Source organism: Manis pentadactyla, chromosome 2, assembly GCF_030020395.1.
Source record: "Manis pentadactyla isolate mManPen7 chromosome 2, mManPen7.hap1, whole genome shotgun sequence".
In the NCBI taxonomy this organism is placed as follows: domain Eukaryota; kingdom Metazoa; phylum Chordata; class Mammalia; order Pholidota; family Manidae; genus Manis; species Manis pentadactyla.
The window spans coordinates 166,057,497-166,129,585 of NC_080020.1; positions in this window are offsets into that span (position 1 = coordinate 166,057,497).

Here is a 72,089-nt window from a genome sequence, read left to right on the forward strand (position 1 = left end):
TACTTTTCTACCTTCTTTCCTTTTTTCCTTTCTTCCTTTCATCCTTCCTTCCCTCCCTCCTGCCCTCCATGCTTCCTTCCTCCTTTCCTCATTCCTCATTCCCTCTCCTCTTTATTTATTTCTTTCAAACTTACTTATCAATATGGTCTCATGGATTCTTATTCTATTTAGTGCTTTATAATCCACTGTTATCATTTATTTTAATGCTCAAACTTATCTAGACTTGGATGGTAGAAGATCATTCAAACCCTATCCTATGTTCTTTAAACATAGTCACATTTTTGTTTGTTGTTTTTGTTTAGTTATCATTGTCTTTCTTTAGCACTCCTTACTTTCTAAGACAAAACTATTCTAAACATTCCTTTACTTTCTCTGTCCCCAGATCTGGAATCAGTCATTTCTCAAGGATCTGGCTTTTTGATGTAGAGCATGGCATTTAGAAACCAAAATTTCAGCACTGGTATGCTAATTGTTCATGGACAGTATTACCTTTTTAACCAAATTGCTTTTACTGTCTTATGCAAATAGTTACTTGAAAAGTAAAGGAAGGTATACTAATATGCTGCTGTAAGAGAGTTTTTACAGCAACTTTTCTATCACAGAAATAAAGATAAATGACAGTGATAATCTGTAAAGGGCTGAACATGAAAAATCTTTAAATACATTGTGTTTCATAAGTTTCAAAGCAGACTTATTACTCATGCAAACATTTCAAAATGACCTGTATATTAAAGGAAATTTCCTGATGTATATTTTTCTGTCTTGTTTTAAGTGAATCATGAAAAGTGCATTCAGTTATTACCTTTTGAGAAACAATCCAGCCTTTTAATATATCTCCATCTTCACAAATTGTTTCCTGGTACTAAGATGAATATCTTTCCTAACTGTTTTCATTGTTCATTTTCTATTCTGAAACTATAAGTTTCTTTTCAATATTCAAATCCTTCAAATGATCTGAATCAGTTCCTATCCAATCAGCTGGTACCATTTTCTCCTAGTAAATCCTTTCTAAAGACATTGTGCCAAACTATATAATTAAATTATTGTATTGCATGAAAAACTTAACAATACTAATTTTAAAACATATATGGTAGTATATATTTGTATATATGTGTGTGTATATAATTATACAATATATGTAATATAACATAGTACAATCTGTAGATCTGGGGAATAAATAATAATCTAGTTTATGCAGTCATTTGGATGGACACATTTATTTCATTTTCTGATGGATTTAGTTTGAAGCTGGAAAGTGGTCATCTCTGAGTTTCCTCATCTTCACATATTATTTCTTTTGAGGATACTTTGTAATTATTTCCAGTAAATAACTTTATTCAATCTACTGTTTTGTAGTCATATAATCCTGAGACATTGAGTAGAGAAAAATTATTAAGGCACTTAAGAAGAAATAATTAAGATTGCAAACTTATATGTAACCCTATGCACAGTATCTGAAGATACAAACTCATCAATCTTTCATACAGATACTATTATTTAGATAGATAATGTGCTAAAGAACTGCTAGGCAGAGTTCTAAGATGGTCTGCATGACTTTAATCCCATGATATCACTTCATGACTATAAGTTACATAGCAAAAGTATGTTTATTGCAGATGTAGTTAAAATTACTACTTGCTTGACCTACAACTAAGATGTTTGTCTGGGGAATGGGAGCTAGCAGCAGAAGCTAACCCAAGTACATGAGTTCTTAAAAGCAAAGGGTTTTCTCTGGGTAGCTGTAGAAAATTAAGTCTAGAGGAGACTTGAAATTGCTCCCACATACAATGTATATCTGAGTACCTTCTAGAAGGTGACAGAGGCTTCTAGCTGACAGCACATAAGGAAATGGGAGCTCTTTACTACAACTGCAAAAAAATATTTCTCCCAACAATTTCTTTTTTTAATTTTTTATGTTGGTATCATTAATATAAAATCACATGGGCAACATTGTGTTTACTAGATTCCCCTCATTATCAAGTCCCCACCACATACCCCATTACAGTGACTGTCCATAAGCATAGTAAGATGCTATAGAGTCAGTTGGAATCCCAGTCTCTCAAGTATTCCATCTGTATTAGCTTTCTAACCCCATTAACCTCCAGAGCACCACACAGTGTAGGTTTGTGCTCACAAAGCAGATCTCCAGGGCTGAGTGTGCAGCAGTCCTAGGCTTTCACCCTCTCTCTGCTCTGTTTCTCTTCCTTCTGCAGGTCAGCTGGGGTGGGGGAAGGTCTGGGGTTCTTCAGATCAAGGCTTTGGTATGTTATCCTGTTTTGTGAGGTCTGCTCTGTTCTCCAGGTATGTGCAGTCTGGTGCGGCCTTCTTCCTGTTGCTCTTTTAGGTTTAGTTGTATTAACTATATTTTCGTATTATATGTCATTTTGGGAGGATTTCCCTGTCTAACCTCTCATGCCACCATCTTGAATCCTCCCTCTCCCCACAATTTTAATCAGCTTGGAAGCACTTTTATATTTTTCCCCATAGCTTCAGATGAACATTCAGTCAACCAACACTTTGAGTGTGAGATGGCGAGAAGAGAATCTAAATGCTAGAATTTACTGCTTTACAGTTCCATGGATTAGGAATCTAGCATGACTCAGGTGGGTTTTCTAACATGAATTGCTGTATTTGAAAATCTGTAAAGAACTCTGAACTTTCCCAGGACCCTGTAGCTCTTGCACACAGATAGATTTGTGTATAAAGCCAAAGCACACTAAAATTCCTTATGAGTACTCAATCCAACTAAATTTAGAATTTCTGTCTCATAAATTCAAACAATGCAGAGGCCCTGTACATGAGAAGACTGGTAATCTACATCAGAAAATCACTGCAATGAATTTGTCTTTGGGTGTTGTTTGTGCTTCACATCAGAAGTATTTGCCTTTATTTATGAAAGAATTTTCTACTTTACTAGTTTTTTAAATAAACGTTATCCACCTTTCTCTATTAAAATCAGAAAATGAAAGATACTCCTATCGACTTCCTTGAAATTATGGTGTAGAAATGAAATCTGGGATATTGATTTGGGACTTTAGAAATCTTGAGGAAAATAATTTTGCTGGCAATAGAGGCAGCTTTATTGATGTTCTAGGATATCAAGTAATGGTGCAGTGAAGGTATTCAAGGAAGCAATAGTAGCAGGGTGAGCTGGCTGGCCTATCATCCTGATTGAGCCAAGCATAAATGAGTGGGAGTGAGAAGATAAAAAGAAACTTACACAAATAATATTTTTATGCAAAATCCTGAAATATGCCCTTTACACTCTGCATAAAAATGTTTACATAGTAGTCCTGAAACTGCTATCCTTAAAAAGGCTTTCTTGCAAAGTTGGCCATTAGTTGGCATCTGGGAACTTGCAATTCGGAAGTATTCTCACCATTTCTTAACTGGTCAGGATGGCCCACTGTGACCAGACTATTTGTGCATGCAATGTGTTTTTTACTAAATAACAACTTTTCTTCTGGGCATCTGACATTTTAGTATGTATGAGTCAGAGGGTACCTACTGACCAGTCTCCAATAAAAACTCTAGGCACTGAGTTTCTAATGAGCTTCCCTGGGCAGAAACATCATACACATGAAGACATATTTTTATTGCAGGGGAAGAGTATACTGTTTGTGAGCCCTCATGGGAGAGAGAGAGCATAAGGAAGCTTGCACATGAATTTCTCCAAACTCCACCTGCACATTTTCACCTGTGATCTGGCTATGTGCCCTTACTAAATCACTGTAATAGACCTTAGCCCTGAGTGGAACTGTATGCTGAGTCCTGTGAGTCCTTACAGATAATCTCCTACAATCAGGGTCTTGGGAATCTGACAGAAAAATGTATAAATTACTCTCCTAGTAACTATGAAAAGCAGATTTTTAGAAATAGGAAACTAAGCTTCAAAGAACTAAAAAAATAGTTCATGTCACAATTCTGTTTAACAGCAGGGCTAGGAGAAATATCTATGTGTGTCTAATACAGTATTTTTAAAAATGGCTAAATTATAGAAATATCTAGAATGGGATTTTGAAATATTTTCTTGGCCTATCTTGCTCCCATCATATAAAATCTTGACTTGTCTCTGGGAAATAATTATTATTCAGCCACTAATCTATTTGGCCTTATATTTCTTGAGATTTAAGTTTCAGCCCCAATCTGAGTTCTACTAGTTATACCTTACTACTAGTCTGAATAGTCCACTCTACCTTTGAACAATTATGATTGTAAGAAAAACCTTCTTAACAATAAACTACAATTGGCCCTTTCAGATGTTTACCTCTATCCTTTTCTATCATTTTGTGGCTGAAGGGAGTAATTTTATTCCACGGTTCTGAGATTATGAATCAAAGATATTTATTTTCAGTATCAATTCTTTTATTCAATTATATCCTGGTTAAGAATTGATCCTAATGATGGATATGTGATATTAATATTTTTAAACCCAAACTATTCCAACCCTTTCCTATACCTCTTACAACTGGGACTGGACCAAAACTATTTGACCAGATCAGCTTTGATTGAATGGTATAGTTAAGTAGCTTACTCTGAATCACAACCATCTACAACTCTTTTTTTTAAATTTTATTTTAATATCATTAATATACAATTACATGAGCAACATCGTGATTACTAGATTTCCTCCATTATCAAGTCCCCACCATATATCCCATTACAGTCACTGTCCATCAGCATAGTAAAATGCTATAGAGTCACTACTTGTCATCTCTGTGCTATCCTGCCTTCCCTGTGCCCCCCCTTCATTATGTGTGCTAATTGTAATGCCAATTTTTCCCCTTATCACTCCCTTCCCACCTATCCTCTCCAGTCCCTTTCCCTTTGGTAACTGTTAGCCCATTATTGGGTTCTGTGAGTATGCTGCTGTTTTGTTCTTTCAGTTTTTTTCTTTGATCTTATACTCCACAGATGAGTGAAATCATTTCATACTTTCTCCACATGGCTTACTTCAATGAGCATAATACCGTCTAGTTCCATTTATGTTGTTGCAAATGGTAGGATTTGTTTTCTTCTTATGGCTGAATAATATTCCATTGTGTATATATATCACATCTTGACTTTATCCATTCATCTACTGATGGACACTTAGGTTGCTTCCATTTCTTTGCTATTGTAAACAGTGCTTCAATAAACATAGGGGTACATATGTCTTTTTCAAACTGGACAACTGCATTCTTAGGGTAAATTCCTAGGAGTGGAATTCCTGGGTCAAATGGTATTTCTATTTTGAGCTTTTAGAGGAACCTCCATACTGCTTTCCACAATGGTTGAACTAATTTACATTCCCACCAGCAATATAGGAGGGTTACCCTTTCTCCACATCCTCACTAGCATTTGTTGTTTGTCTTTTGGATGGCGGCCATTATAAATGGTGTGAGGTCATATCTCATTGTGGTTTTAATTTGCATTTCTCTGATGATTAGCGATATGAAGCATCTTTTCATATGCCTGTTGGCCATCTGAATTTCTTCTTTGGAGAAGTATCTGTTCATGTCCTCTGCCCATTTTTAAATTGGATTATTTGCTTTTTGTTTGTTGAGGTGCCTTTGCTCTTTATATATTTTGGATGACAACCCTTTATCAGATATGTCATTTATGAATATATTCTCCCATACTGTAGGATGTCTTTTTGTTCTATTGATGGTGTCATTTGATGCACAGAAGCTTTTCAGCTTGATATAGTCCCACTTGTTCATTTTTGCTTTTGTTTCCCTTGCCCATGGAGGTATGTTCATGAAGAAGTTGCTCATGTTTATATTCAAGAGAGTTTTGCCTATGTTTTCTTCTAAGAGTTTTATAGTTTCATGACTTACATTCAGGTCTTTGATACATTTCAAGTTTACTTTTGTGTATGGAGTTAGACAGTAATCCAGTTTCATTCTCTTACATATAGCTGTCCAGTTTTGCCAACGCCAGCTGTTGAAGAGGCTTTCATTTCCCCACTGTATATCCATAGCTCCTTTTTCATATATTAATTGACCATATATGCTTGATTTAATTTCTGGACTTTTCATTCTGTTCCACTGGTCTATGGGTCTGTTCTTCTGTCAGTACCAAATTGTCTTGATTACTGTGGCTTTGTAGTAGAGTCTGAAGTTGGAAAATGAGATCCCCGCTGCTTTATTCTTCCTTCTCAGAATTGCTTTGGCTATTCAGGGGCTTTTGTGGCTCCATATGAATTTTAGAACTATTTGTTCATTTGTTGAAGGATGCTGATGATATTTTGATAGGGATTGCATTGAATCTGTAGATTGCTTTAGGAAGGATAGTCATTTTGACAATATTCATTCTTCCTACCCAAGAACATGGATGAATTTCCATTTTTTAGTGTCCTCTTTAATTTCTCTTAAGAGTGTATTGTAGTTTTCAGGGTATTGGTCTTTTACTTCCTTGATTACGTTCATTCCTAGATATTTCATTCTTTTTGATGCAATTGTGAAGGGAATTGTTCCCTGATTTCTCTTCCTGCTAGCTCACCATTAGCGTATAGGAATGCCACAGGTTTCTGTATATTAATTTTGTTTCTGGCAACTTTGCTGAATTCAGATATTAGTTCTAGTAGTTTTGGAGTGGATTCTTTAGGATTTTTTATGTACAACATCATGTCGTCAGCAATCAGTGGCAGTTTGACTTCTTTCTTACCAATCTGGATGCATTTTATTTCTTTATGTTGTCTGATTGTTGTGGCTAGAACCTCCATACTATGTTGAATAAAAGCAGGGAGAGTGGGCATCCTTGTTTTCCATCTATCTCTTTATCAGGAAAAAACTCTGCACTTATTAATTCTTATATCTCTTATCTTCAAAATAGAAGTCTCCTGAGCTTACTTTTTAAATTTTATAAATTCCACTTAGATTATTATCCCCATCATCCATGCACTGATATCTAGACCTTGACCTTCCAGTAACTGAAGGTATTATCAGATACACTTTGATATCTACAAGATAATCCTCTTTGGTTTTGTTTGTTTGCTTTTAGCTATTATCATATGGTATTTGCATTTTTTTTTAAGTTTGGAAGGAGAATATGTTACAAAGGAGTTAATGCCATTTCTTTGCTGAGAATTTAACTAGTTCAGACTAGTCATGTAGTTTCTACATTTAATCTTTGGCACTATTTTGAGAAAATCCATATAGTAAGTTGCCAACATTTATCTAATGATGGAATTCTAACTTTAGCAGGAACAAAATAATCTCTTATTAAGGCTTTTTCTTTGTTTTGTAGCTATTGCAAAAGTAGCCTGTAGACATCTTGAACTTAGTCATATTTGCAGCAATATCTAGATAGCATAATATGACTTCATTTTTATTAGACATTTTATAATTTTTGCTTTTGCTACATTGTTGTTTCATTCTTTTCCCACTTTCATTATTTTTCACAAAAACATTTTATCTGTGCTTGTACCATCCCATATAACATACACAAACACACACCACTCACACAGAAACATAATAAAGCCTTAAAATTATTATAGTTTTAATAAAGTACACTCAAGCTTCAGATCATCATGGTCAGATGTATTAGTTCAGGTTTTCATAACAAAATACCATGGTCTGGGTGGTTTAAATAGCAACAGGTAATATCTCAGCCCACCTTGGGGGCAGGACAGGCAGTCTTAGATTGATATGCTCCCAGACCAGGAAGCCACTATCCTGGGAGTGAATCAGAATAGTACATTTCTTGTGTTAAGCTAATTTGGAAGCATTACCTGGAGGACTGATAAGAAACTTAATGTCCCACCAAAGATAAACATCTTGAGACCACTTAACAAGTCCGTAACCCTAGCCCTTTGTCACATTTCTAAAAAATCCTTAAAAGGGGGAACCCCCAACCTTTTAGTGCACACCTCTCTCCCAGGTGAGGTTGCCCACACTTTCTAAGTGTGTAGAATTTTTCTCAATCTTTCAGCGTGCCTCTCTCTCTGAGGTAGCATACACTACCCTTTCTTTGAGTGTGCACTTACTCTCTTTAAATAAAACTTAAACCTTTCAAGGCTCCTGCCCTCCCTGAGGTCATCTGCACTTTTTCTCTAAGTAACTTTAAATAAAACTTTTATTCAGCTTCACTGCTGTCTCTGCCCTTCAATTCTTTGTTGCAGTGGGGACAAGAACTGAGGAAAATACACAACATCCCCCTAACATAGGGAGTGTCCATTACATTTGAAAATATTAGGGAATAAAACTAATGCATGAGGTATAATCTCTCAAGAAAATTAGAGAAACAACACTGTTATAGGAGAAATGAAAAAAACATTATTATAATATATAATCAAACAAGTGAAATATGGGCTCTAATTTGTGGAAGGCTTACTGGGAAATCAGTAGTTTTAGAATAATATCAAGTGACAAGAACATTATAAAGGGATATAGCAAAAATAGAGTTGAAAAAGCAAGAAATAAATAGTCAAGAAATGGGGTTGAAGAAAGAGGTCACACTGGTGTGTCATGACCCTAGATAAAATAAATAGTATCTGGCGTGATGATTTTTTATTATGATTTTCCTCCTTAATCAGTATTCTGCCTGACTACAGTTTCACTGGTTGACCAGAGTGACCTGCATTGAAATTCCAGTGCACAGACATATTTTGGCAGTTCTGTACAGCTTATTGCAACTCTTTTCTCTGAAAATGTATTCCTTCTTCCTAGGGTTGTGTGCTCTCTCAGTTCACAAATTAGACATCTACTATTTTTCACCTTCTCTCTATTGGTGAATCTGAATTTACAATTCAAACATTTTTGAATGATTATCTTATGTGGACAGAGACTCCTTAGAAAACTGCTTTGCTAAGAGTGCAGATTGAAGTAGGGATAAATAGAAATACTAAAATTCAGAAGAAATTGTCAGGTTTTTGAATGCTTTTCAGTCCAGATTCTTTCTCCTTTCTTTCCTTCACTCCTTCCTCTGTTCCTTTCTTTTTTCCCTCCCCCTCCCTCCCTTCTTCCTACTTCATTTGTTAGTTTAGTTTCCATAATTTGTATTTAGAGGTAAAATATGGATGAAGCTGCTGAAGTTGTGGCATAATTAGTTTTACTAGGAGTATATATTCTTTGATTACCCTACCTCCAACCCAAAGCTAATATTATGGACTAGGAATCATAATGCACTGACCCAGTCAAACACCAGAACTGTAAGGAGAACTAAGGGAATTTATCTATTCTGAAAACCATAGAGAATCAACTCAGTTGGAAATATCATCCTACATAGTATAATTAATTGAATTAATTTAAAAATAATTAGGCAAACTGATTTGATTTTTTTTTAATTTCCTATAAACTTTCAAGGTGAAAAGTCTTCAGTTCTGTGTCATTTTTATTAGTATCCTTCTTTGTATTATTGGGAGACTAACTGAGAAAATTACATATGATTATTAGAGAAAATTATTATAATCTAACCTTTCCAAAGCATATAATAAAGTTTTTTTAAAAGTAACAATACTCTCTGAGATTTAAGAAATGTCCTTCATTTGTGGAATTAATTTTAATGTTTAATTAACTATTTTATGATGCTTGAGGCATTGAATAAACGTTAAAACTTCTGTAAGGAATTTGGAGTGAAGGATCGCCAGAGTAAACAAATGTATAATCATTTGGAAAAGAGTACCATTAAGGATATCTTCCCCATTTTGGGATGAGTTGGGAGTGCAGAAGAGATCTGCAAGTTCACACAAGAGCAAAGCCATTGGGAATAGAGAGGAGGTGAGAAAATATTCTCCTACACAAGCCTCAGTACAGGATAGAAGTAATGACTTTTTCAAAAATGTAACAGGCTTTGTCAATAGTTTTGCAAAGTTTTCAGAGGCTCCAGCAGTCTCAGTAGAAGGATTACTATAGGGAGAACAAGAAAAGGAGAAAATAGTAGATGCCCTCTAAAAACACACTCCAAGGCTTTCTGAGAAACAGCTGTGTGTGTGTGAGGAGAGGAGGAGGAAGCAGAGGGAGTCCCATAGAAAGGAAAAGAATAGCAATAAATTGTGAGCCAAAAATAAAATTACTCAGACCCCACTTTAAATCTCAGGCTGGAATTGGCTCTGTAAACTAATTTTGAAGCAAAAGGTAGTCTAAGTTAGTGATTTTCACATTGTCAGTGCTTAAAATAATATGCCCTTTTCAAAAAAATAAAATAGTATGAATGGTCTCAAAACAATAATTGCTTTTATAAATTAAATATGGTGGTACCAAAGGCATAGATGGGGAAATATATTGTAGCAGCTTTTCTAATTTAACATCAAATAAATCATTTTTACTTAGACTCTCAAAAAGGATTCATTTATGTACTTTTTATAACTTTGAAACCTGCATAAAATCCAAGTTCCACATTAACATACATATAAAATTTGTGCTATTTTTTTATGAACCACAGATGAGAAATGTCCTCCATCTAGCTTTTTTGAAGTTTTAAAACAAATTCTTTTTCTGATATGCATTAAAGTAAAACATTTTATGAAAAAAAATAATTGCAGAAACATTGAATTTTCAAATATGCATTCTCTTTAAATTGGTCTACTCATTTATGATGTTTTGGAATATATTACTAAAAATATCAGTATTTTATATCCAGTGAAAACATACCTTTTCACTTCACATTGGAGTATATTTCCTCAATAAGCTTTTACTATACTTACAGCATTGTGTTCTCTATACCTTCAGGTATACTTCAAAAGGCAAATTAAGATAGAATCTGTTAGTGAGTATACATGTATATATTTTTAAGGCCTGTCATTAGTTTAACATTAATGTATTTTATATAAAAATTGATCTTCTAGAGATTATTGGCAATTAGGTTTTTTGTGGGAACTGCTCTTGGAACTGAGGCAGAAGCATAGAAAAAAATATATAATTTGATTTAAACCATAGATAAAATCATGTAAAGGAGTTTAGTAATGTAATTTTCACTTAAGTTTTCCACTGATGATAAAGCAAATAGTGTGGATTTCTGAGTCAAGTATTTTTTACTTTCTTTATTGACCTATTAGAACATCTGCTTCTAAACAAGATGTAATTAAATTGACTGAATTTGGATATCTACCTTAACTACTGAACAAGACAAAATTTATGAAACAATAGTTTTCAGAAATTGGACAATAGGCAGCACAGGCCGGGAAACCCAGAGAAAAATGAAACAAACATGGTAGCCCTATAATTACCCCAACTTATTATCTGGCCAGGTAAAGTATGACTCTCACAATGTACAAAGGGAAACCCATTCCCAGTCCTTTCTTGTGGAGACAGAATTGAGACTTTGAGAGGCCATCTAGAATTTTCAGGCAGAGAGAAGAGGAGAGAGCTGCATGGAGAGAAAAGAGTTGTACAGTGACTCTTCTGAAGAACTGCATAGGGTTCCCCTCAGGTCTTGAGTACAAATCACTGCATACATGTAAAGAAATTACCCAAGGCTGGGGAAAGACTCACCAAAAAAGCCCAAGCAGAACAATTCTCAGAGCTCAAACAGAGCTACAAATGGTTCATGTTTGTACCTGCCAAAATGCAAAGACTTTATAACAGACTAAGCAGTGGGTAGAATACCCAGAAAAGTTTTGCCTCAGTAGTATGCTGAAGTTAGCCTTAGACTAATAGTTGTTCTGCTCCTCTGAAAATAAATTTATAAGTGAGACTAGAAAATATCAAACTATTTCCAGTGACTTAACTGTGTCCTAAAACAAAAATCAGAAATATTTATAGGAATGTACAAATATCTAACACAAAACAAACAACTCACAATAACTCTCATCCAATTAAATAAAGTTGCCAGGCACATGAAAGCAAGCAGGATAATATGACCCACAATAAATAGAAAAATCAACAAACAGGTCCAGGTCCAGAAATAATACAGAATTAGTAGGCAAATTCATTAAGACAGTTGTTGTAACTTTATTCCTTATATTTCAAAATGTATAAGAAACATGGCCACATCAGACAGAGAAATGAAAAAAATAAAAAGACCAAAACTGAATATCTAGAAATGAAAAAGAAAGTAAAAATATGTCTGAGATGAAAAAAATACCCTGCATGGAATTAATAGCAGAAACGATACTTCAGAATAGAAATTAGTGAGTGTGTAGTTATAGGAATAGAAACTACTTGAAATTAAACACAGAAAGAAAATTTAGAATAAATTAACAGCATATCAGTGAACTACAGGGCAACTTTAATGGGCTTAATATACATAAAATTGAAGACCTCCAAGGAGAAGGGTCATAGGGGCTGGAGTCATTGAGAAAGAGTAGCCAAAATTTTTCAAATTTGATGAAATATATCAACTTAAAGGTCCAAGAAGTACAAAAGACAAACCAAAACCCAAGCACAAGAACATGAAGAAAATTATAGTAAAGAACATCATAATCAGAAGATTATGACCATCTCAAAGATGGCCAGAAAATACACATTCCATTCAGGGGAAAAGAGACAATAATGACAGAAGACTTCTGGTCAGAAAAAAAATGTAAGTCAGATGATAGTAGAGTAACATCTTTAAAGTATTGGAAAGATAAAACTATCAAATTTACATTTTATACCTAATGAAAATATCTTTTCAAAGAAGGGTGAAATAAGTATCTCTGAAACCCAGCACCTGAAATAATTAACCACTTCTGTACTCTAGGAACATAAAGGCATTCCTTCAAGCAGAAAATAAAATACCCAGTAGAAATCTGGATCTCTACAAATAATTAAGAACAGTAGAAATGGTAAAATAGGTGGGCAAAGTTTTTTATTCTTATTTTTAAAATATTTATTAAGGATAACTGATGGTTTTAACAAAATTAACAAACTTGCTGAGTGTTCTTCTCAATGTTCCGTATCTTGATTGGAATAGTAGGTATATAAGTGTTAACATTTTCTCAAGGTCTCATTAAATTGTCAACTAAAATCTGTACAATATTTTGTGTAAATTATACCTCAAAAATGATTATTTGATAAGTGAAAAAAGTGTAATTTGCATTCTTCAAATTAGGGAATCTGAGGTTATATATTCTTATATGTTTACAACATATGTATTATTTTTATGTTGTTAATTATTTGAATAAGTCTTCTAATTTTGTTTCACAAATGTTCCCAAGTGGGTAAAAAACATTCTTTCTCACTACAATTATAACATGTTAAGTTCAAAGTGGAGATCAGTCAATAAATAGAGAATTTTGTGTGGCCAGTACACAATGCCAAAATATGTCAATGGCTAATTTTTTTAAAAAAATATCTATTTAGATTGTTCTAATTAACTGGTTTATCAGTATCTAATTTATCTGTTTGAAATTTAAGAAAGAAACTGTGATTATTTAGTGTTTAAGTTCACTCATTTGTTTCTAAATTTTACATGCTATGTGCAGTAAAAGTCTAGGGAAGAATGTGTCAAAATACACTAGTAAAAATTTATATAACATGAAGAATTTACTGTAGTTTTAAAGAATATTAGATTTTGCATGGGACCACAGAATTTACTTAAAGAAGATCCTTACATGAGTTTTTATTTGTTTTATTATTTTAGAGTCTTTTAAGGAAATTTAGTGCCTTCTATCCTGAAAACTGCAGACTCCTTAGAACTCTAATTCATTTGTGTTGGCATATAACTTCTTTTCCCCCAGCACTGTACAATTATTTCAACCAATGCAGATGGAATTACTCAAATTCCATTATTTATATGAATTTTACATAATGGAGCAAGACATTACTGGGATTTGATTCTAAGTATCTTAAATATAAGGACCAATTATTTTTATGAAAAGTATTGTATAGATCATCAATATCATTGATGATGTCTTTTATTCCTAGCTTGGTAAAGATATGAAGATTGTAATTTTTAAAAAATCTACTTTTAAAAAATATATATACCATGTTTTTGTAAGTGTCATGTTTAGCTTGGCCTCAAATTCTCAGACATACAGAGCCTTATTATTGGAAACTGTCAGTTGAACTAGTCCGTAACTGCCAAATACATGCTATTAGGGAACCTTAGCAGTAGGGTCTCTTTTGCCGCATTCAGCATACTGATATTTCCTTTTAAATCAGGGTGACAAGCTGTGGGTAAAATTGCAATGTTTCCAGAATCTCTCACCTGGCCTTAGTGTATCTCCATATCAATAGGTGTTTCAAAGGGTGAAGAGAAGTAGCCATTTCCATATCAGTAGGTAATTACAAGGGGAAACAAGGACATATCTGGACCTGAGAAGTTGGGTAGGGCCCCTTTTTCTGAAGCCAGGTTGAGAGAGACATGGGTGAGCAGAAGCAGATGACTGCTTGTAAACAATAAATGGGTTTCTCCCACTTTACTTCTCCCTTTGACTGATTTCGGTTTCAAATGTATTTTGCCCCAGGCTAGGAAAATATTTCCCCTCCATGTTATATCTGGTGGTAGTTGGCAAGACCTCTGAACCCAAAATCTGTATTCATGGGTGCAATCCTTCAGCAGGCTCTTCCTAGAGATGGTGGTGAGATACCTGCAACCTCCATTTGTGGATGGAGGGAAGGCCCCAGTGGTTGCAGTGGTAGAGGATGCAGCTTCACCTGGTAGCCCCCAGTTGTGGGGTTTTTAACTGGGGAACCCCTAGTGGGGAATTGGTCAAGAGTAAAGCACCTTCTAGAGGCATGGGTCCCTCCCAAGAACTGAGGAAAAGTGGTGACACTGGAAACTGTGGAATTAGCACTCCATGAGATAGAAGACTACTTAAAGGCCCTAAGTGGCCATGTAGCAGCCAGGATGTGGGATGTCTTTTTCTCAAGATAGTAGAAAGGATTATCAAAGAGACAAACAGAATTCAGCAGGAAAGAGACACACTTCAGCATGGCTTGGAGGAGCTGGGCAATGACCTATGGAATGCCCTTAAGAAAGAAAGACAGCTATTGAGAAGACAGGTCACATTCCTGGAATACATGCTATCAGCGAGGGAGGAGGCAGGCCGAGAATCTGTGTTGGAGGAGACTGTGGGGGAGCGGAGGAAAGAGCAATGCTTTCAGCCCCAGAGACGGTAAAAGAGATGTTGGGAGAGGATGAGGGGTTGGGGCCAAGGGCCAATCTGTTGCTGAGACTGCCACCCAAAACACTAACCTCTCCTGTAGTAAGGCCCTCCCTGTGGTAATTAAGAAAGTAAAACTGAAACAACAATGGGCTCCTCAGTGGGAGAAGCCATCCCCTGCCCAGGTTGGGAGCACTCTATGTTCTGCCCCTGTACCCAGGATAAGCTTGTGGACATGAGTATCTGGTTTTGGCAGAAGCCATCAGAACCTCTGCATTCATAGCTTTTGCATCTTTCAGATGTGGGGGTAGAAAACGTTATGCATGGTTCTGAAATGGGTAGACTGGCTCCCCTGATGACTCATCCTTCCCTCCAGAAGTGGTTGCAAAGTGCCAGTCACACCTCAGGGAATCAGGAGCTTCTGGATTGGCTGACAGCAGCCATCAGGGCAGTTTGGCCTAATCAGGGTAATTTACCATACTTACCTACTAGCTGGAAAATGTAAGCAGAGTTCCAGCAGGTGTTACAAGATTCGGGCATGTAAAATGTCATCTATAATGATGCCCAGAGCCCCCATGAGGAGGTGTTCACTGTAGGAATGAGAAATCTGGTACTGCATACAGCTCCCAATCTCTCTTTGGGTCCTTGGTGACTACTCTTGCCCCCCACCTAGAGCAATCCATAAGTGAGACTACTCATACTTTAGCCAATCTGGGAAGGTTGAAACAATAGGAGCATGGAAGGAAGTATGGGCTATGACTGAAAGGAGAGGTGCAAAGGGCCCTGTGAAGGTCTCAAGGACTGGGATGTGGGTTGATATAAAAGCTGGAGTAGCGAAAAAAAAATTTGATGGGCAACCCAATAGGATCTTGTTAGATCTGTGGCACCAATTAAAGCCAGAGCAGCAGTTCCAGGCATTGAGGTCCAGGACATGGAAGCCAGAGGCAAAGCGCCATGTCCGGCTGTGTCCCTGAAAAACTTCATGGGGGACAGCAGTCAGGATCCATCTGGGCCCTCTTCCCCAAAGGAGGATGATTGGGCATAATGCTTTGACTGAGGGCAGGGTCAAGACCCCCACCTTCAGAATGTGGTGGGGACCAGAGGCCACATGTAGAATTAGCAACTCATTGTCCCCTGTGAATATACAATGTGTCCTGGAGCTGGTGGACACAGGAGCTGAATGTTCTCTGATATATGGCAACTCTGAGTGTCTTCCTGGGACCCCTGCTGTGATAGATGGCTATGGGGGTAAGGCAATTAGAGTGAAGAAAGCCCAAATCTCACTGGGGATAGGGCATTTACCCCCAAAGGAGTATACTGTGTACATTTCTCCCATCCCTGAATGTATTTTTGGAGTATATTCCTGCAAGGCCAGTAGTTACAGACCACTGCAGGTGAGTTCAGACTGAGGGTATGTGTGGTAAAGGCAGTTCTGAGGGGACGTGCTCAGCACCTTCCTGCAGCTCTGCCTGTACCTAGGTGAGTAACAAATACTAAGCAGTATAAATTGCCTGAGGGGCACAAGGAAATTGGAGAAACTCTACAGGAGTTGGAGAAGGTGGGTATCATAAAGTCCACTCATAGAACTTTTAGTTCCTCAGTGTGGCCAGTGAAAAAGCCACATAGCTCCTGGCATATGATCATGGGCTTCAGGGAATTGAATCAAGTCACACCCCTTTTGCATGCTTCTGTCCCCTTTATAGGAGCTCTTATGGACACACTCAGATATGAACTAGGGATGTATCATCATGTTGTGGACCTAGCTAATGCTTTCTTCTCTATTGACATAGTACAGGAAAGCCAGAAACAGTTTGCCTTCATGTGGGAAGGCCGGCAGTGGACATTCACTGTCCTTCCACAGGGATACCTCCACAGTCCCATCATATGTCATGGACTTGTGACCCAGGACTTGGCCACATGGAAGAAAATACAAATGGTGCAGCTATATCAGTACATTGATGTTATCATGCTCACATTTGATTCACCTGCATATTTAGAATGGGCATTTCCTAGATTGCTGCAACATCTATAAGAGAAAGGATGGGCTGTGAACAGCACCAAGATTCAGGGACCTGGTTTGTCAGTAAAGTTCTTGGGGGTTGACTGGTCCGGTAAAACTAGTTATCCCAGAAGCAGTCATAGATAAGGTCTAGACTTTCCCTACTCCTACCATTGAGGCAGTATTACAAGGGTTTTGGGGTCTTTTGGGCTATTGGAGAGTGTTTATCCCACACTTGGCACAAATTCTGAAGCCCTTATACTGGTTGGTATGAAAGAGAATCTAGTGAGACTGGTATGAAACATGTGCAAGTGCTTTTACTGCTGCTAGGTGAGCAATCAAGGCTTTATAGGCCTTGAGTGTAGTACACTCATCAAGGCCCCGTGAGCTAGATGTTCATGTAACCAAAGATGGTTATGGATGAGGTCTTTGGCAGCATCTTGAATGGATACAACAAACTATTGGATTCTGATCACAACTACTGAAAGGAGCAGAGATCTGGTACACTTTAATAGAGAAGCAACTGGCTGCTGTGTATCATGCCTTGCTGGCTACAGAGCCCATCACGGGAACAGCTCAGACCAAGGTAATAACCGCCTATTCCATTGCGAGGTAGGTGCGAGACTGGACACAAAGGTCACAGAGTGGCGTGCCACTGATGTGTACAGTGGCCAAATGGGGCATATACAGCGGTGTACGGCCCTCTCTACTAGCCCCTTAAGTGGGAACTCCACCACTTATTGGGGCCAGTGACATATACCAGTGGAAAGCAGGAAGAATGTGCTTTTGAACCAATGGTAGCTGAGTGTCCTTATCATGAGGGAAAAGCCCCTATATCTGAAGATGCTTGGTATACAAACAGCTCCAGTTGTGGGCAGACCCTAAAGTGGAGGACTGTGGCTTTCCATCCTAAGACTGAGACAATACAGATGGAGGATGGAGAGGGCAAGAGCAGCCAATGGGCTGAGTTGTGGGCAGTATGGCCCGTCATCACTCAGGAGCCCTCCCCTACAGTTGTCTGCACTGACAGCTAGACCATCTACTGGGGCTTGACTCTGTGGCTACCAACATGGTACCATGCCAACTAGATGGCTTGTCACCAGCCCCTTTGGGGACAAGAGTTGTGGCAAGAGCCTCTGGTCAGATTAAGACTGTTACTGTATATCAAGGGACTGACCATTTGCCTTTGGCATCCCCAGGGAATGATGAAGCAGACACATAGGCCCAGGTGCATTGGCTGGAAGAAAAGCCTGCCTCTGATGTAGCCCAATGGTTACATCAGTGTTTGCTCAATGTGAGGCAAAAGACAATGTGAGCTGTAGCCCATCAATGGGGCTTGCTGTTGACCTTTGAAGAAGTCAGCAGAGCCCAGAAGGAGTGCCTTGTGTGCTCTAAGAGGGACTTACACTGAGTCCCACAGCAACATGGGACAATAGTAAAGGGGCCGATATCCCTTATCAAGTGGCAGATAGACTGTATTGGGCCTCTGCCTATATCAGAAGGATATTGGTATGCCATGACTCGTGTGGACATGGCTACTGGACTATTGATTGCTTTACCTTCATGTCGTGCAGATCAGCAAACAACCAAGAGTGGCCCAGATTACCTCTTTGCAGCCTATGGCTGGTCACAGGTGATTGAGAGCAATCAAGGCACCCACTTTACTGGCATGCGTTATGAGGATGGGTGCAGCAACTAGGAATAAAGTGGAATTTTCATGTACCATGCATCATGATAGAGAGGTACAATGGTTTGTTGAAATCTGGCCTGAAGTCGGACAACGATAGTCTACAGTGCAGGTCATTTTGCTTATGAACAGTTCTACAGCATTTGAATGAGAAGCCCCATAAGGAGCCTGAAGCCCTGTGGACATGTTAAGACATATTGCTGCCTCTCCTATACAAGTGTATGTGCAAACCAAAGGAGTTAATGTAGCCAGGATATGGCCAGCAGCACAACATACTGCTGCCAGCTCCTACTGCATTAAACCCTGGAGACTCTGTTGAGGGGATATGGCTCTGTACATTTTGACACATGGAACAGCGATGGCTGGACTTTCTGGCACCTTGAGGAAAAGGCCTGGAAGCTGGCCTCATGTATTCCTGGAGTAACAGCAGAATGGCCCCCAAAGATCATGGTAGTGTACCCAAAATGTCTGGGAGGTAAGGGCATCTTATGAGAAAGTTTTGTTTTATCTTTAAGGCCAGTGCCTATACCTTCCATAGCCCCACAGATTGACCCATCTGTAACTCCCACAGGGATGGGGGTGAAAGTCTGGTATACTAGACTAGGACAAGATCCCATTCCTGCCACTGTCCTATAACAGGACCACTGTCTTACATGCATCCTACTAATGGACAAGATTTGTCTATGCTGGTGTAATTAAAACATATATCTTATTGCCCTTAAAGTTATTTTCTTCTATAAAATGGACCTGGACCTGTCCCCTGGCTGCAGCTGCTGTGTGATGATTTTTCTGAACTCCCTACCCATTCAACTACTGACCACCTGTGGAATGGGCAAGCTGTGGTCTTAATCTGTATAGGACTTTGAATTTAGCTGAATCCTCTGACTTGAGGATTATCATTTTATTGTTGTTTTTAGTATATGTTATTAGTCTGGTTACAGTGCTCCAGTTTTCTTGCACAGGCACTACTGTGGAAGATGGGGAGCAAGTAGGTTGTGAGGAAGATTTCTAGAGGGGTGTGCTCTGGGTTAATTGCAATATTTCCAGAATCTCTTGCCTGGCCTTAGTGCATCTCCATGTCATTAGGTGTTTCCAAGGGGTTGAAGAGAAGTAGTCCATCTCCATATCAGTAGGTAATTAAATGGGGGAGTGATGGCATATCTGGACTGGAGAGGTTGGGTGGAGCCCTTTATTCAGCCGGTTTGCAAGAGACATGGGTGAGCAGAAGTGAGCTACTGTTTGTAAGCAATAAATGGGTTTCTCCCATTTTATTTCTGCCTTGACTGATTTTGTTTTCAAAGGCATTTTTCCCCAGGCTGGGAAAATAGATTCCCCCGGCAGTTTCACAAGGCAAGTATAGACTTGTCAGTCATCTAAGGGATTAAATTAGTGCAGCTGGGTATATGCAGATTTCCACTACTCAGGTTGAAATCAATGTGTTTCCACTTCATTTAAAACCCCACCCTCTTTTGTGACTCACTGGCCTTACACCTTGAGGTCTTCTCCTTATCTCCAAATTACTCTTCCTGACTATTGGTTACCTTGACACCTGAGTCTATGCAGGGCATTACACTAATGTGGATTATTGCCATGAATAAATTTTTACATTTCTGCTAAGACATTTTTTATCATGTGACACTTGCTTTTTTTCCCTTTTCTCCTGATAATTGATTGATTTCAGATCTCTGTAGTCTCTGGTGAACTGCATCAGTATCATCAGTGAACTTGTTAGAAATGTACAGCTTCAGCCCTGTCACAAATCTAATAAGTAAGAAAGTCTAGAGGGGTGGCCCAGAAATTTGTTCTAATAAGTTTTAGATATATATAGAATTGCTATATCCTTTTACTAGTATCTACTTCTTCAATTTCTCATATTTAACTTCAAGATCTACTTTTGGTTTTCCCAGCCTTTAATTTTAAAATTTCATTTTTTAAATATTATTATTTAATTAAGTTCCAGGAAACTGATAATGGTTAGCCTGATTTTCTTAATTCCAAAATTCTGGAGGACAAGTCTTAAATGACAAAATTTTATGTCATGCTTTTATTCCTGATTATTCAACTGTGGCCAAGGAATAGTGTACTGTATCTTTTCTCACTACAGTCATGTGGGTTGTGCAGAAGAAGGGAGAAATATCAATGCTTAGAAGAAAGAGATAGCTACAGATACACAACTTGTCAAGAATTTTTACCTGCACCTGGATCCTAAGTGCCTTATGAACATCTTTCTGTAGTACATTAACAACTTCCATGATGCATACTTTGATGTAGCTCCTAATGTAAGTACATAAAAGACTAAATAAGCAGCTATTTTTAGAGATTTTTTTACTATTTGCTGATCTTAATTTTATCTTGGGGAACTGACTTTCTCATAATTCCAATCAAAATATTCCAGGTGAATTGGAAATTATCTTTCCACCAAAAGTAATAGTTTGTCATTAAGACCCCCAAGGAATAACAGCACTGTATCTTTTGAAGCTACCTCTTCCAGAAACTTGGGACAAGTTTACCTTTGACCAAACTGGAGAATATTTGACTGAGGTGTATCACAGATTCATTTCAGTTCAATGCATTCATCACATCTAATATCTTGGATCTGCAATGTGTCCTTGTATCTAGGACTTCGATATCAAGGAATTCGATATTAAATAAAACACTAAAGATGTAATGGTGAGTAGAAATCTTCTTGTATATTTAGCAATGTTGAGATGTTGTCCTGAGTCAATGATTCATTGACTGACTCCATACATGATGAGATTTGTTGTTCTGTCACATTTCTTTGCTCATCATGAGAACTGAGATCATTCACACAGCTTACTATTTAACATAAATTTCCTATTCTATTGTCTTCATATCACATTACTATCCCAGGATACTGTTGCTTAGAAAATTATAGCTGCAAACATCGTCATTGCTAATTATAGGAATTTCCCAAAATACTTATCAAATCTTCACAAGAAAGCATCAAACTAGAGTTTATGACAAAGACACTTTGAACCTATTGTCTCAAAATCCTCACTATACTCTATTCACAAATACTGAACTATTATATCTTGATCTTTTTATAATCCTAACCAAGGCCCTACATTAAAGAACTGCTTCAAACTGATATGAAAATCTGAATAAATATGTTGACTTTGCCCTCCCCTTCTAAGATGTTACTAATACTCTAGTAAAGTGACCTTCTCTTTTTTAGTAGTAAGCAGTAAACCCAAACTTGTCTTATCAACAGGTAATTTTGGTATTGTTTAGGATAGCCAGTATTTGGCAATCTATATAATGCATCGAGATTGCACATTTATTCACACTACAATCATATGTATGTACAGAGCAAATACAGTACCTAGAACTAGCTTGGTCCTCTTTATGAGACTCTATCTGCTAACATGGACTCACTTTAGTTCTACTTGAGGTTATAAAACAACCAAGTTCCTGCCATGGCATCCATTTTGGATGTGGGTTAGGAATTTGAAAATGGGTACCTGCCTATCTGGTCCCATCACTCAAATCAACTAAGCTCCAAGTATCCTCTTAGAGTGAACACAAAATGGTAGATTCATCCCAGGAAAACAAAAACAAAAAAGAAACATATGGAATTCCTGTCCTTCCTAATCTAATTCCACTCAAAGGGTTCCATTACCTCAGACATCCCAAGGAATGAACCTTTGGGAAACAACAGAATGGTAACAAGTTATCACTTACAACTAAATGAGTCTATGTTTCGCATCTGAATGGAAGCTTTTTTGATAAATATGTAAGTGAAGAATGTAATTAAAATTTTGCCCTAGACTGTGATTCTGATTTCTCTCCCATGGTCTAAATCATGGGATTTGTTTGGGCCTCTGTGCCTACAATGAAAAATAAGAGATGGCTCTGAATCCATCTCTTGGACCCTTGAAACAGAGCAGAATCTGGAAGATGGCAAGACTGTCCCCAGAGGCAGGTGTGACCTAGTCTGAGTTAGTAATCAGAAAGGGTATATTTATATGTTAAGTCATAAACACTAAGCTTTCAGGGAAATTTAGTCCAGTGAATCTAATAGGACTGTTAATTATTATGGTAGGCAGAAAAATAACCTCTCCTCATGATGTCCAGTTCCTAATCCTGGGAACCTCTGAAAGTTTTACTTTACAAGGCAAGGAAGAGGGTGAGGGTGGTTAAGTGCAGTTAGAATTAATGTTGATAATCAGCTGACCTTAAAATAGGGAGATTATCCTGAATTATCTTGGTGGACTCAATGTACAAGGGTCCTTGAAAGGGGAAGACAGAGGCAAAAGGGAAGATTTAAATAACATAACATGACAAGGAGTTGACCTGGAGTTATGGGCTTTGAAGATGGAGGAAGGGGGTCATGAAACAAAGAATATAAGGAGGCTTTAGACACTGGAAAAAAAAGAAACCAAATTATCCTCTAAAACATACAGAAAAGAACACAACCCTAGCAACAAAATTTTAACTACTAAGACCTGTGTTGGATTTCTAATATATAATATATTTGGGTTATTTTTAGCCATAAAGTTCATGATAATCTGTCACAGAATCAATAAAAACCAACAACCAATTAAATTCCTTCCTTGGAGTAAAAGGGATGAGGTGGGGAAGGGTGCTGGTAAATGGGTGGGCAGAGGAGCAAAAGGCTTTCCTCCTATACCTCCCCAGTTTGAATTAGGCATCTGTGTTTTAGTTATTTACATACTTTGCATATGCCCCTGTTAGTCCACTTATCACATGATATAATTGGAAATATATCTGGTTGCAATGAGATAATGAGTAACATAAGGACCAATACCATTCTTTTTAATTTGCATTTTTAGCACTTAGTATATATTTCAGGTAAAATCTTATGTTTTTAATTTATGCAACAGTAAGTGAGCACCACCTATGGGCCGGTACTAAAAAGAGAGACTGAAATGCAATTAAAAGCCCCCAAATGTTGACTTGCTCGGATCATTCAGAAGAGGCTAGGTTATACTGCAGTCACATACGACCTCAAACTCAGAGATTTACAAGAGCAAATGTTTATTTCTTGCACAGATTACGTGAGAAACATGGGTCAGCTCTTGCTGTATTCCACACACTCTCCTAACCAAAATCCAGACTGAGGAAGTAGCCTCCTTCTACTGTCTTGCCCATCTCATGACCTAAAGTAAGGAAATCATTACTGCCTTTGCACTAACTCTGAAAGCTTTTCCTTGCAGGTAACATACTTTACTTTTGTTCAAATTTCATTATTTAGAGAAAAGCTAATGGCCACAACTTGAGCCAGTGGAGCAAGGAATTATAATCATCTATGTAGATGCAGCTAACACTTGAGAAAAAACAGGAAAACAAACACACTCACATATAATCCATCACACTACCTATCCAACCCTGACATTAATAAGATTAGTTCAGCTCCAGCCTTGTCCATGAACAATGGAGAGAGTTCACACTGGTCACACAATCAACTTGACAGTCTAACCATAATGCGTTTTTCCAATATTTTAATCTAGTAAAGTCTTTAATCTAATAAGGTTCTTCATATTTTGTTATTCCAACAACACTTAGAAGAATTCTGGACATATGATGAGTACTCAATTTAGTGCTTACTTAGTATTTAATTATTTTATTTCATTTTTCCTGAAAAGATTAAGACCAAAATATAAATCTCTTAGACTCCTAAAGGTACTTGATCTTGATAAATGTTCACCTTGTCTTCATTTTAGTTAGAATGGGAGAAAGTATCAATATAAAGCAGATCTTTGGTCATGAATGTCTTCTATAGAAATAGCTGCAAAGCCACAGACAGGTTAATTATGATTATCAAGAATAAAATAATTCCATGAAGGGCAATAATTTTGAGTTGGAGGATACAAAAGGACATACTAATAATAATACATCATAAAAACATATATATTCAGAGACAGAAACAAGTCTCAAAACATAAATTCTCTCCAACTGAAAATGCTAATGAGATTGCCAGACCATCCTATTCTAAAACACACACACACACACACACACACACACACACACTTACAGACACACATGCACACACAGTATGAAAAACTTTTAATAAAGACTTTTTAATTATATAGTATGGTATAGATTCTAGTATTCTGATTAAATGGGTAATACATTTTAAAGAAAGTTACAATATAAAGCAATTTTCAAGAATTATAATACAATAAAATTCCTTGAATATTAAAGCTCTGCTGAATATAATTTTGTCTTCTCTATTTCAGAAAGCAATTTAAAATCTTATAGGGCTTTAGAAATGTTTCTTATATTTGTAGCCCATTAAATTTTACAAGGTATTTATATATATATCATCATTTGATTCTCATGAAAACCTCATGAAAGGTAAAGCATTATTGTGCCCCATCAGCATAACTCATAGTATATAATAAGCAATTATTAATAAATATTTGTTGTTGGAATAAATGAATGGATCCCTGTCTCAGTTATAAGGAAGGTGAACTTAAAAGAGTTAACTATTTTGCTCAAGGAGACAAAACTCTGAAGTCAGGACTTGAGCCTTATGAGCAAACCTTTCTCTTCACATGAATATAACCTTCCTTTAAATGTGAGCTGACTTTGCTCAGATTGTTCTTGGAAATAGAAAATTATTATTAAAGTATAAATTGGCCCCAGTCAGATCTCAAAGACTTATTTTTAAATAAAACCAAATTTTTAGTAAAAAAAGTTATTTACCTTAAAATATAATATAGAGAAAACCATTTATTCACACATTTAAAGTATATTTACTTGAAAATTTGCAGAACCCTGGGTCTAGTTGTTCTAGTAATGTAAAGTTGCGGAAACTATAGACCTAGCCCCCATTTTTGTGTCATAGATTGCTTGACAATATAGTAAAATCTAAGGACCTCTTCTTAGAATATTTTTAAATCTATAAAATAATATATATAGGATTTTGTGAAGTAAAGCCATTTTATTTAACAGTAATTTTATCCATATTGTGAATCACTACATGGATAAATGATAATGATGGCTATTACAATTACTGATCATTACCCATGATCTCTTAATACTACATGCCCTATTAGAATGAGAAGGGAGCTTGTAATTCTTGTACAGTACACATGTATTTTTTCAAAGAGGAAACAAAGGTGAAAGTGGAAATTTCACTCCATAAATGCAATGATAACACACAGCTAAAATTTAACATTATGGCATTAAAAGTCATGATAAGTCAAGAATTATAGATATTATTTCAAACTCTTCTGGGTGAGCCTGAGTTAATAACTTAATATATTTTCTATACCTTCCAAAGGGGTTGAATAATATATATCCAACACTATTTCACCTATTATTGTAAAGGTAAGACATACTAATATATAAGAAGGAACTATGAAATTTATATAACACTTAAAATGCAAGGTAAAATTGTATGGAATGAGCAACAAATTATAGAATAAAAAAATATAAAGTCACAACACTTGAAGTTATGTAAAAGGAAAGGAATAATAGACTGGTTCAATAAAATAGTTGAAGAAATGTCATAAAACAGCCAGTTCAAGTTTAATTGTCAAGTATGTGGTGCAAACAGCTTAGGGTAGTTGGAGATTATAGGTTAAAACATCACCATGGTCTGACATGGAAATGCTAACTTAAACAGGAAGTTTCTGGAAGGGCAAAAGGAAAGAAGGAAAGATGGAAAGAAGGAGTAAGATGAAGGAAGGAAGGAAGGAAGGAAAGAAGGAAGGACACTTTAAAATATCTCAGTCACAGGATTGCTAAGAAAATAGTGATATTAAATCTAAAATATTTGACATATACTCAATATTCAGTAAGTGGTAACTATTATAATTTTATTTCAGGCAAGTTCTGCAAAGAGAATATCTTTAGGTTGAAAAAACCCATCATGAAAAATGTATATCTGAGTATGTGGTTCTGCAAAAGACCAGATAACAGAATTCCTAACTAGCAATCATTTTGGTGCAAGTGTTTGATTTACACTCCAGTAAGATAAAGGCACAAGGGGAGCTTATTTGAAGAATTAACAATGTCTTATGGAACTTAAGACCCCACAAGAGACTGCAAACATAAAAGAAAACAAAAGCACCTGAAAAATTATAAGGATCCAAGACTCCTTGACGTAAAGCAACTGCAACATAACTAGTAAGTAATTATAGATTAGACAGCAGAGACATACATGTGACATCCAGTTTGAAAAATATTCTACTGGTTGGCATTGAGAATACTACTTATAGTTCTCAAGATACTGTACTGTATTCCTAGTTTCAGAAACAAAAACTATTACTTTTTCCCCCTAGTTTTAGTAAAAGCCTCAGTGCAAAGCACACAAGTCAGATAAAATGCCAACACCAAACTGAAGGATTGTCCATACACACACACACACACACACATATTTCTGTGTGTGCTGGTACATATATATATGTAGGTTTATTATGAGAAAGTTTGGTGATACTTACAGAAAAATATGTAATTCTCTCACACACATACATACACACACACACACACACACACACACACACACTCACACACACTGACACACTGAATAATCCTATCCTAAATCTCTCATTTCTCACCAACCAGTTGTATGAATATTTTTTGGACACTAATGTGTGCTTAAAAATGTGTATCTGCCTTTTGTCATACTTTTCTAATGTCAACAAGATGATACAACAATGCTCCACAAGTTGTTTTTCAAAATTTTTATATCTTGTACATATTTTTAAGCCAACATATCTTTAAATTATTCTTTTAAAAGTTTGCATAGTTTTGAAACATGGATGCAACATAAATTATTTAAGCATATTCATACATTAACTGACACTAATTATCATTTAGGTTTTCTTCACCTTATTTGCTACTGGGCATTAGTTGAAAATTAAAACACACACACATTGGCAACTTGACTAAAGGAAAAATCTCATGATTTATTTGTACCCTCTAATCATAAAGGGTTTTATAAACACCTTATTCCATTTATTGGTCACTTATGTTTCTTCTGAGGATCACCTTTCCATGTCCATAGGTACAGAACCCTCAGGTGACAACAGGAAAGCTGGCATATGGGAGCAGCCAGGTCTGTCAGGGCTGTACAAGATATAAATAGCATCAGAAAGGGCTTTCAAGACTGCAGGTAGACTGATTATCAGCCAGCCAATTGTACCACACATAACAGTAAAAGAATTTGTACAAATGGTCAGACTTTGAGTTTACCTTCAGACCAACTTATATTATCTCTCATCCTCATTAAATTGGTTAAGTTTAAAGACTTATTTCTACTTAATGAAATTAAAAGAAAAAGCAGATGGAGTTAAAGAGCCATTTTACTGGATCAACTGTTAATAGACCAGCACTCTCTGTTTTGCTTTCCTTTGGTTTTGTTTGGTCCTATAAAAAATCCGGTAAACTATGCTAGTGTGGTATTGATGAGGATATCTCTAAAGACTGATAATAATAATGACAAAAAGATAGCAAACCTATGAGACAAAGCCTTCTTTCTCACCTCTGTTTTTCTAATTTTTTTTAGTTAGCAATAAGGTAACAGCTATTACCATGAGGCATAGAAAAAGTTGCCAAAAAAATAAGAAAACATTCTATTAGATAGATAATGTGTTTGCTAACATTGTTTTCTTGGTAAAATAAACAAATTAGTCATTTTGACTACCCAAATTTATCCATTTGTGAGAAGAAACAAAACAGCTTACAGAGTCAACCTTTTGTCCACACTTCACTTAATGAAGGGCCCAATGACAAGTGAGATATAATAACAGGACAGGCAAGGTTTGTTAATCTTACTCAGACAAAATATCCCAATGGAAAACATCCCTGATGTTGAATATCTCCTTGTCCTTATTTTCATTATGTGACATATTAATTATAGATTCTCCTTCTACACTTCTGAAATGTATACTCTACACTGTGATACTTCCTTATGCCAACTGCTTGGTCAGATGCCAACTATTAACTGCTACCGTAATCTCCAGATGTCATGGCTGAAACGTCCTTCCCTTATCTGAAGTTGAGCTCTTTCCAGCCACTCACAGTGGCAGTGTTTTGTTTATGGGCCTCTACAGTCTGATCATATGCTTAACTAAGTGCCATATTTCAACATCAGCAGCCTACTCTGACTGCTAGAAGGATCACCCATTTTAAGGAGCTACAGTATTCTAATTTGAATAAAAGCCAAAGTTCTTGAACATTTGCAAAAGCTTAAAATATATTCAATTTAATTGCACAGTCACTGATTTATCGATGATCATGTCAGTGTCATTATTTACTCATGTAATTCCATAAGTGATGCAACCATATGCTAGTTGCAATGTGATTTTCTCTCAATTTTATTAATATTTGATAAACAACTTTGATATGAAGTAATTCACTGCTCACATATTCCTATCCCTTCTTTGGGAATATTCTCTATTTAAGAATCATAGATTTACTATAGGTGGTATGATAGTAAATTTTTAATAAAAGCAATCCAGTGTCTTGAACAGCACTGAAGCTGATGATAAATGTTGTGTGTTGCCATAAATATGAAGGCAGTGATATTGGGAAAGTGACTACTTTGGTTTTCTGTCATACCTTTTGACTGATGTTAGCATAAACTAGACCTTTTCCTCTCTAACTTTACTTTTTAAGGACATGAAAAAAAATCACTTACTTTATTTCACTAACTCTTATATATTTACTTTTGCTTAACTTTTTTTAATTTACATTTTGATTGCATATATTTACCTTCTCTACTTTGGAGATTATACTATAGGTACTCAATGTTTTTGTGAAATACTTCTTCATTTTTATTGACTATGAATTTACCTTCCACCTTCTGCCTGGATTCATCTCACTCTTACCTTTGTTTAACCTCCTTCTATCTTAGATTCTATCCATTTCAACTGACAGTTTACTCAGAAAGCATGACTAACTTTTAGTTTCATGGTCATGCATAAATAATGCATCTTAGATAAACCCACCACCATAGTGCCATCCCTTATAAACTGGGAAGATGCCCCGACCCAGTCCCCAGTAGGCAGGTGTAGCTGCAGGTGTCACATCATAGCTCAAGTTCAGTGCTCTAGGTCATTCCTGTCTATGTAAAATAATTAGTCACTGGGTACAGAGAGATAAAAGTAGCAAGGACTTGAAGGATATATCTGAAAAGATGTTGGAAGATAGGAGACCTTATAATATATATGGACAGGGTATCTATGTTGATTATAGTCAACGTTCATCCAACCAGGTTCAGTGATTACCATGTGACAACATAATATAAACAGTAAAAACATAGTCTCCTAGCATGCCTGGGATCAAATCTCAGCTGGAATTAACCACGTGGCTTCAGATAAATTACTTAAATTCTTAATATTTTAGTAACATTTCTCTATAATAATAGCCCATTATCTTGCTATGATAATTTCATGATTTAACATAAAATGTGCTTGGAACACTGCCTAACACATAATCAATGTTATGTAAGCTTAGATATTATTTTCTAAACTTATATGGGTCACTTTATAAATCTAAATTTGACCATATAGTACCCTTCAAGCCTTGGCATGTTTATTCCTTAGAACACCATTTCACAAGACAAACCATCTTCAACAGAACCCCTTATGGACAATGGTTAAAAATCCAGATCTCTTCACCCACTAGATTGTCTAAATTTTTAACAAACACTTACATAATTTTGATGTACACTGAGTTTGAGACCACAGCCTAAAAGTCAGACAGCGTGAAGATGGTCTCTGGTAGAACCGTGTTGCATAATGCTTGTGGTACTTACTTTAATCTGACAGGAAGTGAAGATGGCAGGGCTTACACCTGCAGTGCTTTTGCACAGGGTTCTTCCTCTCTAATAATGATGTTTAATTAGACATAGCATGTGCAGAGACAAGGATCAAGAGCACACAACATTTTCTCTGTCTCTTGTGTTCCTGTATTCAAGCTAGGAAAGTCTTCCCCAATTTCCAAAAAAGACTGATAGAAACTAAGCTTTTCAACATATTTCTGATATGAGTGAAAAGGACTCAGCTCATGAGAAGATGCAATTCCCTTAGTCATAGACCAAGGTCAGCCACTCTTCAAATCTGGAAACTTCTATTATTCAGCCTTTGAATGATAAATATATTAAAGAAAAACATAGAAATGTTTATTAAAATATTTCCTCAATAGTTTGGGGAGATGAAGAGAAAACTTGACAATTGGAAAAGAAATTATTGCTTTTTTCCACTTGATAGAAAGCAGATAACAAAATGCAAGCCTTTAAAATATTCTTGAGATATTATTTTTCAATAACATGTCGCACAAGTTTGCCTAGTAAAGACAAAGAATATTTCATTAAAAATACATTTGAATAAAGGTCAATAAGGGGTCACCTGACAGCCTGAACTTTCAAAGGCTGTCTTAATGTCATAGAAAATATTTTCCTAGGAACAAACATTCAGCTTCACATGAAGAACCAATATTGCTGGAAAGTGTTATTTCCGCTAAACTATTAAAGGTGATCTAAAATATGCATTTCATTATATTAAAACATCCTGAGGTGATTTCAGGTCAGAATTCCAGATGAGAAATAGTTATGGGCAGAAAAGAGAAGAGAACAACGGAAGGAAGGATATTACACTGGCTAGAGAAATGAACCATTGTTTTCTTAGAGAATGCCTTCTCTCTCTGTCAACTGATGGATGCATAGGAAAGAGTTAGAACTCTGATTTCTCATGGATAAGCTACAAAACACTGTTCATAATCTGAATCAGTGTACCCAAAACTTCTTTGAGGAAAAGCTGAATTCCATTTCTTTGAATGTAGAGGAAAGGAGTTAAGGCATGATGTAGGGAAAGATATGCAATTGCCTTTTGGGAGCAAAAGGAAGGAAAACAGCACTGACCACAGTTGTGAAGTATGCAGCTTAATTATGGCTCTGTTCAAAGAAAACTATGACTGTTGGCAATCCATTTCTCTTTTGTCACTTATAAACTTAGGAAGTTGCATTAAATGATCTCCATGAAGAACTAACAAGAAGATAATTCTTGGTTAGATGGAAATTTTGTAGTAAAAAATATACAGGTATTGGTTCTTCACATGATTATCAAATAATTTTAACTGAGCTATATGGTTATAGAAAAAATATGAGAGATAAATACAAGTGTCTCTGAATATAATAATTTTACATGTCTTCTTTAAGGGACTGATTGAGAGAGAGGCACGAGGACCTGTCTAAAAATTAACTGGCAAGATAATAAAGGGACGATGGCAATTCTGCCTAAAAGTTTTTCTATGTGCTTCCAAGATTCAACGCATTCTTTGACTCAATCTATGACTAAGGAATAGACTTAGCGAGAAATGTGTGCTAAGTCTTTGGGGATGGGATGGGAGCCAGTGCAAACAGTGGGGATGCCAAAAAAGCTAGGAACTTGTATGACCTCAAGAGAAACAAATATACCTCAATGTTTTGCCTGCTGGTCTAAGGAAAGGAGATAATATCAGTGACAGTAGAGAGAGTGAGTGGTTTTAAATACTGACATCACTCATTTACCTTCAAATTCAGTGTAAAATCTACATCTGTCAATCTTCATGCATGTATAATTTCTAATTTCTTATTAATTATACTCATCTAAATCTGAAATTTCTAGAAGTTCTGGCAGAAAATACTTCCTATGATTATTTCAATGCAGTATTCATTAAGAAGGCACTTATGAAAATATGCATCAATAAATTGAAGTGAAGGAGAACTTTTCTTTCAAGAGCAGATTTTAAACTTTGAGCTTATTTTTATCCAAGTTTGGTTACACCAAATAGAAATAAAGGCTATTTATAAAAAGTCTCATGAACTCTGCCTCACAGTATAAGTTATGATCCAGAGGATTGAATTTTCTAAACATCTCTGAGCTTCCTAGTTGTCCATCACAAATTTAATACAGAGATATTCTAACAGCTCACATAATAGTGTATGATAGATTCTGGGAATTTACTTATATAAATATATCTTCAAGTTAATCTAACACAGCTGGTACAAAGATGTACACTTGAGTAACCTCTGGCCAGAGACTGGTCCAAACATTATTTCTAATAAAATATTTTAGACTATGTTTCTTTCCACATTTCTTTGTATTTCCATATTATTTAGATCATTCTGTTTATTATAAGGAAAAGATAATTGTGATGTGTCAAGAAATATTTTACATTTGATTCTAATCAGTGACAAGTTTTCAGGGTTCATGTCTCACAGTTAAAACCATGAATCCTGAATCCATGGTGTGTGTATATGGAGGGGCATGAGGTAAACAGGAAGGACTTTGGATGAGTTTGGGAGATGAAGCTATTTGGTAATCATATTTATAGTCCTTAGTACTTTCTATCTCTGGAAACAAGTCATTTGTAAAGCACAGAAAAAAAACGAACTTTTCATTAAAGATATCTAAAGTGTTTCTGTATGCACTGATGTCTGTGTGTGTGATGGGGGATGGTGTCTGAGGAAACATAATCCATTTTGATGCCAGTTAATTGTTGACCATCTGAACAGGGTAGAAGCTCCTGAACTTGGTCCTTTGAAGTTAGTCATGCCTTTCAGTTTTTGGAGTGCCATCCTATTCATGCCTCATCTAGGTGATGGACTGGGAAAGTGAGTGCTATTGGATAGGTGTGGGGGAATAGTTATGAAGGTAGACAGAGGCTGACAAGCCAGGCTGATCTGAATGTCCCTCAGAATGGCTAAAAGAACACTGGAATCCCAAAAGGTGCTAACTCATTATAAAAGTCTCAAAATTTAGGTTCAAATTCAACAGAATCAAAAGTTTTTTGATTGCCAATGTTTAAGTTTTCTTCCACTGTTGTAACAAATTACCACGAAATTGGTAGTTTAAAACCACATCAATTTAACTGGACCTCTACATGCAAAAAAAAAAAATCTAGACACAGACTCTTCATCTTTTAAAAATTAACTCAAAATGAATAACAGACTAAATATAAAATGCAAAAGTATAAAAATCCTAGAAAATAACATAGGAGAAACCTAGATGACCTTGGGCATGGCAATGGTTTTTTATGTACCATAACAAAGATACAGTCCATGAAGGAAATAATTGATAAGCGGAACTAATTAAAATTGAAAACTTCTGCTATAGTCCTTTACAGGACTATACAAATATACAAAGAACTCTTAAATCTCAATGATGGGAAAACAAACAACCTGATTAAAAAATAGTTCAAAGACTTTAACAGACATCTTATCAAAGAAGATATACATATGCCAAAAAAATATGTGAAAATATGTTCCACATCAAATGTCATTATGGAAATGCAAGGTAGAGCAAAATTAGATACCACTACACACCTATAAGGATAGTCAAATACAGAACACTGATAGCACCAAATGCTGATAAAATGTAGAGCAGGCAGAGTTCTCATTTACTGCTGATGAGGATACAAGGAAGACAGTTGGAGGTTTCTTTCAAAAATAAATATGCTCTTACCATATGATCTAGCAATCATATCCCTTGGTATTTACCCAAAGGAGTTGGAAATGTATGTCCACACAAAAAACTGCACATGAATGTTTATAGAGACTTTATAATTGCCAAAACTTGAAAGAAACCAAGATACCCTTCAATAGGTGAATGGATGAACTGCAGTATATTCGAAAATAGAATATTATTCAGTGCTAAAAAGAAATGAGCTATCAAGCCATGAAAAGACATGGAGAAACATTAAGTGCATATTAGTAAGTTAAAGAAGCCAGTCTGAAAAGACTACAAACTGTATAATTCCAACTATATGACATTCTGGAAAAAGCAAAACCATGAGGACAATAAGAGGATCAGTGGTTACCAGGGATTGGTAGTGGTGAAAATGAACAAGTAAAGCACGGATTTTTATGGTAATGAAAAATGCTCTATGATTCTATAATGATCAATACATTACTTTTTATATTTGTCCAAACCCATAGAATGAACAACACCCAAAGTGAAATTTAATGTTAATTATGGACTTTTCACGTGATTATGATATGTCAATATGTTCTTTAAATATAACAAATGTACAATCTGGTGGGGGATGTTGATAACAGGGGAGGACATACATATGTGTGAGCAGGGAGTATAAAAAGAATCTGTCTTTCTCAGTTATACAGTTCACCTAAAACTTCTCTAAAAATAGTCTTCTGAAAACACATCTATTTATTCTCTTACATTTATAGAGGTAGAAGTCTGAAATGAATTTCATGACTAAAATCAAGGTGTTTCCAAGGCTGGTTTCTTTTGGACATTCTGGGGGGAATTTGTTTCTTGATTCTTCTAGATTCTAGAGGCTGCCCCCATTCCTTGGATTGTGGCTGACTCACTTTAAACTCTGCTTGCATCATCATATGACCTTTTTTTCTGACTTTTGATTCCTCCTGCAGCCATTTTATAAGGATCCTTATGATTACACCAGACCTACTAGGATAGTACAGGATAATCTTCCCCATCTCAAGATATTTAACTTAAACACATCTGCAAAATCCATCTTGCCATATGAGGCAACATTCACAGCTTTCATCTTAAGGATTAAGTCATAGGCATATTTGGGAACCCATTATTTAGTCTACTCCACACTGAATACTAAACAAATTTATCCAACTGATAGAGCTTCAGCATTATAGTTTCCTTTTCTTTGCTTCCTAAATAATCATCTTTATTTTGGTCTTGGAGACTAAATATTAAGTTCAAAATAAGTCAGAAAACATACCTTGGAATAATAGATGGAAAATAGTGGGAAAATATGGGTTAAATATCATATTCTCAGGTAAGAATAGATAATAGTGGAAGGCCACTTTGTTTTCAGCATGCTCATTAACCAACCCCAGTTGTGGTAAATCACTCTGCCCCCATATGTTATTCTAGGCATTATTGGGAGCCACTTAACACAGAAAAGTAAAATGCATCTGACAACTGACATCCATATGGTGAGCATGGATGGGGTGTAATGAAATGGGGGGCATAGATTAGGATGAAAATAGATTAATCATCTGAAGTGATTGCTGTGAGTCAATCATATAAGATAATTAATTTAAAACATTTGTTTCTAGTGGTTATATAATGTTGCATCATCATGTGTGCTACTTCTGATTTTAAAATCTGAGGCGGTTGGAGAGGCAGTTTTCTAAGGCTGATGTTGATGTTTTGTCAACATTTACTTTCCAACTTAAACTCATGTGAGTTTAATAGACCATTAAAAATCATAATTCTTTTAGGTTTTAATGCTATAGAGAAATGTTCCAGGAGATTTGGATTGTGCCCTCTAAGTAACTTTGTTTGTGGTATTAAAATTAAAATGTCAAAATCATTAATAAAATGTAAATATATGCATCAAAAATAAGTTTTCCTAAGATAAAACCTGAATTTAGAAAATGTGTAAATGTTCTCTCTCCTTAATAAGGGATTTATATTGCTTTTATTTCCAACTTTAAATCATTAAAAATCTTACCCACTATTTTCTTTTTTAAGACAAAAAGAAAAATTTAATGAGAGTGGCCTTGAATTATAGTGTGCCTTCATTATTAAGTAAGATATATAAGATAAAATAAAGGTTTTGAAATACAAGTTTTTTTCCTTTAAAACATTCTACTAGTGACAGAAATAGTCTTTAATTTCATATTTCTCTTGTCAATCCATACAGATTACAGTAACATGCTATAAAATACTATATTAAACTACTAGAAGCAGCAGTACTTTAATCCTTTCAAAAAAACTCTTGTTTTATGTCAGATGAACTCCCAGGGTTAAGGATCTATTATGAAGTGCTGAGATTATGTATGTATGTATACATACATGAATCAAACACAGGAAAAAAAAGGATTAATGAAGAAAATGTTTGATTCATAGCTAACTGTTTGATACGAATGTCATTTGGATATGCTGATCATCTCAAACATGAGAAGTATAATGTAGGAAGCAAAGAATACACAGTAAATTTAATCATTATTTTAATTTTCTAAATCCATTAGCTATCATTTTCTGTTAAGTCATACTTGGGACAGTTGATTTGGAAAAAAAAGTCTTTTTTGGAAATTGGTATGACTGAGTCTTGACTCAAGTACTATTTCTCAATATGTTACCCTAGGTGGGACTTCAAAGATTTTTGACCCAATTGTCCTTTATATAAATGGAGTGGGTTGGGTTATGTTACCTCTATTGTCTTGTCTGTATCTCTAAAATTCTGTCGTGTTATTCTCAGGCATGCAAAATTGCCACTCTCCAATTTATATGCCAAAGGAGACATAAAACAATTTTTTAAACCTTCAATGGAGAGTATTTTTGAGCTGAGAAATTCTGACAGAAACAAATATGTATGGAACTATATTTAAGGTAATTCTTGAGCTCTCACTGGCATTTTAATTAGACACAAATAATAAAACTTTACTGACTATAAGTAAATGACCTGTGATTTCATTAGAATGTAGGTACTATTCAGGGGCCATGACTCATGTCTTTTTTTTTTCACCCTGTAATTTCTTCACTACTGTACTTACTGATTAATGCTATTGCTTTTTCTATCCACCTTATCTATTTCCCCCATTTCTTTCTTAAAGCTCTACTTCCCAATGTAATTTTAAATCTGCATGCACACTTTTTCGGTCTAAATTCCTATTTGTTCTCCCCAAAAGATGGAAATAGTACAGAGTACTTGAATATCTGTAGAGGCAGATATACTTGTAAAAAAAAAAAAGGCATTTTATGGCACATTTTTTGTACCCAGGCCTGTCTTTGTCCTTGCTCAGTTGACCAGGTAATACATGTTTATATAAATTCTTTTCCTAAGGATAAAACTAGAGCATATTTAGTAGTTACTGTAAGGTTTATATGTGAGTACTCTGGTATCAGAACTGAAAGCTACATCAATAAACTTTCATTCCTGTGGTTTGCAACATCCTACCCAAAACTGCTTTTCTAACAGACTTAGATTACACTAGTATGGAGAGTTAGCATGTGCTGGCCTCAAAGTCCAAACAATTAATCTTTTTATTGTGATTTCCTGCTATAGATTATTAGTTAACAAAGCAAAAGCAAGAACCACAGTGAAAGTGGATTTAAATGAAAGATTAGAGATAAATATGTATCTATATGTGTTCCTTTGTTCACTTAAAAACACAGATTTTTCCAACTTATTTGAAATGGATGGATATGAGTTATATACCTCTCAGTTTTATCTTTTCCTCCAATTAAATGTCTCCTATTAAGTGAGACCACTTTTAATTCTTTGATGTGTGCCACATTACCTATGTCACCTGATTTGGTTCTTTAAGGCTTCCTTACTTTATTTCCCAGATTGACCGGAACCTTTGCCTGAATGGTTCAATTTATGTACCAGCATACATTTAAAGAATGCACATGCTGTATTCTCAGCCAAATTTCCCTTTGACCAAAGCTAAGTCTCCTCTTTAATTTGTATTTCTACAACTATGCCCATGACCATGATCAAGTTTTCTTAAATAAAGTAGGGAAGAAGGCAGGATTCTATGTTTTTGCAGACTTGGCTTTAGTGTAACAAAATTAGCTACTAAGTTTCAAAATACATATGAAAATACCTTCTGAATCTTTAATTATCACTCTGATACCTAATTAATAGAGTTTGTACTATGTGGGTCTTAACATTTGTAGGGTGATGTATGGGACAGACTGACTTTTATTTGGAAAGGAAAAAAATCAGTTCCATTGACATCAAAGGAAATTTGACAAATATTTCTCAGCACTTTGAGATTTTACATTCTTATTCTGGGGCTTTGAGTCTGTTTTTCAGGAATTAGTTAACAGATGTCCTCACAGGTTAGATTCTCCTTGAAGCTGACTGTGAGAAAAGATTAGTGTACCTGAGAAATACTGAGGAATACTCTTGGGATCAATACTGGTGAAGGGAAGGGAAAGAAGCAGACATGGACTTAGGGGATAGTTGAGTACTGATATAGTTTCTGAAGTTCCTATGATCATCTCTCTATTTGGGATGACACTACAGACTTTTCTTGAGTTGGAGAAAGTAGTCTGGACTTTAGGCCCTCAAGTCAACTAGATATTGGATGTAGCCTGCCCAGGAAGGTGGTATGATGTTGAAAGGGTTTGTTCACTTCAGCTGAGACAATTCAGAAGAGGACTAATACTTAAGGATTGACAAAGAGCAGCCAATCCAGCTGCTGGAGGAACAAGTGTTTCCACCCTGGAGGGAATATAGAAAACAAATCAAAACATCAATTGCAGATGCTTTGGGGAAAAAAAATATAGAGTCTGAGGGAGTCAGCAGCTCATCTACTCCATTGCTAAAACCTGGAATTCTTCCAAGAAATCTTGTCCTTTCACTGTTTCTCCTTTGAAAAAAGTTTCCCAAATAGCAACATAGTAAGTCACATCTATTTGTGAACTATATTCATCTGTTTTGTCACTGTAAGGAATGTGCTTTTAATAGGCATCTGTTTGAAAGTACCTATTAAAATGAGGGAGAGGTGGAGGGAGGAATTTCCAAGTTGCTAAGTGGAAGAGAGTTCTTTCAAATAGCGCTTTGCATAATTGTCTGCAACTAAATCAATAAGTCAGTCTTGGCTAAGTCACTTAGAATTAATTATAGGCTATGTGCATTATAAAAGACTCTAAAAGATTTGTCTTCATAAATACCACCGTTTGATGCTTATCTAAATGAAATTTGTATACTTAAAATGTCACCAGTGGAAGAAGTACAGTCCATATTTACAGACCTGAACATCCATCTATCCATCCATCAATTAAACAAATATTTGCTGAGCCCTTATTACATGCCTGTACCTGTGCTGAGACCTTGAAATACAAACCTGCTGGTCACCAGCTCCAAGAGATTACTGTCTAGCAGTGGAGAAAGCAAATAAAATATAATAAAACAAAGTAATTAAAACGGAGATGTGTACAACTTTTAATGGTGACTAGAAGAAAGCTGCGTGGGAAAGCAGAAAGAAAGCAGAAATGAATCTTAAGGAATGTGCACTCAACACAAGGAGGATGTTTTCCCCCTTCGTTCTTCTTTCTTTTCATTTTTTCTATATGAGACGATGGATGTTAGGTGAACCTATTGTGGTGATCATTTCACAATATATGCAAATCAAAACACCATGCTGCAAGCTTAAATTTGTTTAGTGATGTATGCCAATTATTTCTCAATAAAACTGAGGAAAAAAAGAATGTGCAGTTGTTATCTCACAGAAAAGGTAAGAGTGTTCCAGGCAAAAGAAATAGATTATGTAAGTGAAAGTGAAACTTCTTTCTTTCATGCAATTTAAAACTATTGTTTGAAAGTTTCCTTTCACATGAAGCATACTAGAGTAATACCTGCCTCTCAGTGTGTCTACACATGGGAGAAAATGCAGTGCTAAGGGTGCATTCTATTGGAAACCCCCATGCAGGATAGTTGGGAGCATCCCGATGAAATGATTTTCACTTTAGATTTATTGATAGCTATTATACAGACTCCTTCTCTGCTATATTTCATTCACCACTCCCATGGCATGTTAATGTCACCCACCAACTCTCAGTTTCCTCATCTGAAAAATGAGATTTGTTTGAATGATGACAGTGGTTCCTTTGAGATTCAAAATTTTAAGAATCTACTTTAAATTCATATAAGAAAGGTCTTACATTTATCTTTTCATGAAAAAGCTTGCATCTTTAGCCTCTTCTGAATCTTTCCAGGCAACCGACATAACTTATAAAAATGTGAAAGCATGGATTAAAAAGCTTCCTAGGATGTATTTGAGTATGTGTCATTTGATTGCCTAAAAGGCAACCTCACAATTATTTTTTAACTCTTTGAATTGTTCAATGAGCACAAAGAGAAACACTCAAAGTTTCTATTCAATAGCTTCATCCTCAATCTTTGTCTTCCAGCAGCTACAATGACATTTTCATGTCACTGAATTTTGCTGTAATTATGACCCCAAAATGTATTATTCAAGTTTATAAAAGTTATTATCAAAATAAATTCTGCATACAAACATTCTACATAACTGACTTAAGGATCTATGTGAGGAAGGAAGGATGGACTGATAAGCAAATATATATATGTATGTGTGAGTTTAGCAAAAGTTCAAATAATCACTTCTAGACATTTGGATAAACTTATTTGCATCATTTAAACATGGCTCAACAGAAAACCTTCGTCAATACACTCCCTCAATATGTCCCAATCTGGCTATTTTAAACACTAATTGATATTTTTGAAAGCTGCATTTGCATGGATTTGTTGAATCTACATATCTAAAATCAGAATTAATAAGCTAAATGATTCCAACATTTGGGCAATGTCCAATTAGGCATCTTTGGATTTGAAACCTCTCTGAAAACTGACAGTTTTTAAAGAAAAATTGTAACATGAATATATATTTTGGTCTGTTTTCAATAGAGCTGTAATCAGCAGAATTCAGAGGTCTAACATATGATCATCACTTTTATCTCTAATAGACTAAGATGTGTTCAATTAGATAATAGCATAGGTTCTAATATCACCTTTAACTGATTCAATTAATTTTCTTGTAATTCATTGTTAAACATCTGTGAGATAATGGAAAAACACTGAGACAAAGCTTCAGGTTGAATTGGAATAATAATAGAGATGTGGAATTTCAAATATGGACAAAACCTTTTCACCTGTTAGGCAAATATCTTATAAATAGTATTAGTACTTGATTAAGTAACATTGCTGAAGAACTATTCATTTCAGCTTGCTCTGCTATACCATAACACAAACACCGTATTTACATGTTCATGTTAAAATGCACTTTCAATTTCCAAGCCAATCTAACATATTTTGATCCCACCCATCCAAGTGCTATTCAAGTTTAAATCACACAAATGTGTGTACTCTTTTCTCAGTGTCTAAGATCTCTACCAGTAAAGTGAGAGTCTCTGAGATCTATCTTCAGATCCATATCTTTAGATTGTCTGTGCTAAAACTGGTTCAGAAATTTATAAGGTTATTTTAAGAATGTGCATTATTTAATGTGACAAAGTAACGGAGTTTCTTAATCTACTTTGCTGTTTAAAATCAATAAATAGTTATTAGTGTCTCCTCACATATTGTTTATTTGTTAGAAGGAAAAAAATAACTCTACAGTACAGAAGCATGTAACATTTTGCCCAGGTGATCAAATTAATATCTCCAGTGTAGGACAGATATTCATTATGCACTCTTAGAAGAAATGCCTTAAAAAAGACCATTGATACACTCTTTTGGCTGGGAATTCACAATTTGAGTCTAATCATGAGGAAATATCAAATAAAACTAAAATGAGGAATGTTCTCATAATAATAATAATAATAGCAATAATAAAGTACTATAGTCTTCAGAAATTTCACTGTCACAAAGGACAAAAAATGGCTGTGTTAATATTTCACAGTGAAAAAGATTAGAGGCATAACAATCAGCAATTCATGATATATTTTAGAGCAACTTTTCCTTTACTAAAATATAGTATACATACAGAAAAGTACACATATCATAAGTATAAGTCTCAGCCAATGTTTATAAAGTTAACAACCCATGTTACCACCTTCCAAAACAAAGAATAGAACTCTGTAAAGTACCCTTAGGAGCTCTCAGTCTCTCTCACCAAGGAAACCACTACTCTGCCTCAATCATTGAAATTATTTGGAACATGCTATGAATGATGTCAGAAAACATGATGTCTTTTGGGTCTGTATTCTTGTGTTCAGCATTTGTGAAATGTAATCATGTTCTTGCTTACTGAAGTGACTAATTCATTTTCAATACTGCATAATATTTCTTTGTTTCTATACCACCATATATTTGTCTATTTCACTGTTGATGGTATGTGGATAGTTATGAGTGATGCTACTCTGCACATTATTGTACATGATTTTTGGTAAATGTATATATGCATTTCTATAAAGATTATGCCCAGGACTAGAATAGCTGGGATATTCAGCTTTAACAGATACTATCCAATGATTTTCCAAAGTGCATGTATCAACTTATACTTCCTCAGACAGGATAGGAGGATTACAGTTGTTTCATATCTTTATCTTTGTCAACACTTAGCATTGTCTTTTTTCATTTTATTTTAGTTATTTGGATAGGTACATGGTGGAATCACCTTATGATTTTATTCAGTTTTCTCATGATTAAGAGGTTAAGTGTATATTCATATATTAATTAGCCATTTGGATATCCTCCTCCATGAATGCCTTTTCATGTTTTCACTCACATTTTATTTAATCTCTTCCTTATTGAGAAATAATTATAGGGCTCATATTATAGATATGAGTCCTTAAGATATATAAATTGCAAATATCTTCTACTATGTGGTGCTCCTTTTCTCCCTCCTCATTATGTTTTTTGATGAACACAAAAATTAATTAATTCCAATTTACCCATCTTTTCCTTTATGGCTGCTAAATTTGTGTCCTGTTGAATAACAATTTCCAAGATCATGAAATATCCTTTTTTTCTCTTCTTGAGTTGCTACTCTTTTACCTTTATAGTTCTACAGGCCACATGCAAATGGTTCTGGAAAATGGTGTGAAGTATGGGAATGATTTCCCAGAAATGACTCCATTTCTACTGGATTTATTATTAGGAAACCATCTGCTTTCTCCTCTGAATCAATCGGCCCTATTAACATATTACTTTCCAGTCTGGGTCATAGCACAGCACAGGTCAAGATTATCAAAACCCTCTACTATATCAAGGGGTAGAAAATGTGAACTTTAGGAAAATGACATCTCCTTGGCTATTCCTGAAGTATAGAGAGAAAATGTTCTAGCCTTTGGGCTCGGTAATATTTTCTTTAGGAGAATTTTAAACTTTGGGCATAAAGTTAATTTGATCCAAGCAGTATAAATATTCACTGAATCAGATAGCAAGACTGGGAGCTGAATAATGAGGTCAGGAAAAGGTTTGCGACAATAATAAGAATATAAATTTGAGAAATGCAGGCAATATGAAGGGAGCACTTCAGGGCCTACTGGTGACTTTTGTGTAGAGTTCAATTTGACATAGTTATCTTTCATCCAAGCATGGGTATCACTCTCATGTGGTTGGTTAAGCTTGTAATCAGACAAATTACTGTGTTTAATGGACATGTATTCGTCCCCCACTTTATTGAAAATTTTGCAATCTGCACATTTACTTCCCACTTACATAGCCTGGCTTCTTCTAACAAATAGCTTTAAAATTTTGCCTCTCTTAATATAATTAATATTACAATACTCCCTTTTTACTCAAATAATCGAAGCTCTTTATGCAAGGCCACAGCATCTGTTTATCTTTTCGTTTAGTCTATAGACCTCATACCCATAACTTGTCCAGAGTTTTAAATGATGGTAACAGCATGAGCATAGGTAAACTGAACTGCCTTTACCCACCTCTGCTCCCCTAAGCTCAGAGCAAGATTTCCCCCACCCCCTCTTTTTTTAGCCACTTGAGTTCTTCTATGTAGTTTCTTTACTAAATACTTTACAACCTTAGAGGTCATTTCACTGCTTCCTGATAGCTAAAGCAAAGGATATAATCACACAATTTGGGGGGGGTAATAATAAATATCTATGAAATATTTTTTAACTGCAAATTGTTTAAACCCATTAACTTTCTCTGAAGATACTAAAATACCAAATTATAAAGTCGGAGTTAAGCCTTTATCAAAGCTTGTATTTAATGTGATTGAACTTCAAACTAAACTAAGTTGTGAAACAATTTCTGCCCATAGCTAATGTGATTGGGAAATTTATTATTTAATTCACTTAGCACTACTTACACAGCATGTATATGCCAGGTTCTCATCTAGAAATTTTACTAAATTAACTAATTTAATCTCCATAACACACCTATGAGGTGGGTATTTTTATGTTTCGTATTTCATAAACAAGGAAACTGAAGTTTAATAATTAAAAAACTTGCACATGATGACATATCTGGGAAATGGTATTCCAGTCCAGAAAGTCTGCATCCATAGTTCATGTCTTTAAACTACCATACTGATTATAAAGATGTCCATATTGAAGATTAAAGGACTCACTCTCTAAACAGATTTAATTCTTTCTCATTCTGAGCTTTGTGCCAGGTCTCATATTGTGGGTCCACTTTTGTTTGAAAAGCTTTAGTCCTGTCTTGCTCCTTATCTGGTTCTTCTGAACTATTTATTTTACAAGTTGTCCTAGAAATAGAGTCTTACAGTGTTTTTTGTTAGTTTGTTTTCTTGTTTCTACTCTATCCTAGAGAGGATGAAGTCTCCGACACTGGTGTGCAACTCCACATGGAGCAATGGATTTTATTTATTTTTTCGTTGCTGCATATGCAGATTCTATCACTTACCAGATACTCAATACTTTAAAAAAAATGAATAAATGGATTAATTAATTAATTCCAGAAAGGAAGAAAAGCATGAGACTATCAAATGTCTGAGAGACAGAAAAGACCTTTCTATGTCTCAAGAAAAGATACTTTTTGTCTTCAGTCATCTCAAATGGGCCATTTTCTTTTGTTTTGTTTGCTTTTCCTACATCCTTAGTATGATTGAGCATGGAGGCAGGGTAGGTTTATTCTACTTCTGTTTTCAGATCATTCTTATTCCTTTTCTTCTCCACCAAAAATACAAGCTCTGACCTCATGTTAATAATATATTTTATCACCCAGTAACTCTCAATGTTGCTATCAAATAGTATCAACCAGGTAATTCCCCTTAATTTGCTGAACATTATATCCATTGGTCTAACAGTACTAGTTAGTTAATTCTTGGCAGTTTTAGTTCACACATAGGTAATTCTTCCTGTGCTCATGCTTCTCAGATCCTGGGCTCATCTCTTCCAATGATCATACCACACACACCACTTCAGATATAGCCCACAGTTGTTATTATCAATACTAACAATTGATTCATCAACTTAATTTTTTACATTCTATTCTGAGGGTACTACCTTTGTTTTTTCCACTGCTCCCCTTTAGGATCCTGATACCAGCAATATTTTATTCCGTCTGGGCATAGATAGTCCCTCACATCCTTGATGTTCTCAATTTCTCCCCTTATCAGCTCAGAATCAATAGAAAATATTAATCACTCCATTACCTACACCTTGAACATTTTTGCCTTCTCAATTAATCCAACTTTCTTGCCAAAACAACATATCTGATTAAATCCAGGTGGTTTTATACTCCATTCTTGTACCCAGACAGGTTTATGTGCATGGATAAACCACAACCAATTGCTTGGTCTCACTTTAAATTCAAGACCACAAGACACAGGTGGTGCTTTAAATGCTACCACATATTCATACTATGTGTACCCAAACCATTCACTCTCCTATCTACATATGTATATACATATGTGTTAATGACTTGACAAAAAAGTTCATGACATACCATTAAATGAAGAAAGCAGGTGACAAAAAAAAAAAAATTTGTGATGGGATGTCATTTTTCTTGATGTAAGAAACACCCTTTGTTTCTCTGAGTTTCATTTTGTTTAAAATATGTATAACATTATTGGTTAATAATATGTACATGCTATTACGTACATTTAAAAAAAGGACCAATATCTCAAACTGCTTATAAAATATCAAGAACTAATAAAAGCTACACAAAGATTGTTGTTCTCAGAAACAGAGTGCTTGAGAGAAACTAAAATCAAAATAATATTACAAAATAGCAGAAGACTCATAGCCACTGAAAAGTGAATGGCGGTTACCACTGGGGAGGGTTGGGGTGGGTGACTGAAGAGAATAAGGGCGATAAAGGGACACAAAGATTGTCAGTCACAATACAAGTTGGTCACAGGGAAGGAGAACATAGCCAATGATTTTGTAACACGTTCCTGTGTTGATAGACAGTAACTGTACTAGTTGAGTTAAAGATTTAATAATATAGGTAACCATTGAATCACTGTGTTGTATACTTGAAACAAATATAAGATTATATATCAACTATACTTCAGTTAAAAAATTGGCACACAGACTCTACATGCAGGTATTTACTAAGTACTAACTGGTATTTCTGGATACTATGATAACACTGAGTTAATTAGAGCATGCATCTCAGCTCTGACCTGCACAATGAAATAGGTTCCTGCTTACTAGGATTAGACCTTTTTGATAGAGATAATAAACCATTTAGTGTTGCTCTGATTTTCAAAATGTAAATGGGAATATGTGGGAACAGGATAAAAGAAATACCATCAGATGATGGACTCTTGTCCTATCTTCAAGACTTTAAATTACTTCCCAAAGGTTTCTCCCTGTATGTCTAGATCTTTAAATAAGCATCAGGATGTATGAATGTGTTTATGTCCAATATGGAGGAATAATTTTCCTCTGAAACATTCTTTCAGATTTTGTCAAAGATTTGAACTGATTGCCTTGACCATGTTTTCTTTCATCTGTCCTCTTCTTTATAGTGTCTGTAGACTCCCTGCATTCCAAAAATATTCTGGCAGTTTTGTTTTGTTTTACTACCATAGGGAAAAAACCCAATAGTTTCACATATACATTAAACCATTGGAGTCATAATAATATATTTTAGGAATATTTGTATTTTAAAGAAGTTATGGATAGAAAATCCTAAAGAAGGGAGACATTCTTGAAATTTCAGATACTTAGGAATAAAGACCTGTCTTTTAAAAATAAGTTTATGGTCTTAACAGTTTGCTTCTTAATATAAACAAGAGAGTGAGAAATGTAGATTTTTAAAAATCCAGAAATGAACTGCTCTTTATCCAATGCTTCTGTTTGTTATTCATTATAGAATTAGCTGAGTCCATGTTATTACATCTTATCTGTAAAATGCCACCAATTTTAACTATATGAACTTGAAAGTGCCATCTGTCCTCTTTAAGATGTCTTCCATTTGGAAGTCAGTGTGTCTCCACACTTTCCCTTATGTTGAACTTCAGGTAGGGTGGCCCTCAGGTAGGGTGGTTTCTGAGAATGTTCCAGGAACATGGGATTCTCGATTCTAAAATATAAAAAGTCTCAGGCAAACAGGGACATTCCCAAGTAAACCAGGACAAAACGGTCACCCTAATTTTGTGCTTAGAAACTAACATGGTTAGCCTATCAGCTTTGAAGGGCTCACAAAGCCTAAAGAAGAGAATAATGCAGACAATTCTACCCTGGGCTAGTCTCTGACACAGCCCCCAAAAAGGAGCACTCTTTGATGGTCTTGTTGCTGAGTCATTTCGTCCTCCACAGTCAGTTTCAGATATTTGCAAATGGTTTCTCATATCCTAAGTTGCTTGTTATAGATTTTTCTCTGAGAGTTTATACCAACACTTTCTGAATGTATTTGCATTTTTCAGTCTACATCTCTGCTGACCATATAATTTGGTAGGGAAAAATTATCAATGTCAAGAGCCTAGACTTTTGGAAAGGCCATTTTTGAGTGTGTGACTCTAGACAAGAGAATTCATCTACCTGAACTTTAGTTATCTCACATTTTAATGTGTTTTTCTATGAGAAAGCAGGAAAACACACAAAGTTTCTAAAACATAAATGGTTCTTAGTAAATGGCAACTTCATCACAAAGTTATTTTCTATTGTACACATTAAGAATTTCAAAGTTTTAATGTTATGCACAAAATTACATATTGATAGCTTCAACATGTGCACATAATAATCACTATATCAAATTTAATGAGGAAAGGTTTGTATGATTGTACAGGTTCCTAGGGTCATGAAGTCATTCTAAGAAATTATGGCTCACCTGTACAAGAGTGATTCCAGGTGATGGATGACATTGGAAGAATTATTTCTCCAACTTTCATGTATATCACTTTTATCATCTTTTGCTTATTTTATAAATGTTCTGTTTAATTTCTCTAATTTGATCCACTTGTTGATCTATTTTGTTGGCTTTCAACCTTCCTACTTCAATTAATTCATTTTCCTTCCTGATTAGAACTTTGACAGTTTGGTAATGGATTGGCTAGTGATGGCTAAATGCCCCATTTCATCACACACACACACACACACATCTTTTAGTGCCTTTACATATAATACTGACAAAGCCTGGCCTGGTCCTCAAACTATTCAGCAACAAAATTACTCTGATTATTGCTTCATTTCAGTTTTGTCTGTGTCTTTCTAAATGTTTCTTCTTGTTGTCTTATCTCACTATTTCCTGGCAATCTACTACAACAAGGACGTGTATCACATTAAACTGCTATTAAAGAGAGCATTTTAAAATGTTAAATCACTGCACTGTTAATTATTTATTTTTCCCCATAAGTATTCATAGTGCTGAAGATTCTAAACTGGAGAGGCTACAGTTAATTTGAATATCATTTGTAAGCATGATCTTTCATGACCAAAACATTAAAACTTTTTGTAATAGCTTTAAACATTATAAAACAAATAATTTTATGACCAATTTTAATCTCAGAAAAAGAAATTCATCATGTCCACTTCATGACCTATAATCATAAAGTTGAAACAGTTTCTAAGATTGTCCTGAAGAAATCCACTCATTTCCCAACATGATGTTCTCAGTCATGAATAGAATTTGTTGGCAAAAGACGTGAAATGGTCTGTAATTCAACTGACTCTTCAATTTCACTTCTGAAAATCACTTTTGGCTGTGAGCTACTTTGTGTACAGAGTCCCTGATTGCTCACTTAACACCCACTCTTAGCCAATTTAGCCCTGAGCACTTTTCAATAATTCATAATTCCTTAAATGTGCAAATCCCTTGCGTACGGTTAAAAGGGTAATTTGTGACTGTGACTACACTAAAAAATCACATTTATCACAGAACAACAACTTTCAAACCACTAACTTTCCTTGTTTGAAAAATTAGGATTTTTTAATTTGGAATATTCATTTTATAAACAATATTTGCTCATTTCGACTTATTGTTATGATATTTGTTAAAGTATCTTTCTTCTCTTTTTGTGTTACATAAGAAATGAGACAAATGTATAAAAAGTACTATTATTTAAATAGTCATGTCCATATAAGTCATGTCACTTAGTTTAGGACTGAGTGAACAATAAAGGAAACAAATAATTTATTGTATCGTACACTCACATTTAGAAAACAGCTTTGAAACTCTTGGGATAAAATGATAAGAAGTGAGACTGCTGTCTACCATTCTCCTTTATTTAAGGTTTCTCCCTGAGAACATAATAGATCCAACAAAAAATATTTCAATTTTCTTATTTTATAAAACAAGCTCATCATGAGCTTTCTGACCCTGGAATTCCTCCAGGTCTCTCACAAGCTATACCTAAGACAATGACAAAGTATGTTAGATAAAGTTTTCATTCTCCAATTTTTCCATATATTTTTTTGTGAAATTATGGCCAGACTTTGTAGTGGCTTTTGTGCTATCTTATATGCATGTGACTCTAAGAATACTTTTTCAGTATTAGAATTATGTTCTCCCTTACTTCTCTATTAGTCTGGAGGGATCATTTATTTGCAGGACTCCGATTTTACTAAAAGAACAACATTGCTTCAAGGAGCTCATAATGTGTGAGTAAAAACCTTTAAATTTTGATGTCACATTATCTACTATTCTGAAAGTAAAAATGCAAATAAGATTGTGATAGAATATTGGTAAATGCATATGGCAAGTAATAAGTGAACAACTAACTATATGTTTAATAAGAGGTTGGAAAATTAATTAGAAAAAAAGCACAATAGAAAAACAGGAGAAAAAGATATTAATAGGCAGTCACCAAAGTGGAGAGAAAAAGAATCACTAAAAGTTGTTCAACTTCTCTAGAAGCTAGGGAAATGCAAACTGAATTAAAAGTGAGACACCACTTTCCATCATTTGATCGACAAAAAAACAAGATGTTTTTGGATAATGGAGTTACAAGTCCATTGTTTCTAGGGATTTGGGAAGATAAAAACGTGAAATTTTCATTCACTGCTAAGAAAATGTATATTATATGTATTTTTAAAACTTTGGATTACATTATGGAACAACTATTAAAATATTTCCCACTTTTTGGAATTTATTCCATAGAAATAAGAATGTAAGAATGTAGACTGCAGCACTGTCTAGGAGAAAAAATAAAAACTGTAAGGAATCTGAAAGTTAATCATCAACAGGGGAAACAAAAATTTCTGCAACAGACAATCGTGGCTATGCAATCATTAAAAATAGTGAGTTAGAGCTTTTCTACTTAGCTAGAAGAAATTTATAGAATCATGTTTAACCCAAAAAAATGAGTGCATGTTTTTATATTACTGTATTTTAAGAAAATAAATAATAACACGACTGTCATGGAGATTGATGCTTTAATTCTGGATATGTAGAGTTGTGTGGAATAAGGAAGGTCAAGTGATAGGCGAGAGGGAAGAGGGACGGGAGAATTAATAAATTAAAATTAATAAATAAATTAGTGATTGAAGTAAAAACATCATAATATGATCTTGTTCATATGAAGTTATATATTTGGCTGTGTATTTATGTACATACACAGGCATTGAATAATTATCCAAAAATGACTTCCATACTTACCTCTGAGTGCTGGAATTTCCAGTGACTTTTTGCTTTCTTCCTTAATTTTCTACATTGCTTTGAACTATTATAATGATTACCTTATATTATTCATATAGCCAGGAAAAAAATTTTATTTTAATTTCATAAAAACATTGTTTCAAAAGCAACAGTTCTTTTTCAATAACTCTTTGATTTGCTCATGTCTGATGCATTTAGCAATTGCATGTGCAAACACGTAAGTGTGAATACCAAAATCTGAGGGTCAATTCATGTTGTCTTTTTTTCTTTGTCTTTTTTCTTCCCTTTTTTTATGAGGAAGAAGAGATGAGTGTCTTCTAGAATAAAGAATAAGTTACTTCTATTTAACGTCTCTTAAAGAGCTACAGAAATTGATATTTGATGTTCTGAGTAATATGCATAACTATGGTTCTTCATAATTGGAAGTTAATTACATTTTTGGACATTAATTAAGATAAAAAATGAAAAATTGGGTCAAATCCCAAGTAGATCATTTAGTTCATTCACATTTGAAAGTTAACTGTCTCCTTGGCCAGAGCGTAAATTCCTGAGAATAGTAAACAGGTCTCATGAAACATCTCAGGAAAATGCCTTTTAAAAGAACACAAAGAGCAGACTAGCAAACTACTCCATCTTTCAGAAGGATCCTATGGGACCAAAGAAGTGATTAGTTAGCAAAGGAGTAAGCAAACAGGTCAAGACTAGGATTGCAGTCCTTCTCATTAAGACGTTCTGCATTTTTCTTTTCTTGCCTATTTCAGACCATTTTCACCCAAAGCAAGAATGTTCATATTTCTCCTTATTCTCAGTGCCTGATACTGGGTCAGGCATTTGATAGACATTAAGTATACATATATTATATGGAATTGTTTAACAGAATTAATCCTTTGTTTCTGTGGATTCTGTTGTTTTAAAGTATAAATGGGTATATGTTTGCAATTATTTTGCATAATTTCACCATTTTGTCATCCTTGGGTTTGGAATCAGGATAAGTTTACCTATAGCAAATGTGTGTGGAAGGAAATGCATATTGAAATTTGAATGAAATCAATAGACAGATATGACATTGCTCTCTTTTCCATTATCAAATAAGATATATTTGGCATATTGTGTACCCCTAATATCAAATCATTTTATTACCTTTGGGAAGTTCAAACAAGTGGCAATTTTGGTAAGAGTAGCAGAATCTACCACTACCCCCCGAAAACATGCCATTCTGACATATTGACTATTTTGAGTTAAAAGCCAGCAAATACAAGAAAAACAGTCTGGCCTTCCTTCCTTTTTTTTCTTAAAAGCAGGAGATGAAATTCCCATGTGATAGATGTTCTTTCCAAAAAATATTATACTACTAATCAAGGGTGAAAACTTGATAACAAGAGAATTCTGTACAAACAGACCTCGGTAAAATAATTCTTATCTTCCATTAGCATCCCCACATAGTTTAGTCCCACAATTGTCTTTGTTCATTCTAACATAAAAGCCTGTAAGTTTCGCCATTTCTTTTGGATCTTCATTTGTTTGTGAGGTCTCCCATGTCATGAAAAACTGACATAAATTTGTATGCTTCCTCCTATTAATCTGTCTTATGTCAGTTTAATTCTCAGACCCCATTGAAAAACCCACAGAGAGTAAAGGTAAAATTTTAACTTCCCTACAGTATCAAATAGAAATATAATAATCTACATTTAAATCCAGCTACTTAGGTCTGGATAATATCTTACAAAATAGGTGGCCAATCTTCTACTCTTAAAGATAAATGGGTGCATTACAATTCAATACAAGCATTTGTGTTATCTAAATAGTTTTGTGCAGAAGGAGCAACTCCAATTCCCAATGTCAATCAGTTCTTTTATCTAAGGCTTTAACAAAGATGTTAAAAACCAACTAACTTCATAGCAATGCTGGCAGCACTGATTCTGCCTTGTATTCTTTGACATTTTATCATGGTGATTGATTTATTCATTGCCCTCTAGCTTTTTTCTGTAGCCTGGCAAGTTCTTTGCCTCTCTTCAATAACATGCTCCAAACTAAGCCCTTTCAAATTAATTTGTGGAAATCAAATTTCATGGAACATGTTTCCTAAAGGTCACATATAAGAAATGTTCTAGAATTCCTTACTCTACTAATTTGGATTTCTATTGAGAAAAACTGGGTTAAGATGATTTCTGCATAAAAAGACCTGTGGCTTGTTACTCACAATTATACAGTTTACTATACTTTATTTTACCATATTTCAAATATTAGAATATCAGGTATATGAAAAGCTAATTTCTAAACATGTTATGTCCTCATAATTTAATGAAAATCTACCTCATGTTTACTTCATTGCCTGTGATATCCATAATATATGCAGATTTTTCCAAATAGATTTAGAAATTCACCCCTTTTCATTTAAAATGGAAAAGAGTAGATCCCTCAAAAAGTAAGTCACATTTAATAAACTGGTCATTACCATTTAATGTACTGTTTGTTTGTTTGTTTTGGATTGATTTGGTCTCATAATTCCAGAAAGATGTACGCTTTGGCCACCCAGCAGGGCCCCAAGTGAAGGGAAATTGTCATTTGCTGGATGCCTCTATTTACACAGTTTCTAGTACTTCGAGTAAGGCTCAGACCAGCCTCATTAAATGTGTCAAGCCCTTGAGTTAAAAATAAAAAGTAAAAAAGGACATCTGAAGGGTAATATTAGATTATATGCATAAAATTCATAATATTTGAAAGGAAATGAATAGGAGGGATTTCAGCATCCTTGTTTCATTTATTATCCCCATCATTAATGTAGAAGGTAATTTATTGGAGGCTAATATGCAATCCAATAAGTAACAGGAAAACCTCAGTGTGTGGGAGCGGGTTTGCTTTCAAAAGCAAGCTATCCTGGATAGGAAAGTCAAGGACACTGGCAATTTGGGAAAAGGTAGACTTGACTTAAAAAATTTCCTAGAGGGAGTCCTAGGAAGCCAGATGACAACTGGACTGCAACCCAGAAATATCAGACCTGGTGGTAAAGGGAAGGTGAGTACTGTGTGATTTTCCATTAGGTTGATCAGATTTTGTTCTATATACAATAAAGCAAAGGGGGACCAAGTAGAACATGAGGAGAGGTATATTATGAGTGTAAGAAAACACAGATTTTAATAGCAAAAGACCTAACTTTGATTCCCAAATTTACTATTTATATTAGTCATGACACTTAGCCATCTGAGCTTCATTTCCTCAAAAAGAAAAAAAGTAGACACAGTAAACCTGCTCACAAGGTGAAATGAAGATTAGGTTGAACAGTAACATGGAAAGTCCCTGTAACAAATTCTAGTGTTCCTAATAACAAATGCAAGTATTGACTGTAACTATAAATAGAAGCCATCATTATTTTTTACAGTATTTGGAATTAGCCTCTTCTTGAATAATCTAAGTTAGATACATAGATAGGTAGATGTTGTGTATTCTTCTTTTTTCTCTATTCAAATACAAACTATATGACAACTTAAAGACTAGATTCAAAATTTACATATAATTTTCTTTACGTATCTAGCAGGAAGTCCAAAGTCTTTTCCTAGATTCTGGAAACCCCCAGAGGCTTACATTCTCTGATTTTCATTGACATCTCATTCTCATTTGAGTTTTACTTCCAGTCCCTAGTCCAGGATTTGGACAATAGTCCCTCAAAAGCACCAACTAAACAAAGTGTGAGTGTGTGTAGTTCACCTGACTGATATTAGGCTGCATTTAAAAACTATGTTTGAAGTTGAATATTGGATGCATGTGTTCTTCAAAAATCTTTCAGTGACTCATAGAATGGTAATTTCTCTTTAAGAAAATTTTTCACTAGCAAACCTCAACCCACCACCTCTCTAACATATTGCCTTTTTCCCCTTCTTCTCTTTAAGCTTTAGTTCAATATTCATGTTCATTTCTCAGTTATCTCTATATTTTGCTGCTTCATTCCAAAACATACATTAGGGTCTCATGTTTCCTATTTAAAATAGACTATCAGAATATTTTGCAAAAAAAGAAAGAAAGCATCAGGAAATATGTTACATGAATCCCTGAGGGTGACGGTACTTTAGTCAACTGTGAATATAAATAGCTTTTAACTTTGCTACCCAACTATTTATTAAGCCTGTGGTAGATGTACAAGACTGGTAATTAACTCTTGTTCTTTACTCCTTACAAGTTTGTTAGCTTTTAAGAAATAAAATATTAACCACACTATCTTTATTTCCTATACATCCTGTTTAGTTTGCTTTGAGTATTCTCAATATTCAAAGTCACCTCTGAGGATAAAGATTTGTGTGCTTTGTAGAATTAGTCCAAAGAATGGGTTTTATTCATTGTATAAATCCCTAAAAAAGATCCTCCAAGGATGTTAAAGCAAGTTTTAGTGTTTTTATATAACAATAGATCAGAACCATCTTACTACAAATAAGCACTTGTTTTCTTTTTCTTGCTCCAAGTTAGTTTTAAAATCTGAAGATCATAATTTCCAATCATAAAGAATTTTCTTCTTCATGAAATTCTTTCACCAGTGTATATTTATTATCCTGCAGCTTGCTTTTCTTAAGCTAAAAATTTTTTACAATTGTTTTAGTTATGCTCAGTGTAATTAGTACAGAGAGATTGATGGCCCTGGCTCAGACCCTGCCTTGATCACTCACTAAGCAGTATAACTGTTGACAATTTACCTAATAGCCAGTTACATCAACTTTGGAGATTTGAGGCTATGGAGAACCTGGTGCTCATGACTAGTTCTCTTTGTATTCTTTCTCATCCATATTTTTTCCTTTCCTTTCTTATTCAGTTCTTCCTCTCCTTTCCCAATCAATTCTTCAACTTTCAAGAATTTTCTCAAGATCATGAAGTCTACCTCCATAGTCTCCCTTGATAACCCAAACCATCTAAAAAGTACCTGCTGGGACTCATGCTCTGCCTAATTATTGATTATAGATAGGATTTCATGTCTTCATGGCTTCATTTGTATGAATTCTTTTATTCATAGTAAGATTATTATTCACTAAAGTTAGAAAATCTTTTGATATGGGCTGTCAGATGTTTTTATAATAGTCTCCCTATGTCAAGGGAAATATTTTGAATATTAGACATATTCAATGAACATTTTTATTGCTTTTGTTTCTATTTGCTTTGGAAATATGTGATGATGGCATCACCCCATGCTGCACAATGAATCTCCACGATAGTGCTCACCAAAAAGAGCTGTATCAGGATCATTGGCCCAAACATGGGTCATTTCTTATATCTAAGGCAGCTTTGTAAATATATAAAATTTTGTTCATCAGACTTCTCTGAGAAAAAAGAATTGTGTCATAGAGATTATGTCCTCCCCAAATTAAAGGACAACAGCTCAATGTACTGAATAGTAATAGTCACAGATGTATTGGATTTTAAAATAATATATACTCCCTTGAAATTATGAGTCTGGTCCACAATCTGACAGGCAAATAACTATTTCATGATAAACTTATCTTGGGCTGTATCTTCACAGACAAAATAAATATGAGTATTGAGGTAATTACCCCAAAAGTTATTTTATACAAAAGTATGACAGAATTATTTGCAAAAAATGACCCCGTTAAGCCTGAATATGAACTATTGAATTTGAAAACTTACATGGAACAGTTTCCCTATGTTCAACTATCAGGCTTCTGTAGCATGACAGACAACTCTTTATGCAAGCAAGAATATAGTAAATTCTGAACATTACTGGGATACACAATTCTAGTCACCTAATGTTTCTTACTCACCCATTCAATTATTATTTTTTATTATTTTATATTGGCACCAAGTGAAAGTTACTAACACGCAACTTGGATCATGTTCAAAATTTCTGGGGAGTGACTTGAACTACAAGTTTGCTTGCAACGAACCTTTACAAATGTAACTCCTTATCTTAATTCATGCCGAAGAGTTCAGTTTGGCTTTGAACAGTCACGACATTCTGTGACCTTCCTTTTTCTACCCTTTTAAACCAGAGTGTCCTGCACTGGTTAGGTCTGAACGAGTATCTCCCTTATTAAATAGCAGGTTCCTCAGAGCTTTTATTCTTCATGGCAATAGCTGGGAGGAGGCCCTATACAAATCAAGTCCAGCTGTGGTTCAGACTTTAGCCTAAGTAATGTCCCATCCACAGATTTCAGATGTTTCCTGGCTAACGGGACCTATTTGCTTATACTGATCCATAATAAAAATTGTTGTTGTTTTTTGTTCCTTGAGATGCAGAATGACCACAATAAAGCATATGACAGAGGGAAGGAGATTGCCTTGAGAAAAGAAGAATATATCAAACATCTTGTGAGATCAGACAGTTGTTCATGAGCATGAAAATAGCATAAATGCTCAGAAGCAGTTCCTGGCTGACTGCTGAGAGCTAAGCTTCAGTATTCTTAAGTAGAAACAAAACTTAGGGAAACCATAATGGATGCTGCCTTTGTACCCATAAAAAGAAGTATTCTGTGGGAACCTGGATTGTAATTTTTTTAAATGACTATTTCCCCAATTTTAGTTCTACTATTATCAGCTGTTCTGTCTCACTACTACACAAAAAGTATATATTCTCATTCTTGGTGATATTTTGCCTTTTATTGGAATCTCATTTCTGCTCCTTCCTACAATCAAATTTCTCTCATCCTTCAAGGCTTAGCTCCAGTATGAACTTACAAAGATCTTTCCCTTCTAGTCTTTTTCTGCCTATGACATTGACCCTTATTCCCTGTTGTTTCCACAATATTTGAGTTAATTGCATTGCTCTTTGAATTGTTCATTTTGAAGAGGTTGTAGGTTTTTTCCAGTTAGATCTTCAGCTAATTTAGGGAATGACTTTGTCAATCACAGTGCTCATATGGCAAGTCAGGGATCCATAATGCTTTATAGAGTGAGACCCTTACAATTAGATTGTTCTAGTTGAGCCCTGGATTCTGTCAGTTGCTGGCTGGCTATGTGGGGCTGGACAAGGTGTTAATCTTTCTGTATCTTTTCTGCACAGTGAAGATAATCTTACCTCACACATAGGTTTACATAAATATTGCATAAGTTATCCCAGATAAACATTTAAACAGCAGCTGGCATATAGTAGGCATATACATGTTAGCTATTCTTACTAAATATTGATTTTTGCATATATTATTTCACTTATAAATAAGATAACCACTGTCATTGCACACAGAGAAAAAAGTATATCTTGGGCAATAACCTACATAACTGGAGGAGCAATCTTAAGACTCAAGAATTCTGGAAAGAAGTTTATAACCTAGGAATGCATTCTTTAATTTTTGTGGTGTTTAATAGTACAAAGAAATTCATAGTGTAAAAGCAAAGAACAGTCAAAATGGGTCCAAATATTAGCTCTACTAGTGACTATTGCCCAGAGAAGTAACCTATTGAGAATTTCAAAATATATAGAAATAAATAGAATAGTATAGCCCCCATCTACTTATTTAAACCTCATACTTAACTTTTGAAATGATATCAAATAACACCCATCATGGAAAGTGCAAGCTAGCAGTGTATTAAAAATTGGAGGACTACAACCTGGGTAAAAAATATGGGTCAGAGACCTCAGAGACAGGTTTCCAATGAAGAAATTCAGATGGAAAATAAGCATATGAAAAGATGCTTCACATTATATCTTATTTAGTAAATGCACATTAAAACAAGAATGAGATACCTACTACATACCTATTAGAATAGTGAAAATTCAGAATACTGACAACACCAAATGTTAACAAGGATGTGGAATAACAGGAACTCTTATTCATCACTGATGGGAATGCAAAATGGAACAGCCACTTTGCAAGACAGTTTGGCAGTTTCTTATAAAACCAAACATACTCTTACCTAATGACCAACCAGCTACCCTCCTGGGCATTTACCCAAATGATCTGAAAATTTATGTCCACACAAAAATCAGCACATAGGTGTTTACAGTAGCTTTATGTGTAACTAGCAAATTTTAGAAGAAACTAAGATGTCCTGCAGATGGTGAATGTGTAAATAAGGTGTGTACATTCAGACAAAGGAATATCTTAAGTGTAAAAAATATGAGCTATAAAGCCATAAAAATTCATGGAGGAATCTTAAATGCATATTACTAAATGAACAAAGACAATCTGAAAAGGCTACATACTTTTTTCCAGCTATATGGCAATCTGAAAAAGATAAAACTATGGAGACAATAAAAAGATCAGTGATTTCTAGGGGCTGGGAAAGCAGAGGGATGGATAGAGCACAGAGGATTTTTTTAAATTTTTTAATTTTGATATCATTAATGTACAATTACTTGAACATTATGGTTACTAAATTCCCCCCATTATCAAGTCCCCCCCCACATATCCCATTATAGTCACTGTCCATCAGTATAGTAAGATGCTATAGAATCATTACTTGTCTTCTCTGTACATACTGCCTTTCCCGTGTCCACCCCCTACATTATGTGTGCTAATTGTAATGTCCCATTTTCCCCCTTGTACCTCCCTTCCCACCCACCCTACCCAGTCCCTTTCCCCTTGGTAACTGTTAGTCTATTCTTGGGTTCTGTGAGTCTGCTGCTGTTTGTTCCTTCAGTTTTTTCTTTGTTGTTATACTCCACAGATAAGTGAAATCATTTGATACTTGTCTTTCTCAGCCTGGCTTATTTCACTGAGCTTATTTCACTATAGCTCCATCCATGTTGTTGCAAATGGTAGGATTTGTTTTCTTCTTATGGCTGAATAATATTCCATTGTGTATATGTACTACCTCTTCTTTATCCATTCATCTACTGATAGACACTTAGGTTGCTTCCATTTCTGGGCTGTTGTAAATAGTGCTGCGATAAACATAGGGGCGTATATGTCTTTTTCAAACTGGGCTGATGCATTCTTAGGGTAAATTCCTAGGAGTGGAATTCCTGGGTCAAATGGTATTTCTATTTTTAGTTTTTTAAGGACTCTCCATACAGCTTTCCACAATGGTTGAACTAGTTTACATTCCCACCAGCAGTGTAGGAGGGTTTCCCTTTCTCCACATCCTCGCCAACATTTGTTGTTGTTTGTCTTTTGGATGTTGGCCATCCTAACTGGTGTGAGGTGATATCTCATTGTGGTTTTAATTTGCATTTCCCTGATGATTCACAATGTGGAGCATCTTTTCATGAGCACAGAGGATTTTTAGGGAAGTGTATTATACCAGAATAATGGATGCATGCCATTTAACATTTACCCAAACCTACAGAATATATAACACAAAGTGAACCATCATGGAAACTATGGACTTTGGTGATTATGATGTGTTAGTGTAGGCTCATTAATTGTAGCGGATGTACCATTCTGGTGGAGGATGCTGATAATGGGGGAGGCCATGTATGTGTGGTAGCAAGAATTATTGGGAATCTCTGTACCTTCATCTCAGTTTTTCTATAAACCTAAAATTACTCCAAAAATAGTATTAATAGAAAAAGAAGTCAGAGGAGTATATGGATTCTCAGACTAAAGTATTATTTACTTATGGAAAAAGTGTCTTAAAATATAATCCCCCAAATATCATATACCTCCATTTGGCAGATTGATTTAGCCATCATTTACTTTTGGAAAAAGGAATAAAAGATAAACCAGTTAAGGTCCAAGGTTCACTAAAGGAAATAAGAACAAATAAACAGAAAAATATTTGTATCATTTTCTGGTTTCAAGTTTCATTCTTTCTTACCTCCTATATCTCCTGCATCTCCAGCTACTATCTTAACTAAAAAGAATATTGGAATTAAACTGTAGCCTTGAAATTCCTGATATTTTGGTTAAATCAAGGAAGAAAAATGAACTCAGAAAATGTAAATATTTAATAATAAGCATGAAAACTACAGACGGCCTTTAGAATCCAAAGTATTTAATTAGCTAAAACTCACATTCCTTGATCATTTTTCACTCAAGAAATAGCGACATATATTCTAATATAGTCAGAGGCCATAAGTGGCTCCTGGGCACTTAAAATACAGCAAGTGTTATTGAGGAACTTAATTTTAAGTAATTTACATGTAAACTAGGACACTAGATTTAATTATTGGAAAACAGTTTAACTTGTTTTGAATAACTTGGGTATGTGCATCTACATTTGCAACTAAATTTCATGAAATCAAATATAGATCAATAAAAGTTTAATGGTTATATTAAGATGTACCATAAGTAAAAAATCTCACTAATAATTGCTATTCAATTGTGTTTGAATAATATTCTGGTTATATTGTATTAAGCAAAATGTTATAATTTTGCCTGTTTTTGCCTTTTGAAATGTGGCTACTAGAAAATTTTAAACTATGGGGCTCACATAATATTTGTATTGGACTGTGTTGCCCTGAATACAAAGCAGTATAACTGCAAATAGAGTGTGCCAATTACTTCCTTTTCTCCTTCTAGCTAGGATTTTTTTTCTCCTAGACTTGAAATTATCCTTGGCTTTCCAGAGCAAATTATTTTTCCATTAAAAGCTAAGTCATGATAACCAATGAGTGTCTGAATAGCCAATTTCCATCAAATAATCAAAACAGACACCTCAGGTATACTTTTAATTAATTTAAAACCTGAATGTTTTAAAGATAGACTTTGATTATTGTTCAGATTCAATCTGAGGAAAAATAGTGATGCTAACATTTGAGTTCTAGTCTTTTCCTTCTGCATTAGTTCCCTCCCTCCTGAAAGCCTACTTACCTCCCTTTTGAGGTATCTAGTGTTTTAAGGATTCCCTTAAATGCCTACTTTAAGGCATTCCATTTAAGCAACAGCTTAAAGATCACAATGTTTGGCAAGTAGATTTTAAAATGTGTGATAGTTTAAACCTTTTATTTTTACTATATTTATATATTTTTTTCCTTTAACAGAAATAGAATCCATTTTTACCCTAATTCTTTTATTCTCAAGTAAAATTTTAAGTGGAAACCCATTATGTAAAATATCAGATGAAAGTATACAGAAATACTGAAAAATTAAACAATCTCCATTCACTCAGTGTCCTTTTCACAGCTGCTGTGAGGTCCCCTGGAATACCTCTTTGGGTATGAGGAAAAGATATTATTAAAGAATTTCTACAGCTCTAGGATGCAGTTCTTGAAGTGTGAGAATTTTGGATTCACACTCAGTCTTGGTCACAAACTATGCAAGTTTAGGCTGCCATTTAAATTACCAGAGGCTTTCATCATGTATAACCGGAGCTGATCAAAATTACCTCACAGGATTTTGGTTAGGAGTTAATAAAATAATGTTCATATTTTTCTGGCATTTACAAATAACTTATTTTTAAAGTTATATTTTTAGGTCAAGGGGATAAAGAGGTACAAAATATCAATCGTAATATAAATTAGTCACAAGGATGAAAGTACAGCAAAGAGAATACAGTCAATAGTTCTGTTACATCTTTCTATGTTGACAGATAGTAACTACACTTGTTGGGGGTGAGCATTTAATAATGTATACAACAGTTGAATCACTATGTTGTACACTTGAAACCAATGTAATCTTGAAACCAATGTAATATTGTATATCAACTATACTTCAATAAAAATATATATAATAAAATTATATTTTTAAAATGAAATAACTTTCATGTGCACAAAATTATTGCAGCGTATTCACTTTGACCTAACTTCCCTTCATTTATCTGTATTTGCCAATCTCATACATTATTTTCTATATTGCTACCAGAGTAATCTATCTAAAATGCAAAATTATCTATTCCACTATTCCTACCTGTCATGTACAAAGGAAATAAAGTCAAACTTAGAATAGCAAATAAGTCCACGAGCTGGGCTCTACCTCCTGTTAACTCGAGTTTTACTATTTGCCCTACTGGTACTGAACAGACTAGTGAATGTTTCATGCTTCAGTGCTGTATCTCAGGCCATTTTCTTTGTCTACAATACCGTTGACTTTCTGAATGTGTACAATTGTTGAAACAAGGTGATGCAGAATAAAATCTACCTTAGTCAGAAATAATTTGTTTGTAAGTAAACAAATAAGACAAACATATCAAAGCTCACTCAAGGTGATCTCAGTTAAGAGTGACTTATTTCCAGCATGTAGAAGTATTTCATAAATCCAAGGAAAAAAATGTCTAACTGAAATTCATCAAAGCTATTTCTCAGTCTTTTTTTTTCTGCTCCTTTTCCTGATTTCAGGAGTCCCATCACAGTGTCAATATGATGACAATAGATGCCTAAGATCCCCTATAAATTTCTAGATATCTCTGGGTTACAATTCAAAGAATCCAAACGTGATAATCTGTTTGGGCTGGCTTGGTAAAGGGATCCATCTTGTTTTTTTCTGAGAATGTAGGAAAATTATCTACAAACGGAATTTTGATTAAGGGAAAAATTACAAGTATGTCTAGTATATTCTGCCTCCCTTTTAGAAGCGAGTCATGGCTTAAAGGCATTGTGATGGACATCACTCCCCACTTACCTTGAATCTGCACATTAGAACCTTGGAAATATACATAATTCATAATCAATGCTGCACATTTGTAAGTGCTTTTATTATCAAATTTAATGAATAACATTTAATAAAAGTTATCAAATAACATTTGTAATGTTATTTAATAAATAACATTATTAAATCACATTTAATAAAATAACATTAATATAAACAACAAAAATAAAACATAAATAACTACTATATCCAGAAATGGGCAAGTAGCACTGTATATGCACTGAGACCTCAAAACGACATGGACAGGTAGTAAGACCACATTTTCAGATACACAAAATGAGATTCAGACAGATTAAATATTTTGTTCAAGTACTCACATTTAGTAGGTAGTACAGCAGAAGTCAAACATCAATCTGACCATAATTTTGATGCTTTCTTTGAATGGTGGGATCATTCTCCTTGTCAGCAAAGACTGCGACTTTGTATCTGTGTCAGTTCTATTATTCTATAGTGATACCCTGAAGATTTAAGAAAAATTGAATGTAATGGTCATAAAAATACAGAATAGCAAATATCTACACAGGGCTTACCACTTGCCAGCACTCTTTTAAGCATTTTACACGTATCAACTCATTTAATCCCCACAATAAGTCTATAGGGCAGAGGCCATTACAGTTCCCTGAAAGGAAATTAAATCAACATACAGTCTCTCACAGCTAATGGAAAATGGAAAATCACATTAAATATCTAGGTAACCTACAGGCCAGATGGCCTTAACTGTAAAACTTTTTTTCATATATTAGGATATATAAAGTGTGTCTATCAATAGAAGTGGTGTTAGTGGTGTCCACAACTACGGAAGAGAAAAAGAGCACTTACAGATTCCTATTAGCATTGCTCTTCCAAAAGTTCTTCTCCCACCCCTTCACCCCAAGGCAAAGTCTGTCATGAAGATCCACTGGTCTGAATGTCAGGATAACTTTAAAGATGGATTTGTCCCTCTATATTAGCTTTATGTTTGTAAATGTTTGAATCATATAATTAACATCCCTTGATTAGATTCTTTGTTCATGAGGTAAGTTTTAATTACACTGTTATTTTCAACACTCAGATTTTTCAGCATTAAGAGACTATGATGTTAAGAGAGATTAAATGTATCTTCCAGAATTTCTACTTATAACTTCAGATTAACAAATTGGTATTAGTGTAATACAACGGTCAATGTCAGATGGTTAATTCTTTCTCTTCATGTATTGTCAAATTAGATGTTGATATTCCAGTGACAGAGGCTGACCATTGGTGATTTATGAGAGATACTTCACCAAGAGACCTATTTAACAGTGTGAGAAATTTCACTGGATGCCATCTAGTACCATATTTGTTCCTAACTGGTATAACTAATCACTAAGCTTTCTATTCTTTATAAATCTCCCCTGCATCCAATTGCTCCTTCCAATTTTCCATTGCTGTTATAGTGGCTCAGACCCTTAATAACTAATACCATGGGCATTACAGTAAGATTTTCACCCCCTCCTGAAACCAGCCTTCCTTTCTTTCAGCACAACAGTTTGAAATTAGACTTCTTAAAAATATTGATTGGTACCTTATCCTTTAACAACTCCCAATTTTCATTATGATGACATATAAAATCTTACACAATCAGTGTCCAATTAACTATTCTTGACAAAATTCACAGTGCTCAGATAATAGCCTGTAGTTCAGAATCTGGATACAGTTTAGCAAAATGATATATTTTTATTATTTTCTCAATTAACTCAAAAAAAGAGAAAATCTAAAGGAAATAAGTATCTTCAGTGATGCTACCACTCAGGCAAAAGACTTCTGTGTTTTGAATGATATTGAACTTTTTATCTTATTAATGATTTGTATTTCTCAGTTGGCAATTCTGTCTTCAGACCCTTTACCCACTTTTCTCTTGGGCTGTGAATTTTTATGATTCATAAAATTTCTTTATATGTTAAGTATATTACAATTTTAATTAACTTGGATAAACTTCTATAACCAGTTAGTGGCAAAGCTCTAAAGACCATGCCTTTAACCAGAATGATACTATCTCTTGGTAGTGAGTAATAAGGAAATATTTGACAGTTTCTTAGATGATCTTCTATTTTATAGTATAATACTCTATTCTATTGACATGGATGACTATTATAGAGTAATATATGATACATGAGTACATATTGTTTATTATTTCAACATTTCCAACATGAAAAATAAATTATCTTACTGCTATCCAAGCTACAGCTTTTAAGAGAAATAAATTTTATTTCAGAACTACAGAATTTTCTTTTGCTTCTGTCAAATTAATATATTTCTAAAACCTTTAAAGAGAAAATAAAGATCATGGCTAATCAAGTGATCTACTGATTACTTTAAGACGTTAGTGATCCAAATATAGAACACTTAATCCAACTTTTAGTCTTGTTTTTTTCCTTAAAGGGGCATAATTTGCCCTGCCAATGATATGCTGCCCATCTATTCTGAACAAAAGTTAAAATGCCACTTGACAGAGAATGAAGAGATGAGTGCAGTGCCACAAATATTTCAGCAAGAAGAAAGAGAAATTTATTGTTCCAACAATTTATACAGCAACATTTTCACAACAAATACTATTTTGAAGATTTTTCTCCCTGAACTGTCTTAAAAGCCCTGCTTCTGTCCCAGTGTATCTAAATCCTACTTATCCTTTCATAATTTTTCAGTCTTTCATGAAACCTTTTATAACTGCGGCTCAACAAACCCAGACTACTTACTTTTCTTTGCAAATCGCTAATATTTCTCTAGTGTCCTCTTTGTCTTTTTTGAGAATTCAAATAAAGCTTTTTAGTTCATTAAGAAATTAAGTTTTACTAATCTAATCAAATAACAAATTACTGTTGAGCACATATTCTCCAGATTTGAATTCTTTGTCTTCTCAAATAGATAATCAATTTCCTCTGGAAAACTTGTACACGTGTTAAGTTGTCTCTGAGCCAAGAAACATAAGTATGAGAGATAAAAAAGGACAGAATTATTTCTTGGATTAAATCACCACCAGGTTTATTACTGCAGTGCCAATTTATCCTGGGGCTTCTACCTCATACTTCCAAGTCAAAAAGTGTCTTTAAAAATTACCTGACTGAAGCCGTAGTCATTGATACCACACAAAGTTCCCATCTCAAGTGTGTGAAGCTATTATCTCTAGTCAATGCCACATAGTTCATTCCAGTTTTTACATCTTAAACCACCTTGATTTTGATCAGTATTTATTACCATTATGGGAAATGCAATACCAAGGAAGGTCTCATACTTAAAACCTAGTGAAATGTCCCACATACAGACATTTTCAAAGAGGAAACTCTTCCATGGTAGGGTATGGTGGACAGAGTGGGAAAGAACCCAGAAAATAAAGGTATTTTTTCTTTTCTCAGACCCTAGTCCTGCATCATTTCTTCTTCCTAATGATAGCATATGAACATTCATTAATCGTCTGCCTTAGCATGAGTAGTATTCTTCACACCCATCCAGATTTTGTAGAGTTAATATAAAGTTATTAGCACCTCCTTCTGATCCTTATTCCTCATTTTGCTTTTTCACAACAGTTTTTTCCTCTAGTCCTTAGCTCTATGGTTGTTTCTCAATTAACACTGCATTAATTCATTAGTTGTAATACTCAAAAGAATATGGGTAGAACGTAAGGAGTGCCAATTTCTTTAAACGAATAGCAGATAATGGCTTTTATTAGAAGTGTTCTCATGACTTCCAATGCAAAGGGAGCAGATGAGTCTGTGGTAGAGCCTGCCTTAAAATTTCTCCATGGATTTCTAGTAATAATTATTAGAGGCAAAAACACAGTAAACCTGGCCTATAGCTTATCTGGAGTAAATTAAATATTCACATAATCATCTCTGGAGAAGATAAATTTCTATATTCATTTAAGGTGAATGGGAGGGAAATACTTGGGCTTACTTTAAATCTCCTTCCATCCTTGTAGATATGTCCATAACTTCAGTGCAATCCAAAGACATTACATTTAAATTGCTAATTGACTGTTCCTCGCACAAGCTTCCTGTACAGCCACAGCTAACTAACTTTAGTCCATCTGAACATTCCTTTCCTTCCAATCCCTTCATGACATCATCAGACTGGGGAGTCAGGTATGTATTATGTAACTGCTTACTAGAAAGCTACTATACAAAAATAGAGGCTCTATTGTGGTGAGGTGATAATTCAGTTAGAGATAAGTAAGTAGAGACAATAAATATAGAATGCTTTTTTAATTATTCTGATATTGGAAAGGAAAATGAGAATAGGAAATAACAAGTTTAGAATTCAGGACTGAGCAGTTTGTTCATCTGTGTGCTTAGATATGGCTGACATGCCCAAGAAGAGATAGCAATAAGAAATCACTGCCCAGCATGCAGCAACCGTTAGCTTCTATTCTGCCTTACACCTGAGTTAGTTTGGGAAATAAAGGCAAGGCAGATTTTCCTAATCCTCCCCAACCCATACCAACTGGATGCTCAATTAAAACACTTAAAACCAGACCCTTATTTTAACTAGGCCAGCAGGAGAAAAGAAGGAGGTAGTGGTATCTAGTACCTACTCCTCAGCTCACACATTTATTCCCAAGAATAAATTTGAACATATACCTTTGTCAGCAAGCACATTGCTAAACTATAAAATGTCTTTGTGTAATTAAGATAAATGTGCCCCCTCCTTCTGGAGATGCAGCTCCACTCCAGGGCAGATGAATCAATTAGAAGATTATGACCTAGATTTCAACACACACTTAACCCTTCTGACAGATGACTACTTTCAGAACACAGGTTTACAAACATTATGGAAGATCAATTAGGAAAGTAAGGGGAGTTGTCCAGTACCATGTGAGAAAACAGAATCTTTATTAATATCATCAAATCTGAGGTCAAAACTCAAATCTTTAAAAAAAATGCACCATTTCTCTGTACAAAAGCAGTATTCTCCTTTTCATCTAGTTAAATTCCCAGTGGTTTTCTCCATTGGCTTTTCATCTCCTAAGACTCATGCAATAACAGTGAAAGCGAATTCTTCTTCATTGATGGAAAAACTTAACTGTTTTACTTTGTTTTGGAAAGTAAAGTTTAGAAGTAAAGGGTAGAAAGAAAATAGGGTATCAGATGCTATAATATAAACTTCCTTAAAGAGCATGGAAAAGACCTGTTGATCAAGCAGAGTAATTATATTAGACTTTGTCTTCAGGAAGAGTGAATTCCATCACAACTGTCCTACTCATGTCTCAAAAATGAGAAAAATAGTGCAATAATGTATCAATAGGCAGAACTGACAACAATTTAGAGCTCAGAGCAAATTAAAAAAATTTAAACAATTACTAAGAATTTCAAAATGGCAACCGCAAAGCATTAAACCATCTGTGGGGCCCTTGTAAGCCCAGGTCCATGCGTGACAATACAACTTTATCTGCATCATGAAGCCAGCCTGTTAATAGAGATGTAGGGCCTGAGCTGAGTGAGATTATGGTAATTTGTGAAAGTAGGAAATTAGTCAGGGGTAAGCACCATGTATACATGAAAACTTTGGATTAGTGGACACAAAAAAGCAAGTATTTTGAAATGATTGGCCCTTGGTGAAGAGTCAATTAGTGTTGAAAAGTAAATTTAATTTGTTCACCGTCTTAACATCCTGAACAAAAATAGCCTAGAGCAAGAGCCTAATTCATTTTTGCTTAATAATTTGGTATAAGAGCAGGAAAGTATGCTTATTCATAGAATTGTTTAAACAAGGACTGGAATGTATGCCAGTTTTAGTTTTCAGATATGCATCTTTTCTTCCTTCACTCAAAACTGCACTGAAATGAGGTCTGATACCAGAACTATTTAAAACTGGACCAGCAAAGAGTTTAGCACCAATATTGTTTTTATCAAGAAAAAGATATTTTAGTTTTAGTTCCCAAGCCCTTCTCACCCACTGTGGCCTAATCTAATCTGGTAATTATAGATCATTATTGACTAATGTCATAATCTTCACCACTATTTGATGTGTCATGATTGTTAAGTTGAGTTTCTAACAGTAGTTGTTTCCATGTTTGGAAGTGTCAGATTTTTGTTTTTGTTTTTTTTGGTATAACATTTGTTAGGAAATTAGCTGTGCTGCACAAATTAAGGCCCTGGAGATTACATATTTGAGGACTAAAACCATCAAATACTATGAAAAAGATAATGATTAGAACATAAAGACTACTTCTAAGTCAATAAACAACATTTAACAAAGAAACAAACAAAAAACATAAAGTTAATGAAACGTGAAGTAACATTTGAAAATGATGCCCTCAAAAAATCCTATCTCCTGTAATTTACAGCCTTAAGGAAAACTTTTCCATTGAGAAATTTGCTTCTAATCAGTAGAACATAACAACTCTGAGGGGCAGTAATGTCTCATTTGAAGAGATTATAAAATCCCTCTTGGTAGCTGACTCTCTCACTTACTGGCTTTGATGAAGCAAGTTGCCATATTACAAGCTAATAAATGTGTATTATTTAAAGTCATTAAATTTGTGGTAATTTGTAACACAGCAAAGATAACTAATACAATAAACTATCTCCATTCCAAAGAGCTCATAGAATGAAATATGATGAAATTAGCTAAATAATGAAAAAAAATTAAGACTCTTTTTACTTAGAGCAGTTTTTGGTTCACAGCAAAATCAAGAGCAAGGTACAGAGATTTCCCAAATACTCCCTGCCCCATTAAAAATATATTTCACCACAGTGGTACATTTATTACTACTGATGAGTACACATTGCCGTATAATTACTCAAAGCCTGTAGTTTATAATACAATTCACTCTTGAAGCTGTACATTCCATGGGTTTGGACAAATGTTTAATGACATGTGTCCATCATCATAGTTTCATAAAGAGTATTTCCATTGCCCTTCAAAACTTCTGTCCTTTGCCTATTCATCTTTCCCCTCCTTCCAATCCTTGCCAATGACTGATCCTTTTACTATGCCTAGTTTCACCTTTCCCAGAATGTCACCTAATTGGAATTTTACTATATAAAGCCTTTTCAGATTGTCTTCTTTCACTTAGCGATATGCATGTAAGGTTCTTCCACATCTTTCATGGCCTGATAGCTCATTGTCTGATATACTATACTTTATCTATTTATGGCAAGAATATGTTTAGTTTTGTAAGAAACTTCCAAATGGTTTTCCAAAGAGACTGTACCATTTTATATCCCCACCAACAATGAATGAAGAGTTCCTGTTGCTCCACATTCTTATCAGCATTTGTTGTTTTCACTGTTTTGAATTTTGTCATTCTAATGGATTTATAGTGGTATTGCATAGTTTTGACTTAAATTTGTCTGATGACATACAATGTGGAGCATCTTTTCATATGATTATTTTCCATCTATACATCTTCTTTGGAGGGGGTCTGTTAAAACTTTTGGCCCATTTTTTTCAAGTTGTTTGTTCTCTTACTGTTCAGTTTTGAGATTTCTTTCTTATATTTTGGATACCATTCCTTCATCAGATGTGTGTTTTGGCAAATATCTTCTCCCCAGTCCTTGGCTTGTTTTCTCATTCTCTTGATGTTGTTTTTCATAGAGCAGAAGTTTTTCATTTTAATGAAGTTCAAGTTATCAATTCTTTCTTTCCTGCATTGTGCCTTTGGAATTAAATCTAAAAAGGCTTTGCCAAAATCAAGGTCATGTAAATGTTCCATCATGTTATCTTCTAGGAATTTATAGTTTTGCATTTTAAATTTAAGTCTCTGATCACCTTTGAGTTAATTTTTCTGAAGTGTATAGGTTTGTATCTATGCTCATTTTTTCTTACATTTGAATGTTAAGTTGCTGTAGCTCCATTTGCTGAAAAACTATCTTTGCTCCCTTGTTTTATATTTGTTCTTTTAACAAAGATAAGTTGATTATATTTATGAGGTCTATTTTTGGGCATTCTATTCTATTCCATTGATCTATATGTCTATTCTTTTGTCAGTACCACATTGTCTTGATTACTATAGATTTATAGTAAGTCTTGAAGTCAGGTACTGTAAGTTCTCCTTGTTCTTCTCCTTCAGTAATGTTGTGTCTATTCTGTGCATTTTGCCTCTCCATATAAACTTTACTACAACGTTGTCTGTAGCCACAAAATAACATGCTGGAAATCTGATTGAAATTGTATTGAGTCTATAGATCAAGTTGGGAAGAACTGAAGCCTTTACAATATTGAGTGCCCATTTATGAAAGAGAGTAGTTCTCCATTTAATTAGTTCTTTTTTGGTTTTGTTATTCAGGGTTTTGTAGTTTTCCTAATACAGATCTCGTACATATCTTGTTAAATTTATAGCTATGTGTTTCATTTGTTGAGGTGCTAATGTAAATAGTATTGTCTTTTTAATTTCAAATCCCTCTTATTTATTTCTGACGCATAGGTAATTAATATATTTTTGTATATTAACCTCATCTGCAACTTTGCTTAATCACTTATTTCTAGGAATATTTTTTATTCATTGCTTCAATTTTTCTAGATAACCATGTTATTTGCAAAAAACGACAGTTTTGTTTCTTCCTGCCTGATCTGTTTACCTTTAAATTCTTTTTCTTATCTAATCAC